Here is a 56,898-nt window from a genome sequence, read left to right on the forward strand (position 1 = left end):
ATATTTACTTGAGGACTGTTATATATCAAAAATTTGAAAAATATCAAATTTTTATAATTTGTCATAAAATTTGTATTATATTGTGATTTTCAAAAATGAAAATTATTTGATATCAGAAAGACATGCTTCAGATTCAGAATGCAATTCGATAGGTCTGAGGTGCTCTCATGTCCCACAAAAATACTGTCGAAACGCAATAAACGCTCATTTTGGATCCCTTAATCTGCAAGAAATTTTTGGTACATAAACATTATGTAGCCAGAGGTTTCCAGTTGCATAAAAATCTCAACTTTTTTTGAAAAAAGTGGGGGGATGAGGCTGTGGATCACGAAATGCCCTTTTAATTCTACAGAGAAGGCACCCTTTTCAAAAGACCTAAAGGGTGTCAGACAGGAGTGGAGTACCATATATGGTATAATCAAAGACAGAATTAAAAAGACTAGTTTCCAACAAGTCATAGAAGTATAGAAACTAAAATTCACATGGACAACTCCTATTCTAACTTACTTTTCCATCCATGCAATTGATCACCACATCATAGTAGAATGTTCATATATTTAACTAAATAAATCATATTCTTCCATAAAAATGCACTTACAGATATAATTTGACACTGACAGTATTTACCGATAATATGTGTTTCCTGTATGGTCTCCGCCATGTTGGAAAGTTGGAAAGTTTTTTTCCTTGAAAATTCACTTCTAAAACACCCCCTTTTTGAGATTGCAACACTCCCAGTGCATTCAATAGAGTAAATATGGTGAGCGACCCCAACCCCAAGGATATAATCACTTTGCTCAGGACTGCATGATTAACTGTCGGAGACCATGCTATACTCCAAAATATTGCTTGGGCAATTCTTCTGATCCTACTTACAACATGTAAGAAGAAGTCTTCATTTCCAGTGATATGTCTTAGAGCACTAACGTAATCCAGTATTTCTAGTCTTTCTTCTATGATAAGTGATGGACACTGCTTAAATATAGACACAAGTTCTTCTGAGAGAACCCTGAAATAAAATAAAAAATAAAAAACAGAAAAATACATCAGGTAAGCTTATAACCTGTATCGTCTCAAATTGAGAGCAACGTCATGCTGGATTTTGCAGTGGCAGATTCAAATTGCGTGCGCTAACCTAAATCCTGCACGGCTTATACACATGTGTAGAAGGGCGATTTATTCCTATGCTGGCAACACAACCACTTAAATGCACTGATTTGAATCTGCCACTGCAAAATCCAACATGGTGTTACACTCGACTTGAAAGATAATAATAATAATAATAATATTTATTTCTTATATAGCCCATTACATACAAAATCTCAATGCGCTTTACAATATATTAAAAACACCAAAACTACAAAGATTAATTGCACAAATACATTTCAACTATATCAAAAATATACAACTGCTACCCAGATAAAACTCGAACCAGCTGAGATGAGACTAGGTTAAAAGGTAAACAAATTTAAAAGTTTAAGAAACATCACTAAATGCATTGGTAAAAAGGTGAGTTTTTAAAATACTCTTGAAATGATTGATGGAATCTGCAGATCTGAGTTGTATAGGCAAGTTGTTCCACAAGACTGGAGCTGCATTACAAAAAGCTCTCTCACCATAAAACTTTGTATTGCACTTTGGCACACTCAACAAGTTTGAGATACGCTATAGTCTAGTCTACTTGATTAGCAAGGTTCTAGATGCATGTAAAAAAACAATACATGGAAAATATGATGAAACAACTGGATCTTGCATCTTGTTTTTTATGTGACAAAAATACACTATTTTCCAACCTTAGAGCCCTTTGCTTCTTGGCTTTGCTACTCTCCACACACTAAGAATACTTACTTGCGTACATCTTTCTGAAATGCTGGTATCTGATATAGCAAGCCTGCCCTCTCTAGAATCACAGGAATGAGTTGACAAACTAATGCTTGGTCTCCATGTTCAAGGATTGTGTTGAAATACAGCCTGTCAGTTCAAAAATCAATGCATTCAATGAAACAAGTATTCAAAAATTATGGTGAAATCATACAAATATGCCTAATCAGGAAAGCTTATGGAATAAGCTGTTCAGATTATTCAGAGATTCTTGTGTACAAATCCAAAATTTGGGTTGATGTTACGTACCTCAATGACAGTTTCGTGCTAAGACTTAGCACTTTCTCAAATTGACTTAGCACTTTCAGTCAATTTGAGAAAGTGCTAAGTCTTAGCACCTAAACTGTCATTGAGGTAATGAACATCAACCCAAATTTTGATTTGTACACAAGAATCTCTGAATTATCTGTTTTATTGACAATCCTGATGAACTTATTTGCGGAGCTGTTCAGATCGTCAATACAAATGACCATAATTATGGGTATGCTCCCCCCGAAAGACCCCTGTTTTTGGACCGTGCAGCTCAGAAAGCCCCCTGAATTTTACCAAAAAAGATCTATGAAAGACCCTTGACTTGGCTAATTTCAGATCTAAAAGAATCCTAAATTGTTTATTCCATGCATTTCTGTTTTTTTCAGGCAATTTTCAACCAGAAAGCCTTGATTTTGACTGTTCGCAGCTCCAAAAGACCCTTACCTATTTGAAGCTCCAAAGACCCCTTTTACCGCACGCAGTCAGCTCCCAAAGACCCACCACCTCAAAATTCCCAGGGAGCATACACATTAAAAATTTATGAGATGCCCCCCCCTTGTACTCTCTCCCTCCCTGTATTACAATTAGGGTTGGGTTTAGCAGAAGGAATAAGCACATACTTAGGTCACACTTGTTAAGTTTATGTTGTGTGATTTTATTTAGATTCTTTGATTTAGGTAATCACTTCCATTTTCTGGTTTTAACAATAAAACTTAAGTTGCAGCTCACATTAGGAGGGTGTTCCATGTTCTAAGTTTTGAAACATACTTTCAAATTATAGTATATGTACTTTTAAAGAAGGCATACTTACTTGAGTAATATAGGTACCGATTCTGCACAGGTCATGACTCTAGGATGACTCTCCATTTCATGGAGCAAGGAGTGGAGAAAATTCAACCTAAAAATCAGGAATATAAAATATCATTAATTTATATCTTTTCTTCAAGTTATATGCTAGTGATAAACACATTGTGATGTGATCAAGCTAAATGAGATGTTTGCCACTAATATTGATTTTGAAATATAGCTAATATAAAAAGTGTTCAACTTAATTCTTTTGTATTTTATTGTTCTGAACAACACTAACATGACTATATCTCTGGAACCGTAAGTCCAATTGTGATTGAGTTCCAGCAAAAATAAAGCCCTGAAATGGCACATGTAACAAACTTGAAAAGTTAATTTTGATTTAGCCCGACAAATGACTCATTTTGCTTGATCGCATCACATTTAGGAATTGTATGGGTTCTTCTACTCGTGACTATGATAACTATGCCAACTATTGGAATTCAAAATTTGATTAGTAATGCTCAAGCTAACATGGTGCGTGCCTGCCTGCCTTCCTTCCTTCCTTCCTTCCTTCTTTCCTTCTTTCTTTCTTTCTTGTTTGTTTGTTTGTGACCGTTCACGGCGAATGAGCCGTAAATTCCTCCCCCGGTCAATTTTGTTTTATTTCGTGTTTAAAAAATAAACATCATAAACTTATAAATGGTATATCATTTGACTTCAAACGATATCCATAAGCGGGGTTATGGTTTGTTAAACTTTGCTCCTTCAACAAAATTATAGCTTTTTACGTTTTTACATGTGTCTCTTTTTCCACATTGCTGGCAATAAATATCAAACAGTCATAATTGGCGGTCGTTTCAAATCATCCCTAAGTCAACGAGGTTTAAGAAAGTTCTCTAATTGTTAATTGTTGGTTATGCATACCTGTACAAAATACAATGCCTGGTAACCCACCACTTGAACAGGATTTAGCAAAAGCAAACAAAGACCAGAGCTATTAAAAGTTCTATAGCCATCTAAGGTAGAAGCTTATTATCCACTTCAACAATAGGATTATTGATTCGTTTTTGACTATCAAAATGAGACAGATGTCGGGCCAGCTTAAGGCCCAGTCCACACTAGTATATTTTCGTCATTGTGTCGTAATTACCCGATTATGACACGATTATAATACATGAATGATGAGAGCGTCCATGCGGTCAGCACCTCGTCATCGTGTCATAATATGAAGAGCTTATTTCCAAACCGTGTTAAGTCCACAAGATTCACTTTGAAGAAAATCAGGAATTTTCTTTATGGCAATGAAATAAAGTTCAATTTCTGTAAAATTACAGTGAAGTGAAGGTGACATATATAGGACCATAAAAACATGTTAAGTTAAAATCTAGAGACTTTTGATTTTTTTTAATGAATTAATTTGTTTTAAAAATACCATGGACTTAACACGTTTTGACACAAAATGCAATTTCTGGCATGGACTTAACACATTTTGACACAAAACATAGCATCTTTAACACAGAATAAGTCATATTTTTCTCAAACTAGTCTTAAAAGATAACAAATTTATTAAAAACATACAAAAGGTGATTCTCTCTACTACAAAACACAATTGTGCCACAAAACACCTTGCATCTCGAACCCCCTCCTCCCAACCATTTTTGACCAAAATTCAATGTTTACAATAGTTCTAAATTCAAAACTGAGTTGTATTGCATTTCTCAGAATTGAATAAACATCATTTCACTGACAATAAGTGATGACCCGAAATACCCACTTGTTTTATCACATTATCAGTTATCACAATTCCCCCTCCCCCATGCTGCCACCCTAATCTCAGATTGACAGCCGTAAGTTTTTAAGTCTTTAAGTCCTAAGTTTTTAACTTTAAAATAATACCTTAAATTTAGTAGCACATTTTGATAATCATACAAAATAGTAATATCAAAAACTAACTCTACCACCATCCTCTAACATTAATTCTACCATCACAATCTGTCCCTCTCCCCTTCCCACCCTGTTCATGTCTCTTTGGAAGTATCTAACAAATATTTAAGAAATCCCATACAAACTAGGCCTACTAATTATTAAAAACAAAAACCAACAACAACAACTTCTTATGCAGACCAAATTCAGGTATACCAGTCTCAGGACCAAACCGCGGGACCAAACAAGAACGAAGACGAAAAGCCAGGTAATGTTATCAATCATGCAGAACTTGGGCGATTAACTATTGGAAGCCCTATGCCGTGCTACTTGCCTACAAGCTGCCCACAAGGGCATTGTTTGTGGACTTAACACAGTTTGCTAGCAAACTGAATTGGACTTAACACGTTTTGGGAAAAAATCGATACTTTGTGTGTCAATATTTTGGGACTTGAAAAATTTTGGAAAAAAACACACACATTGCTGGATAGCCCTAGTTACTCACTACCAATTTTCATCAAAATCTCAATTTTGAAGGTGGGTGGACTTAACACGGTTTGGAAATAAGCTCTTCATATATTCATGCTACGGTAATTACGAAGCCCATTGAGTAAACATAAATACAACGACAAAATGCGTACACACAGGTAATTTTCATCATTAATTACGACACGATCATGCTAGAAACCGGCCCAATGATGGAAATTTTCATCATTCGCGAATGATGACACGATTGTAGTATGCCGACGACATTGAGCGGACACACGGTACTAATATTATAATACGATTATGACACGATCGTAATCGACGGGAAAAAACACACTCGTTGGACCGGTGCTGCCGGGTCTCCATCCATAATACGATTATGACACGATCGTAATCGACGGGAAAAAACACACTCGTTGGACCAGTGCTGCCGGGTCTCCATCCATCCATCCATCCATCCATCCATCACATGTGCATGGGAGCGCATTGGTACTGGCTTGTCTGTTTACAATACACTTGGCATTGAATTTGACTGAATTTGGTAGTGACCTGATCAGGCCCGTAACCAATCCCCAAAGGCCCAAAAGTCTCCTTTTTGACCTAAAATTCCCATTTGCGGCGTGAAGCGTTCAAACAAATTAGGGTTTTTTATGCCCTTTTGGTCAAAAAAAAGGTCAACATTTTGAAAAAAAGTCCACTTTTTCAATCTGCCCCCAGTCCAAAAAGGCCCAAATTTTGAAGAAAAAAAACAGTCCACTTTTTCAAAATCAGCTCCAAAATAAATCCTGGTTACGGGCCTGGACCTGATCCACTGTTTGAGTAGAACAGGGTCTATATCAACTGAACCTGTCCAAAGTTTGTTGTAAATTGTATACAGTACACTCACTTGCTAATTGTGTCACCTTGTCCCGACTGGTTTCTACATATGTAGGTAAATAGAGGCTTGTGGTCTGGGTTGCGAATCCCTTCAATGGATTTCAAATGAGCTGGTGAGATAGTATCGGCATAGACTGGGTCATTCATCAGACGCTTAGCACGATAGTTTGCTACCAGGGCCGCTGTCATACAAGGAAGGTCTAAGATAGTGTGAAGCATCTGAAACAACAGATTAGTTCAGTTCAGTTTACTTTACTTTAATTACCGTACTGAATTGGCTTTAGTTCCACTTTTCTTAATTGGAATATGGTCGCAATGGGCTATTCCAGTTGAAATCCATTACACCCCCAATGGAAGACATGACCTTAATCTTCCACTGTCCAGTGCAAATTTCAAATGGGATTACCTGAATGGGCAACTCCAATCGAAATCTACATCCATTTAAGGTCACATCTTCGATAACAGGTGTATGGATTACAACTGGAATAGCCCAATTTGGGAGATGGGATTATGACTGAATTTCAAACCAAACATAACACTCTTAAGTGGACACATAAGTAAATTCAAAGCACTATTAGCTGAGACTACTATTGAACCAGTTTAGTTTACTAGTCTCAGCTATGCAGTAACCCTCATGAAATTTGTAGGGTAGCTTCAAAGTAAAAGATAAGTCTATACAAGCCCAAGTTGGTATGTTTTTTCATATGAACAAGAAAACAGCAGGGCAGTGAAGATGTGAAGCTCTATTTATAGTGTGTTTAAGTCCATATCATACTAGGCAGTTGCTATGGTCCATCTCACTCCTCGAGACAGTATCGTCCGCATGTGGTACTTGCAAGATCAAAGGCTTTTGATCATGCATGTATCACACGCACTGGAAGCTACTGTCTCAAGGAAGCCAAATGGGCTATAATAGCAGCATAGCATTTTTTCAATGGTATTCGCCATTGAAAAAAAACCGCTATGCTCCTTGTGGCGGCTTTGTATGATATGGACAGAAACATCGCACATTGACTGAAATGTAAATTAGAAGACTTTGGGCCCAGCATACTTCTGATGTTTCCTCCATTCCGTCCATACACAGACGACCGATGATGATGATGATGATGATGAGGCTGATTTCAGTATCTTTATATTATATCTTGAGAGTAACGCCATGTTGGATTTTGCAATGTGTTTACGCGGTTGTATCGCCAGCATACGTACAAATCTTGTCTCTATGCATGTGCATACGCCCTGCAGGATTACGTCACTGTGCGCGATTTGAATCTGCCACTGCAAAATCCAACATGGATAAGACAGACTATGCGCTTCCTACAAGAATGCAAAAATCAGATTTTGGCAAATCAATTATAATAGTGCCTTTAAAGTTATCAAAGACAAGCACAGCTGGAATCTTCATCATATCACAAAAGTAAGTTAATTTTAGTTTTCCAAGTTAACTAAATTTAACATTGTGTCTATAAACATCAGAGGGTGTTGCTACTGATATAAACAAATTAAATACATTTATCACAACTACAGTTAAGCTTATTTCCAAAAGACTCACCTCAACAGCACTAGATGATGAGATCATGGATGGCAAAATATGAATAAATTCTGCCAGGAAACTGATGGGGTTCCAAGCCAGAATCTGGAGTGGAAGATAATAATAATACTAATAATAATATTAATAGTTATAATGATGATAAGGTTGGTTTTTTTAAAGTTTGACTCAGAAGCTGATGGAAACTAGACAGGTCGTCCAAAGATATGAGATAATTTTTTTTTCATATGCAGTCTATTTTACAAGTTGGCCTCAAATGACCTTTGACCTATATGTGACCTTGGATATCACCAATACATATAGGTACCCATAAAATTAATGCAGCTGTGAACCTTCTTTGAATGAAAAGGGATTTAAACTATTCATATGATACCAAATTTTAACCAAAAGTCTTATTTTACAAGTTGACCTCAAATGACCTTGGACCTCTGTATATGACCTTGAACACCACCAATACATTGAAGGATCCCATAGTGCAGCTATGACCCAAGTTTGGTTGCAATATGATTTGAACTCATATGAGACCATATTTTAACCAAAAGCCTTACATAATTGTTGACAGACACCCACACACCCGACACACTGACTGACAGACACATCAACACACAACTTCATGATGCCATAAGGTCTTTTCCTTTGAACGACCTAAAAAGCAGCACATAGCTCGTTTCATTTTGCATTACATGTATATGCAAATTTTATCTGATATGGTTGACTAGTTGCAAAGAAATGAGCAATTACATAATGCGCATGTCAATGCAGTTCATTCCTTTCCAAGTTTAATCAAGACACATTTTTTTCCATACTCGGCTTCCCTTCCTATCCTAAAGTTTGTGCATCTCATTAAATTTAGTCCTCGTATCTATTTTATAATCCGACAGTGTTTTGTGAATATAACTTTTGATTTGCCTTCAGATTAAATTATAAGAAACTTAACGCTGTAATATAATCATAACATGCACTCAATTTACACCGATTGAAGTAAAGAAATAACAAAAATCCTAGAGTTATAGCTGTATACATACGTGTATAATCATAACATGTACGGTACTCAATTACACCGAATGGAGAATATTAAATATCAGCAGGCTTCAACACTGCTTAATTTACAGCCATAGTCTATACTTTCAGAGGACTGATTTAAAGGTACATGGGTGTTCTGATTGTAACATACAAAAATTTTGACTTTTTAGCCAGCTCAAATTCTTTATGATGCGCAATATAACATTTTCTAAATGAAAAATTATATTTACAAGTACCGATATCGAGCATCGTCTTACATGTAAGCTTTCATTTGTGGTATTTTCACATTTTAATCAAACCTGATTGAATATTTTGCAAGAAATGGATTGTTTAAGTCAAACAAAAAGGATTTCATCAAACAAAATGTAAATCCCATCGCCCCATGTTAACCAATAGTGTGCCTTCTTTCAAAGTTGCAATGGGCTATTCCAGTTGAAATCCACCCTCCCCCTGTGAAGATTTTGGAAATATCTTCCACAGGGGGAGTATGTTTTTCAAATGTAATTGGTCAGTACTAATCATTTTGAAACCCATATTCCCCTTGTATATGGCTCGACCTGCATCTTCCACAACTCAGTGGGTATTTCAAACGGATGTTACCCAGTTGTCTATTTTATTTTGAAACTCATACTCCTTCTGTGGAAGATTTTAGCTAACCCTTCCACAGGGGTAGTGTGGATTTAAAATGGAATAGGCCAATATGAGGTTTTTCCTAATTGCAGGTTTTGTTATCTTCTTTAAAACAAAAGTATCCCTTTTCTATACAGTTCATATACTTTGACTGAGATGAAGTTTGCTTCCGCTGGTGATACACATGAAGCCCCAGAAGGCCAAATCACTTCTAAAATTAAGACACATGATATAGCTTATTTTTACTTAATGAAAATGAACACCATCTTGTCCATCAGTGACGGGTTTATCTTGCACCATTTGAGTTGAGTTTCAACATCAAATTTGATGTGATAACACTGGCTGTTGTTGTAATAACAATTGGTGTTGATGTGATGATACAGAGTGTTATTGCAATAACACTTTAGTTTTATTGTAATAACACTGTGTGTTGTTGTGATAACACTTATCGCTGTTGTGATAACACTTAGTGTTGTTGTGATACCACTCAGTGTTGTTTTTTGCATAGTGTGTTTCCAAAGTCTCCTCTGAGTTATTATTCACAAATTTAATTAATATTGAGCATAATCGAGCAATTTTGAAATTTTACCCTACAAAACTCAATTGACCTCTGCTTTGCTTTTAACACGCTCCCCTCTTCTTTGAGTTTACCAATACATGCATATCCACCAAATTTGAGCCCAATCACAGATATTTGGAATTTGACACCTAAATGACCTTTTTGAACCCGAAATGACCTTTGATCTTGATTATATCACCTCTATCCAATTCATTGCTACCAAGTATGAGTTCCCTAGTAAGGATAATTTTGGAATGGCATCTATTTTATGAAATTTTAACCAAATTGATAACATACACATATACATACACACCCCTACAACACCCCCCCCCTGACATAAAGACAGACATTGTGATAACATAGTCTCTTTCTGAACAGAGTTCAGGCAAGATAATAAAGTGGGATATTCCCAAATCAGCATTTCTTCTCTGTATCACATTGCTGCATATTGCAGCTACAGAATCTAGTCTTAAAGCTATATGGGTATATGATCAAATACAGCAATATGCTTTATTTTTTGTGACAGATGGCCTTAAAGCCATATTATAACATTTCTGTAAAAATAGATTAGAATTTATTTTCCATAAAATGTTAGCTTTTACTGTCTGATATGTCCCCTTTTAATTTTGAGCCGAACAAGTGAGGTAAAGCATAGAAAATTGGAATTTACTACTAGCGCCCATGTATGTTACTCCCGCGGTTGTAATACGGTACGATCCTCGGGGTGTGTGTGGGGGTGTATCCATACGCCCGTGTAATGCGTACTGTGCATACGTGTTCGACTAATATTTCCATCGTAATAATAAAAAGCGCTGGTTCCATCGTTTTATTCAAAATCTCGGATTTTGACAAAACTGCAACACCTAAGTCTTGATTTTTGCAGAGTATCTTTAAGTACATTACAATCGTGTAAAAACCAGAATTTAAAACTTTCTTGAGGGTGTTCTCCTCAGCAAATGTTATAATATGGCTTTAAGTGATCACACTGCTACAGGTAATTTATAATTGACTATAACTGAAATTTTAAACCACATTTTGTGATATGAAATGAAATCAACACCACCACTATCTATATCACAGTGGTCACAAGCACAAGTGCTGCTGTTGATATATGTAGTGAATATTAGAATCACTTCATTTCAGCCATGACTGCAACATCACAAATCGGTGCTTCAATTGCAAATTTCCAAGCAGGACCAAGATATATTGGGACAATCAGAAGTTGGATGTTTTAATTTAGATTGAGCAGACAAGAACTCACCTGCCAGTTTGACAAGTGGTTGATCTGGTTTGCAGATTGAACTGCTGCACCTACAGACTCGAGTTCTAAAGCTATTTGGGTATATATTCTAATACAGCAATATGCTTTATAATGTGACACATGGTCTTAAGTGATGAACTACTATCAGGTAATTTATTGTCCATTTTAGGTGATTGGCTATAATTGAAATTTTAAACCGCTTCTCTTGGCACAGAGCAATCAGGATGGAGTAAACATTCTAACAACTTGTGATATGCAATGAAATCAACACCACCACTATCTATATCACCGTGGTCACAAGTGCTGCTGTTTATATACAGTGGATATCAGAATCACTTCACTTCAGCCATGACTGCAACATCACATCAGTACCAAGACAGCTAAGCTAGTGCCATGTGCCATTATCCCTCCAGTTTTCAGACACTGCTGAACCACACGATCAGAAGAAATCAGGAAGTGCCATAAAAAACAATCAGGACTTGGATGATTTGATTTAGATTTAGCAGACAAGCAAACTTTATCATCTGCCAGTTCTGACCAGGAGACTGTTAAACTGGTTGATCTGGTTTGCAGATTGAACTGTTGCAGTACCTGTCTGCAAGGTGGACAATCTGATTGATATCAATTGTTTCTCATGGTCAATACACCCCCATTCAAGTGACCTTGTTAGATATTGAGCCTGTGCCAGAGACTAGCACCAGTTACTACATCACCATTCTACACCATGGCTAGAAATACCTGCCATACGTTGATGTCATGTAAACTCTCAAGTTACAAAGGAGTAGTATCACTAGCATTCTATTTGATTTTATTTGCAACTTGTAGCAAATATATGATTGTCAGTGGACAAAATACCAGTAAGATAATTCAGTGTGTTAGAGATGTGAACAACAGAACTACATGTCACATGGAATGCCCACTTAACTGTACATGTACCTTGGATGATGTCACTATAATCAGTAACTGTGCAAATGGAAGTGTGTCAGAGACTCAAGTTGTGTATCCATCTTATAGCAGTTCTATTAGCTGGTCTGGCAGCACTTTGCATAGTATTAAACCATTATCATTTGCACGGTTTGCTGATCATGATTTGTATTCATTGAATCTGGGTGATACTAGTTTAGGCGAGATACAGCCTGGTGTGTTTGGGAGGCTGGTTAGTTTACGGAACTTGTACCTGGATAACAATGCCTTACGTGAGATACAGCCTGGTGTGTTTGAAGGATTGACTAGTCTGGAGTTGTTAGCATTGGATAATAATGCATTGCATGAGATACAGCCTGGTGTGTTTGAAGGATTGAATAGTTTGGAGTGGATAAAATTGGAAAATAATGCATTACATGAGATACCGCCTGGTGTATTCCAAGGATTGATTAGTCTGGAGTGGTTAATATTGAATGATAATGCATTACATGAGATACAGCCTGGTGTGTTCCAAGGATTGATTAGTCTAGAATGGTTAATATTGGATAATAATGCATTGCATGAGATACAGCCTGGTGTGTTTGAAGGATTGAATAGTTTGGAGTGGATAAAATTGGAAAATAATGCATTACATGAGATACAGCCTGGTGTGTTCCAAGGATTGATTAGTCTGGAGTGGTTAATATTGAATGATAATGCATTACATGAGATACAGCCTGGTGTGTTCCAAGGATTGATTAGTCTAGAATGGTTAATATTGGATAATAATGCATTGCATGAGATACAGCCTGGTGTGTTCCAAGGATTGATTAGTCTGGAGTGGATAATATTGGAAAATAATGCATTACATGAGATACAGCATGGCATATTTAAAGGACTGACAAATCTGACTTTGTTATTCCTGTCTGAGAATGCATTACATGAGATGCAGCCTGGTTGCTTTCAAGCATTGACAAGATTGGAGACTTTACGCGTAGATAACAATATGTTAACCGAGATACCTTCCAATGCTTTTGGATCACTGACTAACCTAGCACAACTGTTCCTTTCCAATAATAGTCTCTCCTTTCTCCACCCGAACACATTCCAAAATCAAACCAAGCTTGAGATTCTTAAACTGGATCATAATCGGTTTCATTCTCTTCCAGAAAACATTTTTCACAGCCAAACACATCTACAATTTTTTAACCTTTCCGAAAATTATTTCAATCAAATTCCAATATTATCAAGGTGTACCTCTTTACAGCAAATTAACTTGAGAGAAAACCCACTCATGTGGATAGAGAGTGCAGTTTTTGCTGGATTAAATGAAACATCTACATTGTGGGTCACTAGACATGAAATATGTTGTTATGCATCATCTCTCCAGTGTGAAAGCGATAAGCCATCTTCTCCATTCCTCACATGCAAGCGTTTACTGACTGTAGACTCCCTTCGAATTGTTATGTGGTTTATGAGCATCTTTGGAATTCTAGGAAATGTATCTGCTCTTTACATCAAATTCAGACGCAGGCGACAGAGTAATAAGGTCCAATTTCTCCTGATTGCAAACCTCTCAATATCGGATTTCACAATGTCTATCTATCTGATCGTTTTGCTTTCAGTAGATACATATTATACAGATTATTTTCCATCAAATTCTGAATTTTGGCGAACGAGTGTGTTGTGCAGATTTGCTGGAGCCTTATCTGTATTATCCAGTGAGGCTTCAGCTTTCTTCATAACCCTAATAAGCATAGACAGATTTCTGGGGATCAAGTACCCATTTGGAAGCCGGCGGATTGGTTTAACATTAGCCCGTTCACTATCAGCCATCCTTTGGTCAGTAGCCATCAGTTTCAGTATCACTGTGTATGCATTATCAGGAACAGATTCAGATTTGTATTCAATTTCAGAGATCTGTGTCGGCCTACCTTTTTCTAAATTTAAAATATATAATGAAACAATCACAGAGGACAAATATCACACCATATATGAAGAATACTACACGTTGAAGAATACACTTACTCAGAACAAGGTGTCCATGTACTTATCCATTGCCATGTTCACCGGTCTCAACCTTATCTGTTTCTTAGTTGTGGCTTTCTGTTACATATCCATTTTTATTACTGCTAGAAAAATAACCAGAGCCTCTGGACGGTCACAAAGATCAACTGAAGAAATGCGAATGGCTATGAAAATGTCTCTTCTTGTCCTTACAGACCTTTGTTGCTGGATACCCATTGGGATCTTATCAATTCTTGTCCAGGCTGGCGCAGTGGAAGTGAGCCCTACAGCATATGCCTGGATAGCAACATTTGTACTCCCAATTAATTCCACCCTCAATCCATTTTTGTATACCTTCGCTGGATATTTATTTGATAAAGTAAACTGTTCATGTTGTAATTGTAAACATAGAGGCCGAGAAGATAACACTGAAATGATGGCAATTAGTGGGCAGAGGAAATGAAGAAAAGGCAAATTTGAGTGAACACATATAATTCTTTCAAACCTGAAGTCTTGTTTTAGTCCTAAATTTGTGGTTGTATTATTTACACAATTTTACATTTTTGTAAGTGAACTTTTGTAATCATATTAAGCTTTTAATGTTTTAAATCACTATTTCATGTTGTTGTAACATGTAAATAATCCAACATTAAATACTTTTAAAAATCTATATTTGTGACATGAACAAGGGGAATGAGATGCATGTCGACCCTGGTCGAAAATGAGTTTTACACATGTTTCAAAAGAGGACATTTAGAGCTTTCAGAAACTGAAAACCCCATGTTGATAAATCTTTTCTTTACAAAGTTACATCAATTTATTAATCGCTGAAAACACTATAAAACAAAAGAATTTTAACACTTCCTTTGCCAATATCAAAATCAATATTAGCGACATCCGAGTCATTTCCCTTGATCGTGTCACACTTTAAGTTGTTATTTGTAACATTACTTTTAAAAATCTATATTTCATGTTGCTGTTTGCAACATGCAAATAATCCAACATATTTTTCTCTTTAAATTCTATTTCATGATATTATTTGTAACATGTAAATAATCCAACAAATTTACTTTCTAAGTCTATTTCATGATATTTGTAACATGTAAATAATCTAACATATTTATGTTTAAGTCTACTTCATGATGTTATTTGTAACATGTAAATAATCCAACATATTTACTTTCATTTAAGTCTATTTCATGATATGTAACATATAAATCCAACATATTTACTTTAACATCTATTTCATGATATTATTTGTAACAAGTAAATGATCCAACATACTTCTTTAATACGTTTATTTCATGATATTTCAATATAACATTTAAATAATCCAACACATTAAGTCTACTTCATGATATTTGTAACGTGTAAATAATCCAACATATTAATTTTTAAGTCTACTTCATGATGTTATTTGTAACAAGAAATGATCCATTATACTTCTTACATCTATTTCATGATATTTTTTTGTAACATGTATATAATCCAACATATTTACTTTTTTTAAAGTAATTTTTTTTAAAGTCCATTCCTTGTTGTTACTTGTAACATGTAAAGAATCCAACATATTTACTTTTAAGTCTATTCCATGATGTTATTTGTAACATGTAGATGATCCCAATTTTAATTCAACTCCTTCTCAATAACTACCAGTATAGTGAAAAAAAACAGTGACATGATTTTAGGGGAATATCAAAATATTCCTTGGTTGCAAAGGCAAAATGAGTTACAAATAGGTTAATAACTATGTCTGAGCATTGTGAGAATTTTTTTTAAAACTGCAAAAACAAAACACAAGATCCAATGGGATAAAAGCAAATAAATGCACAAAGTTAAACGAATAGGGACGGCTGTCCCAGATCAGTCATCTGAAGATATGGAGAGTGAACACCAAGCATAGTAAATATTCATGCGAAACATTTTTTTTTTCATTTTCAGTATGTGACCTTGAACACCACTAAACATGAAAGTTCCCATAACACAGCTTCATAAGTCCACACAACTTGTGATGCCATTAGGTCTTTTCCTTTGGACGACCTAAGCAGTTTGCCCCCCCCCTTTTTTTTTAAGTAAAAAAGGCTATGTAGTTATTCCCACTCGATGTTTTTATTGTATTTTTGAGCCACTTTTTAATACATTGAGGCCTATTACTAACACAATCCAATTCCAAATTTCTAATTAAATAATTGCTCTAGCAAAATATCTAAATGTATGCCAAGGGTGTGGAATCATGATGAGCACATTATGACAGTTGAACTCGAAATTATACAGATGTTTATCACAAGGAAAGTATTCAATAAATGGTCATAAAAAAGGTTTATATAAACTGAGCTCAAAAAGAAACTTATAATTTTTTCACAAGGTCATATCTTGAAATCCTGTCCATCAAATTGAACCAAATTACACACAGATTTACTTCAATACTCTACTCTTAACACATGTCAGCAAGCAGTTATCCAACTGACACAACAGCAAAGTGAACTGACATGGAACAGCTTCCTGGACCCAGCCCAGCCCTGTTTCATTAAAAAAGTGTATGAAAAGCAGAAAGCAGCACGGTCTTATCATCTGTGCAAGGATCTTGTGTGCATTCTCACAGATTGTTTGTCCTGGGTACCAGATGTTGGGCTGTGAAAGTGAAGGAAGTCCAGGAAGCTGTCCCATGACAGTGCATTTTGCTGTTGTGTCAGTTGGACAACTGCTTGGTTACTGACATGTGTTTTGAGTAGAGTATTAAGGTAATCCTGTGTGTAATTTTGGTTCATTTTGATTGACAGTATTTTAAGATATGACCTTGTGATTCACAAGTTGTAAAAGATTATAAGTTTCTTTTTGAGCTCAGTTTAGTTAGTGACAGTAAAAGTAAAGTAGGTCTATACTTGGGAAGTTGGCAAACAGACATGGTAAGTATGGTAAGATTAGATGTGGAAAATCTATGTGCACAAATTAATGCAAATCAGAGTTTTATGTAAACATAATAGCCAGAGTTTTCACAATGGGCAAGTGGACTACATAGAAGTCTACCTCATCCTACCCCATCAAATTCAAATTTTGGCATCTGAAGAAAGATACAAATTAAAAAATATATATACATGGCGCTCCTTTGAAGGAGGGAATTTAGTTACAACAACAACAACAACAATGGCCCAAAGAACAGTACAGGTTGAACACCACCATGGAAGATTAGGCTGCCACTTTTTTGTTCATACCATTTAAATAAAACATCTCTGATGCCTATAATTTTATTTGCATTGAGAAAAATGGGCTTTCTTCAGATGCAAAAATTTGAATTTGATGGGGTACAATGGGGGATGAGGCTGTCAATGTGCTATTCCAGTTGAAATCCATACACCCCCATGGAAGCATAGACCATCTGTATTTAGATGGTCTATGATGGAAGACATGATCTTAATCTCCGAAACAATTAGGGGTGTAAATTTGCAATGTAGATTTCCTTGCAAGTGGTAAGACTAAATGAAGCCAACTTAATACATGTTATTTGTTTTTCAGTGTTCTTCATTCTTATCAATAATTTTAAATTGAAAAAAAAAACCACATATTGATAGTATTATAAACATGATCTTCTCATCTTCTCTGATCTCCCACACAGAAGGTGTAGATTTCAATTTGAAATTCACACTCCCTGTGTGGAAGATTAACATCATGCTTTCCATAGGGGGTGTGTGAATTTCACCCCGGAATAGCCCAATCAGGTCATCCACCTGCAAGTAAAATTTGTTATTATTTTGATACATATTAATAAAATAATTAATCATTAAACAAAAGAGTTTCAATGTCATTGAGATTTACCTTCAATAAATTAGGGAAGTATCTTTCCATGGTAGAATTCTCACACAGGTGTTCCAAGTTATCACGACAAAAGATAATCGTATCCATAGCAACGCACTGGTTGTCATAGTAACTGCCAAGTAGAGGACCAAAGAATTGATGATAGGATAATTGGGGGTCATGGACCACTGAATTGCCTGCAATGAAAAAAAAAAGCGCAGTGATTTATAGTGCGCTACGGACAAGCACAACGCCAAGACGTTGATCCACAAGCCTCAGCACACTTTCCAGATTGTCGCCGACAACTACGGCCCCATATCATTCCATAAACCATTTTTAACAACAAATCAGGAACTTTGCTGCTACAAGAGCACACACCCTAGACATTCCACAAATAACCTTCCCAACCAGGATCAGCTTCCCGAGTTTCGTACGGGTTACAACGAGACAATCAGTAAGTTCCTTGATAAACAGAGATTTTAAACAAGTTCTCTCAACAAAATGTTTGACTTACTTGATATTTCATCCCACATCCGTGGGATTTCTTACTTGACATTTCATCCCACATCCATGGGATTTCATCAGAAAGTAAGTTCCTTGTCCAGGAGAATTTCAAGATAACTCAATTTTTAGGCACCGCCAGGGTTCAAACCCACAACCTCTCGCACCATATAGTCGAATGCCTTATCGATTGAGCTAACTTGACTGAAGAGTAAATAGGTAAAATTTTGCAAGGTTGCAATTTCTTAACCCTCGTATCTGTATCACAGCCAAGGGGTGCCACATTTCGGGATCATGGGATCCTGCCTGCTGTGATATTTTTCATTTTTAGGCCTTTTTTGACAATTTTTGTTACATTTGCCCCCCTGGAAGTCACTTGCCCCCCTGCCCCCCCCCCCTGAAAAAATACTGGCTACACCACTGCTTGGTACTTATGCCCATCTAAATATTCAAAACCATCCTTCTGTGACACAATTTAAAATACCGATTACAGTTTTTGGCAGAGAAGAACGGCAGTTGTTTACATTTTGAGAGCGTGCAGAGCGTAAACACAAAAGTGGGGTTCTGATTGGATGTATCAATCGTCTGACAATCATAGCAACAGACCGATAATCTGATTGGCCGATTGTGCGTCAAAACGTTGGTCGGCGCAGATCAGTGACCTTGAAGGGAACACAAAGCTCCGCGTAAGTTACTCATTAACATGGCGCTCACGTCAATCTGAGCAAAGGACATCCGTTCTTCTCTTAAACCCAGTGTAGGCGCTCGCGCCGCAAAGCGGCGTCAGGACGATGAGCGGTGGTTTAGGAGTTGGATTGTCATCATGGTACAGTACTTTGAGCACGTAACCAGTGCTAAGCTGTGTACAAATTAAATTAATTACTGCTGGCTAGCATTGGTGGGTAAAGAGTGGCGTAGCCAGGACATTGTCAGAGGGAGGGCAAAGGGGCGGCAAGGCAACTTTCTAAAGGCAAAATTTGAAGAAAATGGTCAAAAATCAGATAAAAGTACAAAAAGGCATAAATATTTTCAAGAGGAGGGCAAGACTTCTCATGGGGAGGGGGCTGCCCTCCAAAACAACTTACTGTGATTGATGAAAAATTGCAGTAAACTGAGCATAACTCTAGGTTGACTAGCGCCCTCTTCAGTGATGCGTGTACATACTCTCTTGATGGATGGAAATAGTTTAGGAACCAAACCTGAATCAATGCTACATAGGACATCTAATGTTGAGATGGCTTCAATTAAACACTGTTAAAAATGAAAAGTAAAGAAAAATATTTTAGGATGAAAATGGGAGCAGTAATTGTTTTTAAAAGTCAGTGCACTAAGTGCAGTGATTTATAGTAGTGCGCTAAACGCAGGCATAAAACCACAGGCCTCCGCACACTTTGCAAGACACGCCATATAAGCCATTTAGCATCATTCAGAGAATGCAGTACCCTAGTCAGCCTAAATCTAAGGTAACCATCTTAAGACTTTTTTAATAGTTCTTGAGATTTTCAGATACACAAAGTTAACACAATTTCAAATGGAGTCACCCATTCAGGTAATCCCACTTTAAATTCACACTCCCTGTATGGGAGATTAAGGTCATGTCTTCCATAGGGGGTGTATGGATTTCAACTGGATCAGCCCAATATAGACATTGTATAATATCTAAGAGCTGAAGGGAAATTGTGAGTCCACAGCAACCATCTTTTAATGTCTATTGAAGTCAACAATACATGTACTTACAGCATAAACTAAGTCCAGGTCTTGGCTTCGAGCTGGCCCTAGTAATTGATTCAAAGAAATATGACTTGTGTTAAATTTATGGAATCATTGACGATTAACATATGACTGTCTTACTGGATTCTTAGACATGACTTCTTAAACAGAAATCACCATATGCTAATACATATAACGTAGAAACCCGTCTACAAGGAATAGTAGCGACTGTGATGATAGCAAATTTCACGCTAGCACCCTCCACAATATTATATCATTATGGAATTTGAGCAAATCATTTACCGACACAAGCAGGTATACAATGTATTATTTTATCTTTATTTTGCATCTCACGAGCATAGCTCACTTGGCAAGGCATAAGACTTTGGTTCTTTAGATCGGAAGATGGTGAGTTCGAGCCTCATCACGGTCACACAAACTTTTATAAACAAAATATTGTTCAAACTTTTCATTTATATTTTCTTGCATTTTCTAAAGACTCCTTTCGTGATCATTTTTTTTTCATATTTAGTTTAATTTATTCTATTGTTTTTCTTTTATTGTTTCTTTTCTTTGTCTTTTTTTTCTTGTTTAATTTTATTTTTTCTTTATTTTTCTTTGATTCATATAATATTGGCAGGATAAGGAGAGGAGGAACTAAAGACCCATTCAGTGATTTGCTCATCCGGACGATCGTAAAAATCATCAAAATTCACCTTTGTCATTGTCATAGATGTGGTAACATAGCCTGCTAGTGGTTCAGCAGAAAACCGTGTGACACATACTATACATTTGGCTACATTTTATTATACGATAAATACTGAATTTATTAAACATGGTAACAAATATTCTCTAGCAGATCGGTTATACGATGGAACTGGTAGGCATAGGCCTATTATAAATTCGGGATATTAATATCTTCCTGACGAGAAAGATCTGCGCATGTGGTCAAAGACGATTCCTTACTAGCCACAGACCGTCCGCTGGAATTAGTTGAACATGAACCATTCGCTATAATGGCTGTTGGTCGGACCTCTCATCTCTCCACATCGATTGTGACCTATAATCCCGACATTGCCCTTATGAACTCACATCCTCCTGTTTTATTCCAATACGCTGGCGATTACGTAATAATCGGATTAACTACCATAGCAATAGGTGAAAACAATTTTTGAATATACGCGCTACACTGATACGTTCAGGCGGTACCTCTTCATTGAACCATATCATGCTGCACCTGTAAGATTAGTATCTTTGAAAAGACCAGTATTGTATTCAATCTATGATTGCAGACATACACAGTACAGGTGATGAGTGTTCAAAATTGTTTTCACCTATTGCTATGGTAATTAATCCGATTAATTCGTAACTTCACCAGCGTATAATGGCGAATAAATTCTGACCATCACTTGGCTTGTTGGATTCGTCTATACTACAATTCGCTGTCGAAGTGACGTAATAATCGCAATAACTACCATCAAGCAGATTGCACTATCACCCGCGTATGTCACCAAACATAGATTGAATACCACTCTTTTCATAAATACTAATCTTATATGGCGAGTGATTAGCATTTCTTTGACAACTATGGTTCAATGCATAGGTGCCACGTGAACGATGAAGTGCAGGGCTATATATTCGAAATTGTATTCATCAATTGCTATGGTAGTTAATCCGATTAATTACGTCACATCGACAGCTTAATAGCCTATGAGTATGGGTTCAAGTGGAACAAAAAATAGTGTATGTCCATTGCTAGCTATGGTAATTAATCATGTTAGTGTTTACATCACTACTTCGGTGAAGACAAGAGAAGTGTGCCTTCTCTACCAACGCCTGTGATATAACAGGTGCAAGCGAAACAAAATTGAATGACCAGAATAGTTTCCTTTGTCAGATGAATTGATTGAAGTTTTTGAAGACACTCTATTCTTGATGGGACAATATATGGAATAATTATTATTCCTCATCTATTTTTTTTATTGAAAAACTGCAATTGTGGCAACAGAACAATATTTATTTTGATTTCATCACAAGTCTTTCATTCTGGCGAGGGGTAGAAGATGCATATATTAAGTTCGTAAAAAGAACCAAGAGTATTAACTAAATTGAACACCCCTGCAGTAAGTTGGAACAGGTTCTTGTATACAACATTAAAATGCTTAGATTAGATTTGCTTCATATATTTTCCAGCACGATGAAAGTGTTCTTGTGCGGGCTTCTTTATGATCGGAATGCGTCATTATGGCAACAGCGGGCTAGTCGTGGGGAAGGTTACTACCTTCGCAGCGATAGGGACAACCCCACGATGAGAACGCATGAGTTGCCATTGTCGACCGTTCTGGCCGCAAGAAAGCTAGTCTAAAGAGAGACGCGCCACGGTGGTGGCGGTCTTTTGATGACACACTTATACACATAAGTAGAAACAAAATCGTGCTTAAGCCAAAAACGCACCCTTCCTCAAGAATTGGGATGGCACAAAGGTGCAACATAGGTTTTTATTGCAAAGACGAGGACAGACAAGTAGTTACAACACATTTGTCTAACCGTGGGTTTCGCTATTATTTAGAATAAATGCTTTTACTAGTTTCTATAAAACCACAAAATTACAAAAAAAAACTATAAAAAAAACTATAAAAAAAAAAAAGTAGAAAGGTAGATTTGAAGAAAGATAAAAAGAACATGTCAAAAGTTAAAATTAAACGAGAATGAAAAAACTGAACGGTGCCCGGACCATGCTCTCTTCAGTTCCAAAGTCTGACGCTCTATCAATTGAGCTATACGATGATGATATAAGAAACAGTCGTTATTATGTCGATACAATTGATTGGTGTTACAACATACTTAGATGGAATGCATAGCCACCTATTGCCAGTATATATTTGCTCAAACTCCAAATACAAAAAGCAACCAATTTTATTGAGGGCGTTTCTTAGGTATATCCTTGTAGACGGGGTTTTACGGTAGCTATTACTTACAAAACACAAGAAGAAAGTTCATACTGGTGAATGGCCAGGTGACCAGCTATGACACTGATTAACAGACAGCATATCACAGACATTTTTCAAGAAGCAAGCTACACATCATCAGCCTCATAACAAAATTGCCTACCGTATTTCGTCAAATAAACCTGTTTATTCAAGGTCAATTTTAGAACGATAATTCCCGTTAAAATCATTAGGTAAACTAAAAACACACGCTAAAATGACGAACTATGAACTAGAAACACCGACTTCTGGCTCACTTCCGGGTTTCTGATCCAGATTTTCGCCAATTATTGACGCTATTATCGACCATGTGCGCAACTTGGTAAGCTTACTACACAAGATAGCATGGAAATATCGGCATTTTTGAAACATCTTGGTTGAAAAAAGTGGTGGGGGTGTTTATTTGAGGGGGGCGACTATTTGACGAAAAATACGGCAAGTCATTTTTCCATGTTTCTTTGCGATTTTGACTCTGTTGAGTAATAAACCAATAAATTGTTCACCTTGGATATGTTTCTTAAATACAATGAAGTGTAAAATCAAAAGAGATGTATTTGAATTCCACATGTTGATGTGGCTGTAAATTTGATTAATTTGGGTTTATTACTCAGAAAATCAAAATTGCAAATGAGTAACATGTAAGAATGACTTAGGCAATTTTGGGGTGACGTCATAAAAGAGTTATTTATTGTTGCACAAAGAAAGGTTCCAACAAAGAATTAACACAATCACTGGTAATTAGCAAGAAAATTAATATGCATTGTGATAAAGATGTGGTGCATGTGGAGAAAGTTACAAATTCTTGAATAAAATTCACAAAGATATTCGATATATGTGAAGCAAAATCAGTCGGAACTCAGAAATATTAAAGTTTTTTATAGGATAGTAAAAAGAATTTACTAGGCTGTATTTTGCAGAAAACCCCAATAAATATGAACAATCAGTTCCAAAGACATGAGCAAAAAGAGTTTCCAAAACAAGAAGAAACAAAAGAAAATATTTCCTTTGTTTGGCTATATCTCAAAATCAATATTTCCGAGTTCCAACTGATTTTGCTTGATGGCATCACATTATGTGAAGATATTTACAATACCTGAAGATTTACTTTTTTTGTAGTTATATTTCACATATTAAAATCATTGTTAGCCATAATACCCATTGTACTTTTTGGTGAATAGAGAGGAAAGAAGGAAGGAATAAAGAGAGAAGGTGAACAACGAAGTTGTTTGTTTCCACCAGGATTCGAACCCCTCATGTGCCAAAACTATTGGCAACCGGTAACCACGGGTGTTTCGCTGGCCTGGCCGACAAATCTGTGCGCATATGACTTTGGTTGATTGTGTCATCGCATCAACGGCTTGGGATATATGCATGCATGGGCAGTAGCTTTGTGCTGTAGGATTGTGTAGGATTTATAGCCATTAGGGGTAGTATAAGATATTATACATGGTCCCATATCATGTTAGAATTCTGGTCTACTGGAGAACTAAGCCTATCTAATATGATGTTGAGATTATATTGTCATGATTTTTCCACAGTGAAAATCCCGAATTATGTTACGGGCTCGGTCACCCATCTTTGCACAGTATTGTTTGTGGATCATGAGACCACATCAGACACACCAAATTGCATTCTGAAAAAGAGGAATGTCCTTCTGATATCAAATTATTTTGATTTTTAGAAAATTTGTGATATTTCTACAAATTTTATGGCAAATTATTAAAAATTGACATTTTAGACATTTAACAGTTCTTGAAGTAAACTTCATAAATCTAATGATATGTACTTAAGTGTATATAGTCTGTATAAATTTCTAGAGTCATCAGTAATTTAGATATTGTTTGAATTGTATCTCTAAATGTAATGATGAGAAGTATATAAAAGTATACATTTTCAGAAAGGAAAAGAAACAAGAATTCCAAATATCATTTACATAATAGATTCCTGCAAAAATTAACAGTTTTTGAGAAAATCTCAAAAGTTGATTTTACTTTACTAACTTAAGGAAGGTATACAGACTATAGCTGGGATGAAAAGCCGACCATCATATGAAAATTTTGACCTTTCGTATTGAAGATATACATGAAGTTTCATAAAAGACCTAAAAATGTTAGGTCTTTTGACTTTTGGACTGTCAAAAATGTCAATTTTAATAATTTGCCATAAAATTTGTATTATATCGCAAATTAAAATAAAATCTAAATTATTTAATATCAGAGGGACATTCTTTGTATTCAGAATGCAGTTTGTGTCTGATGTGCTCTCAGATCCCACAAAAAAATACTGATATAAAATTGGATTGATTGAGCAAATATTTATTGGCCGAGCTATGAGTTTTAAAATTTTGGACAACAAGACGTAGTCGAGGCCAATATTTTAAAACTCATAGCGAGACCAATAATTATTGGGCGAAACGCATCCAATTTTATCATTATTATGTGTTGGATCCAATATTTTGACACACTTGGATTCATCAAAACATAATAATGTGCAAAGATGGGTCGCCGAGCCTTTAAATAAATCCTTTGTATTGCACTAAAAATATAGGTGATGTTATCGCATACAACAATTTTGCCTTTGCTGTCTCCCACACCACATTGGCTGTTCCAGATGCTCTAACATGATTTAACACCAGGTATAATAAAAACATAAACAAACAAACAAAAGACAAAAAGGAAAAGAAGGAAAAAAAAAATCCACTGAAAATGCAATATAATAAACCACTACAAAATGTTAAATTAGTAAAAACACACACGGCATTGAAGATTCAAGCAAACAGTCTTAGTGCATATTTTACCTGTTGTTTCCCATGAGTCTTTGCTTATATAAGCTTTAATAAGGAAAGATGGAAAATAAATTAAATTAGTAAAATATTAAAACAAAGATGTAATTATAATTTTCCCCCTAAATTCAATGCATAATATGATGTGATTAGAATGCCATGTAGATTAGAAAGAAAAAAAAAACCTGAATTCTTACTGATATAAAATAAATAATCATAACAAAAATGTACCACATACTAAATAAAGGGAATTCTAGAAGTGAAAATACTTATTATAATTATTGTACTGTAAATGACATCATTATTTTTGTACTGTAATTGACATCATTATGTTTGTACTGTAAATAACATCATTATTTTTGGCGTAAACAACTCAGTTTCGCCTTGTTTCACTTAAAATAACGATGTGATGTCGCCTGTGTTATATGAGACGATAGATGCACAACAGTGGCAAAAACAAATACCTTATTTCTTTAGGGATTCAATCATGTTTCACTGTTGTTCATCACCGATTAACAACGATGCGTCCGCATCGTCTGCGTGGTTTACTTCGAGATAGAGGGTAGCTTTAGCATGATTGAATCCCTTTCAACAACGAAAACAAGCTAAAGATGTCTAATTCACATGATCCTTTCATTCGGAATGTCCGTTTGTCATTACCGCACAAAATTAATACAAGAAGATCTGTGATTTCTCTGTTAATATCAGCAATAAAACTAAAGAATAAAGCGGTAGGCCTAGTTGTTTTTGCGTAAGTTCCAGGCATGACAAATTTACACGCTCTTGCGTAACGTGTACGCGTAACCTTGCGTTCGCAAGCATACGCTACTGGACTGTTGAGACATCACAGATTAACAATGGTTGGCTCCTGTACAAAGGTATAGGAAGAGTTGTTGAACTATATTTCATGGGTGGTTGGTGGTGGTGGTGGTACTCTTGGTAATGGTAGAGTATGAGTACATGTTGAAGAGCATTCAAACAATGCTATGATCCTAGTCAAAATTTAACTTCACACAATATTTGCTGTGTACTTACTTCTTTCACACTGGTCTATAACCCTAAGGCAGTATTCACATGCTTTCTCTATCAATGCTTCTTGTGCTTTGAGGAGGAAGCTCACTGCGCTGTCTGAAGGTGACTCAGCCCTATCCTGTAACCAATCAAAAATGAAGATGAATTTTATAATGGGATGTTACTAATACATAAAATGGGCTATTCCAGTTAAATCCATACACCCCCTATGGAAAACATGTCCTTAATCTTCCCCACAGGGAGTGTGAATTTCAAATTGGCTTGTCTGAATGGGTATGTCCATTTGAAATCTACAACCTATGTGTGGAAGATTAAGGTCATGTCTTCCACAGAGGGTGTATAGATTTCAACTGGAATTGCTCAATGTTGGGAAAAGGGTACATGGGGATTGAATCCATAGCGTATATACATGTATCATTAACATTTTAACGACAAATTATTAAAATTTGATATTTTTAAAATTTTTGATATTTAACAGTCCTCGAAGTAAATTTTATAAACCTAATGATATGTACTGAAAGTGTATGTAGCTGGGATGAAAAGCCGACGATGAATTGAAAATTTTGACCTTTCATATTAATGATATACATTTTTTCCCCAAAAAGACCTAATTTTTTTGGTGTTTTGGGGAAAAAAGTCCATATCTTCAATACAAGAGGTCAAAATGTTCAATTGATCGTCGGCTCAGGGTAGGCAGCCAGGCTAAAAAGCCTATTTAAGGGATGGCTGCCTACCCTGAGCCTGGTACCAACAGGACCTAAGTGTATCTCTGCACAGAGCAACCAATGAAACAAACAAATCCACCAAACAATGCAGTCAATGCAGTGACAAACTGAATTGTATCAAAACTTCTGTAAGTGTCAAAAAAAATCAAATAAAGTAGGCATTGATGGCAAAGGCAGGAACCTTCCACTTGTTATGTAGGCATATGTCAGTAAGGCCGAGTGAAAAAGGTTTGTCTCTCAAGCCTTTGGCAAAAAAACTATATGCTCATACCTACCAACCCTAAAACCTCACAAATAGGAACAATTGTTAGAAAAAAAGGGACATTCCTGAATTTCCTATACATTAGACTATAGTCATATTTTTGCAAAAATAGGGACACATGGTAAATTGCTTTCTTTTATGCTTTTTGTTGCGGTAAAAATAGGGACAGTCCCTATTAAATAGGGACAGTTGGCAGGTATGTATGCTATGCTTTTTAGCCCACTTTATTTCCATTGTTTCTTTTTATGATGGATGGAGGACAGTCCGGACATCTTCTGATACAAAACCCATCAATTTCTTACCTGAGATGTAGCGATGCTATCAGGATCTCTACAGAGAGTTGCGTGTAAGAGACTGCGTAGTACAGAAAAGCTGTGCACATTGAGCAGGTGATCCTCACCATAGAATTGACTGAGGTTGAGAACCGTGAAAAAATCTTGGCACAGGGCACCATCTATCTCTGTCACCTGATATATAATAAATAATAATAAAACAATATTGAGTAAGTTTTAAAGTTTCAGTGATGTTTACACCTTGCTTTTAATACTGGCCACTCCCAGAGGATGATTTAAGCACTACCCAGCAAGTCTTGCGGTTAGCATAGCTGTGTGAGTGAACATGACGCCACTGCCCGCCCACTGCATACACATGCATGGTTAAATTTGAATTTGGACAGATATAATTACAATAAAAACACCTTCAAAAAGCTGGTCGATTTCACATTTTATGTTATCTACAGAAGGTGTGAATTATCCTTTATGCATACATCACTTTAGATCTGAAATCGACCAAGTAATAATGACACACACACAATTCTAAAACAACACTCTTGATTATGTTAATGATGCCAAAATCCTTGGCATATGGATTCAGAACAATCTTAAATGGGACAAGAACACCCTGGAAATTACTAAAAAAGCCAATCGCAGGCTTTACATGCTGCGCATGTTAAAAAAATTTTGTTTTAACCATCAGGAGCTTATCACTGTATACAGAGGGTACATCAGACCTCTCTTAGAGTATTGTGACATAGCATGGCACTCATCTTTAACTGCTGGCCAATCTAAATCACTTGAACAGCTGCAGAGAAGAGCTTGCAGGATAGTCCTGGGCAGGAATTTCACATCTTATTCTGAAGCACTGAGTGATTGTGATCTGGACTCTCTCTGTGACAGGAGGGTGGATCATTGTCTGAGGTTTGCCGAAGGGCTCTCTAATAATACCAGAACAAATGATTTACTTCCCCCTGTCAGGGGCAGAATCCATGGTTGCAACCTACGCAATGCTGACAAATTGTCCCAGCTTTTTGCCAGAACTTCGCGCTTCCAGGGTAGCCCCATCCCATTTTTTGTTAGTTTATTGAATAATAATTAGTGGTTTTTCATATTACCTGCCCAGGACTATCCTGCTAACTTAATTCATCCAGTCCCCATCAGTGCTTTTTTTATATGCCATTGTGTTGACTTTTATGAAATTTTACCCCTTTTGTAATTTTTATTTGCATGACTTATTTATTGCTGTGTGATAAATCGTGTTTTGAAATGTGTCAAGTGCAATATAGTATTTTGATTGTTGTATATAATATCATATATTTTTGATGTGTTTTAAAATTGTAAGTTTCCATGTAATTCAGCCTTAGGGCTGCGATATGAAACAAAATAAACATTACTACTACTACTTACTACTACTACATCTTTTGCACAGAATTCAATGGGATTTGAAAAGTAAAGTGGCAGTTGAAACTCTAGTGATAACACTTTTACAGTGCATGATGGGGCTTCCTTAAATCATCCTCTGGGCCACTCCTAACCTAGCTTGTCCTAATCCCACTTGGCCAGTTGGAGTTTGCTAAACCAATTCCCAAAACTTGACTCAAGAAATAAACATATTTTACAAGATATGGATGTGCTCTGTTCATTGAGGTACATTTCATCATAATCAATCAATGTTGTACAAGATTAGCATATTAGTACAGAAAATTAAAATGGAAGAAATGCATTATGGGAAGTGTAAGATATCTTCTCTGAGCTCCAACACAGTTAAAGGATCAATATAGGGCGATGTTTCTGATGAGTTTTCTGGGCTACTATTGAAAGTGCAGTGATCAGAATTCATAAACGGGAATAACTTTAGAGGGTTGCCCTGACTAAGTAAGGCTTTTTGTCTCTTTCACTTTTTGACAAGTTTAACTTTGTGCTTTAAGATAAAAGAAAATTGGAAAATATTTTTTTTTTTCTATTTGACTAACATTCATTTTAGCTCAAGACTAAAGTTAATTCCCTTTCATGAATTCCAACCTATTATAATTATGTTTGCCTTGTACCGACATCTTGTTAAAACTGTTACACACTTTTATACATGAGCCTACATTGAGATATTACCATGGAGACTCAAAATATCAAGATTTTCTCATAACTACCTGTACTTACCAGGGCTGACATTTTCTTTGCTTTCTGTTTAGAGTGTGGATTTGTAGCTTGCTCCAAACTAGCTTGTGATAGCCAATCGCTCACTTGCGAGCACAGCACATAGATTTGCTCTGCCGTCATCACATCGCCATGGAGTGTTCCTATGACAACAAGGCTCGCCAGTGCCCTGCTTTGGATCTCACTGTCAAAGCCTACAGTTGACACCCATCTTACCATCTGATAGGCTAGTCTGTCTAATTGACCTAACCTTTGGCCCTGTATAAAGTGAGTTAAAAAATTGAAATAAATGTAAATGTGGGCATTGATATAGTACCCTAGATTCATAATTATAGGGATATCAAAGCACTTTACATTTATTCTGAACAGAATAGACTATATCGCAACAATTGGCAGCCAACAATATGAATATGCCCTAACAGCTCTCCATTTTACACTTGAGTGGAATGTGACAAGTGAGATAAAGTGTCTTATCCAAGGACACAACATGTTGGCCCTGCCAGGGTTAGAACCCACAACCTTGCATTCTTGAGTAGAACGCCCTAATCGTTAAGCCACCAGCTAATATAACTGGGACTTTTATACCATCAGAAACCTGGAACTACATCAAAATCATGTGTGTGAACTTTCTCACAGATTTGGCAGTTTGAAAAAGATATCGTCCAATTTATATTTGATGATGTCCTATAAACGAAAGAACTTTTATTTTTAAGACATCGTCAAACTTTTGGTTTGTTCTCTTAAAGGAGTATTTCGTGATCCTAGCATTCTGTTTTTATTTTTCAGTAGATACCCATGACAAAAGCTTAATTCCAAAATTTCAGTTGATTCAGATTTTACGCTTGCAAGTTATGCATGATTTTATGTATTACACTGCTCCATAGACAATGTGTTGTAATTTCATTCTGGTATTTCACGATATCTTTGCTAAACGAATTAATCTGCAAGAATTTTTTGTATATAAATAAACATTATGTAGCCAGAGGTTTCCAGTGATAAAAAAATCTCAACTTTTTTTGAGAAAGTGGGGGGGATGATGCTGTGGATCACGAAATGCCCTTTTAAGTAAAACTGGTACGATATGTGGCAATTGCTTTAACTTGGTTAAGTGATGTGACATGGATGAAACTCTAACCTGGTTAAGCAAAACTGGTAAGATATATGTGGTCAATGATGACTTGGTTTAATGACATCTGATGAAACACTCACCTGGTTAAGTAACACTGGTAAGATATGTGGCAATTGCTTCAAGTCTTGAGGTGGATTTAAGCTGTGTACTTGAATGTCTTGAGTTGGCCCATAGTCCTGTAGTATGTTACTACACAGGATACGGGATCTCCAGCTTAAACGTCTCTTCTCCGACAAAGCTTTCACTATCTGAGCTAGTAAGACTTCTGGTAGCCTGTGAATGAATTAGGTGATTTAAGGGGTACTACACCCCTGGCCAATTTTGTGCCTATTTTTGCATTTTTCTCAAAATTATAGCGCATTGGTGACAAGTAAGATATGTATATTATAGGGCAAGGGCTACAACTACTGCACTGAAAATTCTGCAACTCAAGGCAAGTTTTATTGATCAAATATTGGTTTTCCCTCATTTTTGACTGTAACTCCACAACTGTTGTCTGTGCTGTCGAAATAAAATTTCCAGTGCAGTAGTTGTAGTCCTTGCCCCTATAATATACATATCTTACTTGTCACCAATGCACTATAATTTTTGAGAAAAATGCAAAAATAGGCACAAAATTGGGCAGGGGTGTAGTACCCCCTTAATGTTGGCAAAGATGCAGAGATAGATCACTTTCAATGCTCTTAAGTACAGTGTAATTTGTCAAGGAAACATTACCAGTTTGTACTATTGTAGAGGTATTTTATTTTTTACTCTACCACTCACTCGTTGTGCAAAGTCTAGCTTAAGTGTGTGAGTCAGTGGTCCGCTAGCCCATAGACTCGCCTTCAATGGGAGTAGACTTACACATGCCATTAACAAAATAATTTTCAACCAAGGAAAGAGTGGGTATGTTTATGTTTGAATTGGCATTTCATAAAGATACCTAATGCACCATTTGGTCATAATTAATCCCTCATGATGTTAAAAATCTCTCTAGATGAACCTTTATTCTGCTAATCCCATCCCTAACCCTAATTCTCATCACCAAAGTCGGACCCTAATTATAATCAGTCTGCTTAAGCATACACAGGTCTGTAACCAGGGGGCAAGGGGGGAAGACCCTCCCCCCATCGCCAAAGGCTCAAAAAGTCCCAATTTTTGACCCAAAGTATACAAAAAGTCTGATTTGCAAGTTTAGCGAGCAGAAAAATATTGAGTTTCATGCCTTTACTAGGTCAAAAAAAGGTCCACTTTTTCAAAATCTGACCCCTCAGTCCACTCAGCCCCCCAAATAAATCCTGGTTACGGGCCTGGGCATACACCATCGAAACATAATAATATGTTTTGATGATCTATGGCTTGATTAGGCTAATCTAATCAAGCACATAAAAATGTTTGATCACCAATAATTTATTGATTGATTAAATAAATGTAATTTATAAAATAACAAAATGTCTTATAAAAAGTACGGTAACAGAAAAAAGGAAGCAAAACTTAAACTGGTCCTAGGATGAATCTTACTTTCTTTTTTTCTTTGTGCAATTGATACACAGCAGTAATGTCCGCAGGTGATTCTCAACAAACTCTGGTGAAGATGAGGATGACTGCAAGGACTGTAGAGTTGCTGTGTAGTGCTTCTCCAATGCATTATGGGATCTTCCTCTGCAAAACAAAATATTAAAATAATGATGATATCTTTGCGAGGGAAAGAGGGTTAGAAACCAATTTTATATTTAGGACACAAGTTTTACAAAGAAAAGAGCAAGCGGCATCATCACCAATGAATTGATCAACTCTTGAGACTTCTGTAGAAAACCTTTTCCTTATTTCACCAAATAGAATTCCAATGATTATGATTTACGATCATAATTCTAATCTATTATTTTATAGGAAAATAATATCTTTAAACCTTAAAACCTATTAGAGGTTAATGACTGCGCATCAGTTGTTTTGAGGGTATTGTGAAAAATCTCAGTTGTAGTAACTACAAATTTCGAACGTTTGAGGACTTGTTCTCAAGTTGTAACAGGTGCCGTACGGTGCCCTAAGCGTTAAATGTTTTGGCAAGTTTGCATTTATATATCTTGTAAAATACTCACTTTAGAAACCTGTGTCATTGATACATGTCATCTGTGATTGCTAAACTTATTCTACGCATCAGCTTTTGTCCAAAGATTTTTGGAGTGATTTTTAAGAACAGCGAAAAGTCTATTCCACAACTATGTCGTTGTCGACCCACTTACGGAGCTAGCTCGGGCTTAAACTGGTCAGGAGTTGTTTATTTATTAAAATCCATGTGCCGTCAACTACTTACGCATGTGCACGGTCTTAATTGAAGATGGTGCTGGGACGGTGCATTTGTACTGCAATAACTTTGACTAAAATCCACTCAGAATTAACCATCAAAATTACCCGTTTTTAAAAATATCAGCATAACCGAGGTTAGTTTAGATACTATTTGTTTGCTTTTTACAAAAAATAAAAGTTTTAATGCATCAGGTCATTCGATGTCAGTGGATGGAATTTTTGTATTTCGTTTCAAAGCAGAATGACAGAAATGACCATTGACCCCTAGAGGTCACAGATTACATTATGCATATGCATACCAACTATCACGTGGCAAGTCTCTTCAACAACACTACTATCGGAAGTTACTGGGTCAGTCCATGTCAAATCAACCAGGGGTCCCCAGGTGACCCTCTCAGATTTTGATGAAATTCCATCAGAATAATCTTTTGTGGCCACAATGAACACATACAAAAAATTGGCCTCATAGGCCATGTCGTTTTTGAGAAATGGCCCTTTGAAGTTTGGCCCGGACCCCCCTTTTTTGGCACTCGCGAGTGTCATTGGTGATTTTTACCAACTTGGGTAGCTCATAACTTCTTGTTCTGAACAGATATAAAGCTGCAATGTTGCATTCTAGCTACAGATATGTACCCATAGACAATGTATCTATGACATTTGAGTCATATGACCACATATTTTTGGCACCAGGGGACCCCCAAAATGACAAAATCACACTTGCGGTTGATTAAATGACCAACTTTGGGTGCTCATAACTTTAAAAGGAAAGCAGATATCTGAAATTTAGAGCCAGATTCTGGAAATATGACATAAGGTTAGCCAGAATCCAAGATTGCAGCTTTATGTCGTTTTTGAGAAATGGCCCTTTGAAGTTTGGCCCGGACCCCCCTTTTTTGGCACTCGCGAGTGTCATTGGTGATTTTTACCAACTTGGGTAGCTCATAACTTCTTGTTCTGAACAGATATAAAGCTGCAATGTTGCATTCTAGCTACAGATATGTACCCATAGACAATGTATCTATGACATTTGAGTCATATGACCACATATTTTTGGCACCAGGGGACCCCCAAAATGACAAAATCACACTTATGCGGTTGATTAAATGACCAACTTTGGGTGCTCATAACTTTAAAAGGAAAGCAGATATCTGAAATTTAGAGCCAGATTCTGGAAATATGACATAAGGTTAGCCAGAATCCAAGATTGCAGCTTTATATCTGTTTAGAACAAGAAGTTATGAGCCACCAAAGTTGGTAAAAATCACCAATGACACTCGCGAGTGCCAAAATGTGGGGGTCCGGGCCAAACTTCAAAGGGCCATTTCTCGAAAACGACATGACCTATGAAGCCAAATTTTTGTATGGGTTCATTGTGGCCACAATAGATTATTCTGATGGAATTTCATCAAAATCTGAGAGGGTCACCTGGGAACTTTTCAGAAAATTGGTTGATTTGACATGGACTGACCCTACTGTCACTCGAATGGTGATATCATGATATTATACATGTAGGCCCAAAGTTAGGGCTGATACTAGTCATGGGCTAAATACAAGAAGTAAGGTGAATGATGGTCATCCGTTAACAAGTGATGGTAGCAACAGTGATGGTCAACTTACAGATAGTACAAGGGACACAAGAAGTAAGGTGAATGATGGTCATCAGTCAACAAGTGATGGTAACAACAGTGATGGTCAACTTACAGATAGTACAAGGGACACAAGAAGTAAGGTGAATGATGGTCATCCATCAACAAGTGAAGTAACAACAGTGATGGTCAACTTACAGATAGTGCAAGGGACACAAGTAAGGTGAATGAGGGTCATCAGTCAACAAGTGATGGTAACAACAGTGATGGTCAACTTACAGATAGCAGGCATGAGACTGCACTTTCCTAAAAAAAACTGAAAAAACTGAAAATGCGCGTGAAATTGGGCAAAAAGTACCAAAAACAGGCTGAAATTAAATAAAGTTGCGGAAATTTTGACTATAAAAAAAACTGAATTCAGTTTTAAACTGAAAATTCTCATGCCTGAGATAGTGCAAGGGACACAAGAAGTAAGGTGAATGATGGTCATCCGTCAACAAGAGATGGTAACAACAGTGATGGTCAACTTACAGATAGTGCAAGGGACACAAGAAGTAAGGTGAATGATGGTCATCAGTCAACAAGTGATGGTAACAACAGTGATGGTCAACTTACAGATAGTGCAAGGGACACAAGAAGTAAGGTGAATGATGGTCATCAGTCAACAAGTGATGGTAACAACAGTGATGGTCAACTTACAGATAGTGCAAGGGACACAAGAAGTAAGGTGAATGATGGTCATCCGTCAACAAGTGATGGTAACAACAGTGATGGTCAACTTACAGATAGTGCAAGGGACACAAGAAGTAAGGTGAATGATGGTCATCCGTTAACAAGTGATGGTAGCAACAGTGATGGTCAACTTACAGAGAGTGCAAGGGACACAAGTAAGGTGAATGAGGGTCATCAGTCAACAAGTGATGGTAACAACAGTGATGGTCAACTTACAGATAGTGCAAGGGACACAAGAAGTAAGGTGAATGATGGTCATCCGTTAACAAGTGATGGTAGCAACAGTGATGGTCAACTTACAGATAGTGCAAGGGACCCAAGAAGTAAGGTGAATGATGGTTATCCGTCAAAAAGTGATGGTAACAACAGTGATGGTCAACTTACAGATAGTGCAAGGGACACAAGAAGTAAGGTGAATGATGGTCATCCGTTAACAAGTGATGGTAACAACAGTGATGGTCAACCTACAGATAGTGCAAGGGACACAAGAAGTAAGGTGAATGATGGTTATCCGTCAAAAAGTGATGGTAACAACAGTGATGGTCAACTTACAGATAGTGCAAGGGACACAAGAAGTAAGGTGAATGATGGTCATCAGTCAACAAGTGATGGTAGCAACCGTGATGGTCAACCTACAGATAGTGCAAGGGACACAAGAAGTAAGGTGAATGATGGTCATCCGTCAACAAGTGATGGTAACAACAGTGACGGTCAACTTACAGATAGTGCAAGGGACACAAGAAGTAAGGTGAATGATGGTCATCAGTTAACAAGTGATGGTAGCAACAGTGATGGTCAACTTACAGATAGTGCAAGGGACACAAGAAGTAAGGTGAATGATGGTCATCCGTCAACAAGTGATGGTAACAACAGTGATGGTCAACTTACAGATAGTGCAAGGGACACAAGAAGTAAGGTGAATGATGGTCATCCGTCAACAAGTGATGGTAACAACAGTGATGGTCAACTTACAGATAGTGCAAGGGACACAAGAAGTAAGGTGAATGATGGTCATCCGTCAACAAGTGATGGTAACAACAGTGATGGTCAACCAACAGATAATGCAAGGGACACAAGAAGTAAGGTGAATGATGGTCATCCGTCAACAAGTGATGGTGCAAGGGACACAAGTAGTTATGAGTATGATGGTCATCCACCAGACACTGCGAGCAATGGTCACAAGAGTAAAGGGATTGAAGGTACAGGTAATAAAGAGAACGATGTTAGTGAGAGTGGTGGTCAACCACGTGCAAGGGTCACATGTAGTAAAGAGTTTGATGGTGCATGTAGTAAAGAGAAGGATGGAAACGAGATTGATGGAAATGAGAGTGATGTTCAACCACGTGTAAGGGTCACAAGTAGTAAAGAGAGTAATGGGCATCCATCAGGAACTACAAGTGATGGTAATAAGAGAGGCAGTCTACCAACAGGCAGTATAAGGGTCACATTTAGTAAAGAAAAGGATGGTCATCCATCGGGTACTGCAAGCGTTTACGAGAGTGGTGGTCAACCAACAGACTGTGCAAGGGTTATATTTAGTAATGAGAATGATGGTCATCCACCAGCTACTGCAAGCGATTACAAGAATTATATAGCAGGTACTGCAACTGATGATAATGAGAGTGGTGACCAATCAATAAACAGCAATAAAAGTGAGAGTGATGGTAGCAATGATCACCCAACAGACAACTCAAGTGACAGTGGAGGAAATGAAACGGACGATGCAAGTTATAGAGATGAGAATAATAGTTATCCATCTGACAGCGCAAGCAATAGTGACAGTGATGGGAGTGCAGAGTATAATAGACCGACTTCCAAGTTGAGTAGTGAAGCTGACAAAACAGCTTATAAGCTGAAATGTATGTACACTAATGCTGATAGCATCATGAATAAGAGGAAGGAAATAGAAGCGTGTATTGAAGCTAATCAACCAGACATTATCGGAGTAACCGAAGTGTTACCAAAGTATAGAGGAGACCTCATTCAGGATGCAGAACTACAGATTGAGGGTTTTGATTGCTTCACAAATGATAAGAAAGGAAGAGGGATATGCCTGTACACTAAGAAATGGCTGGAAGCCGTTAGATGTGATGACTTAAGTGCATCAAGTGTTAGGGAAAGTGTGTGGTGTGAGATAAAGCTCAAGAACAAGGATAATCTTCTTATTGGGTGTATATATCGTAGCCCAAATTCCAGCAAGGATAACAATGAGGATCTCCTTGATATGATCAACAAAGTTGGTAAAAGGAAAGATACTCACTTATTGATAGTAGGAGACCTGAATTACCCTGAGGTGGACTGGAATTCTTATACATCATCAGTAGGTGAAGCACACGGAAGCAGTAGATTTGTGAGCTGCCTTCAAGACAATTTCTTGTCACAGTTAGTTAGTTTTTACACAAGATATAGAGAAGGTCAGAAACCGAGTCTTCTAGATCTGATCATTGTAAAGGAAGAACAGTTGGTGTGTGATATAGTTGAATCAAGTCCCTGGGAAAGAGTGATCATGTTGTAATATATTTTGATCTGCGATGCTACGTAGATGTACAAGAGGATAAACAAGCTAGATATAATTATGTCAAAGGTGACTATGATGGCCTAAGAAGTGACTTAGGAAATTGCGATTGGACAAAGTTAGATAAACTTGACATTAATGCTGCATGGACAGCATTTGCCGATGAGATACAAGGAGGTATGAATAAACATATCCCGAAATCAAAGATAAGAACCAATGATGACAAAAAAAGACGGAAGCCTTTGTGGATGTGTGAGGAAGCGGTGAGAAAAGTAAAGAAGAAATATCATGCATGGAAACGCTAGTATTCGAAAAGTATTGGATATGTGGACAAGTATGATAGAAGAGAAAGGAGGAGTGGATGTTGCATATTTGGATTTCAGTAAGGCATTCGATTCTGTACCTCACCAAAGGCTGTTGAAAAAGTTGAATGCTCATGGATTAGATGGGAACCTGTTGTCATGGATTGAGAGCTTCCTATTGGATAGAAAACAGTGTGTCTCAGTAAATGGAGCCAAGTCTGAATGGGCCAAGTACTGAGCGGGATACCTCAAGGAAGTGTGTTGGGACCCATATTGTTTGTGGTGTACATCAACGATCTGCCAGATGTACTAGAAGGCTCGGTGAAAATGTTCGCTGATGATACTAAGGTGTTCACACCAATTGGGGAGCCCAAAGATGGTGATGTTTTACAGAGAGATCTAGATAGCCTCAGTAACTGGTCCCAAGATTGGCAGCTGAGATTCAATGTGGACAAGTGTGGAATTATCCATTTTGGCAGACAAGATAGCCCGGTTACTTACAACATGGGGAGTGGGACAATTAGACAGGACCTCAAAGTTAGAGCAGAAGAAAAAGACCTAGGAGTGATATTTGATCCAACGCTAAAATTCAGCAAGCATGTTGGGACCATAAGCAATAAGGCAAATAGGATAGTGGGTCTTATCAAGCGCACTTTTGATTACATGGACGAAGATATGTTTAGGCCTCTCTACAAAACTCTAGTTAGGCCTCATCTGGAATACGCCAACTGTGTTTGGAGTCCTTTCTTGCAAAAAGATATCACTGCCATTGAGAAAGTCCAGAGGCGCGCCACAAAAATGATTCCATCTTTTCGTGAGCTTCCATATGAAATGAGACTTCGAAGACTCAATCTACCAACTCTTGCATATCGGAGATTAAGGCGATATGATTCAGGTCTACAAGATTATGCATGGCATAAATGACATGTCCAAGAGTACATTGTTTGAGATGAAGGAGCTTGATAAAGAGTTAAGAGGCCATAATCTTCTAATACACAAGAAATTTGCACGTCTAGATATCCGCAAATACAGCTTTTCATACAGAGTGGTAGATACCTGGAATAAGCTCCAATCATCTGCAGTAAACGCACCTACCATAAATAGTTTCAAGACAGAGGTGGATGCATACCTATCTAAGAAGATGAACAAATTCTGCTATTAGCACAGTGACTTTTTTAGTCAATAGAAGAGTTTGAAATGAGAGTGATGGTAACAGTGGTGGTCATCCAAAAGTTAGTAGCAAGAGTCGGAAGCAGTGAAGAGAATGAGGTTCATCCATTAGGTACCGTAAGTGATGGTAACAAGAGAGATGGTCAACCAACAGTGCAAGTGCAATTGGACACAAGTGTGTAGAAAGTATTGTATGCAACCATCATTTTGTGTACGAGATATGCAAGTAAAGAATATTATAAGGCATTGCAAGCATTAGTGATGAGTCTTAAGCCAACCAACTGTGAAGGGACACAGAGAGAATGTTGGTCATCCACCAATTACTGCAAGGGATGGCATTGGAAGTGATGGGCAAACGATGATTATTATTGAACATGTAGTCATACAGGCATAGCGGTGATGTGAGTGGTGGTAGTCAACCAACAGTTGTGTACACAGTATTGGGAATGATGGCCATCCATGAAGTTTGTGTTGCAAAATAGTGTATTTTCATCAATTTGACAGCGCAAGGGATATTTTGTAGTGAAGTGAAGTTTGGCACCAAGAGTGTTTGTGATCTTGAAAGGCCCTAGGGCCTCGGCAAATTTTTTTAAGGCCATGCAGTGTGGTTTTTGTGATAAGTGTGGGTGGGCAAAAATAAGACTATAGTCTTACCAAGAGCCCGTGAAGACAGGTGAATACAGCTGAATACCTGTTCTTTTAAATTTCTATGTAAATATGTATTGTGTTCTAGGCGAATTTGGCTGACTAGCAGATAGGTTTGCCTGGCATACCTATACGCTGTGTGCAGTATTACATGTAAATGAATTGCAATATATTCAAATACATTATAGAAAATTAACATCATCATCATTATAATAATAATAATACTAACAGAAATTCACCTTTATAATTCTAAACATATTTTCAAAATTGGCCCACACAAATGTCATGTGTACTCACTTACTGTTACTGAGCACATGCAAACTATAGCCCTACTGAGTGGGAGCCCCGGGGGGTCACTCCCATTGTGGCCTGTACAGTGTACACCATCCGCGATAATGAAAACGCGTAAAAGGGTCGTTTTTAGTGGGTAGGCATGATACGTGCGTATCGCGCTTAAGGTGTCAAAACATGAAAAATTGGAAAAAAGGGTAGCAAAATTGCAATTTCTAAATCGCGAAATGAAATTTAGGGTATGAAATTTGATGTTAGGAAATCCCTGTTTAGGGTGTCGTTTTAGCCAAGGGTTAAATCCTTGTTTAGGGTGCTTTTCAAAAGTTGATTATCGCGGATGGTGTACAGGCCACAATGAGAGTGACCCCGGGGTGGGAGCTGAGATGTATGGTCCAGTGTGCATGTTTCTCTTTCAAGAGCTTAATGGATTGGAAAGTTCCATGAAAGAAGTTAGTCCGAATAATCAGACCCAGAACAAAATATTAATTTCTGACATGATCGTGTACTGGGTCTGAACTGTTTCCATATGAAATCTTGATGGCAAATTGGACAATAGAAGCACATGGTTCTACGTGACAGCTTTTTAATCCCTATTCATGTTACGTGAATCACGCTATTGTGGACCATCCTTCTGATACTTGAGTGTTTGGACAAGCGGAACAGTCTTTTGTCTACCTCTCTGTTTGTAAACAAACCAGGAGGTCGAAATCGTCCTCCTCGCCGAATACGAAAGTCAGCGTAATAGTACGGCACTAGAAAGAAGTCTTACATTGTAGAAATTTTTATATAGTCCAAATATTTAATAAAATTATGCATTTGATTATTTATCAATTATTTCATTTTAAATGATAACAAAAATATGATTCTGCTATTAAAGTGACAGATAAATCTAAATAATTTGGTGGATATGTAGGAATAATAACAGGTCACAGATTTGACAGCCCCAATTAATTTGGAAAATGGCCAAATAAGTAAAGTCAACAAATTTGAGATCTATTTTTACATTTTTAGATAATCATTTCACATTTTACATAGATTTGGACATTGGACAGGACTCGGACCGGACTCGCCTTGAGTCCGAGTCCTTTATTGTCCGAGTCCGAGCCGAGCCGAGTCTTTTTGTGTCCGAGTCCGAGCCAAGTCCGAGTCCAACAAAAGTGGACTCGAGTCCGAGTCCGGACTCGAATGATACATCTCTGCCGACTAGCCACAAGCAAACTTCTGTACAAATTCAACTTGTATGCAAATGAATCAACCACAGCTCATTATAACCCAATGACATCACCAGCTCAAAATTACATCCCATTGAAATACATGTAACTGATGTAAGTGGAACCAACATTACTCAAATTTCAAGGCCTTTTTGTAAAAAATTACAAGTTTTTCGGAAATTTTCAAAGTTTTTCTACGGAAGTTGAAGGTTTATTCAAGCTGCTTGTGTAGGAAGTACAAGTGGAGACAGCCAAATGTTGATGGACAAACGTAATATGCATGAGCATTTTTCATAGTCCAGAACAAATTTTCTTGAAAATCCATGCACCTGATTGGTCAGTTCAGTGCATGGGGTTGTAATGTGAGCAGCTCTGTGTGTACTGTTGGTTGGTGGTTTCCCAACTGTGCAATTGATCATCATGGTGGTGGTACCTGGTGTGTTCTCTTAATTATTTGTACAGTGCCAATGGTTAGTTCACCACGTAAACTTGTATGGCTCAAAATTCGGACCGCTCGCCATTATGTTTACTGCTTTCTCTGTTTTGAAATTCGTTGACGTTTTAACGATCCCCGATTCCCGGTCGATCATTTTAGCTGTGTCACGTCACATGCATGACGCGCTGGTGGGTACCAACCAGACTTCAGAAAAAAAACCTCGATCGCCGATAACGATGTGATATGGGACTTACATAGGATTACACAGAGATATTTCTTGCCAAAATTTGACCATTTCTAGGCAAGTTGGCCCTACTTTGTCTGCGTTATATGAAAAAGGACAGTCTTAAGACTTAAGTAAGTAAATGTACAATGCTTTTGGGAGACTGGGAGGGATCAGAACAAAAAAATTATGGAGCCTATTCTTGACTGTGTAATATTCCTTCAACGAGTTGCCGTGCGGTAATAACCTTATACGATGGACAGATAGTATCAGTTTGTGAATGAGGACATCGTATAAGTTCCTTGTACTAGCCAATGGTGCAAGTTTGATTGTAGCCGACTGTGGATGCGCTGCACGGAGTGCCGGGACCGGGGGTTCCCTGTACTAAGCATCATTTCAAATTCAACAAGTTGTTGTTTATCTAAAAATGCAACAAAAAAAAAAGTTGTTGTTTATCACATGATCAATCACAATTCAATTTTAAGCTTACTTCGAAGTTCGACATCAGCTGTCTTTAAATTAATGAATGGTGCATTCATTCTCAAATTGACTCAAGTTGACACAAGCTCCAGTACAGGAGCTCTTACTTAAACACTCATCATTTCATTACCTTCCCTGAAAATGTGAGTTTACAATATATACAAACCTGAATTGGCTCAAAATATTTTCAACAGTACTGGGCGCTGACATCTTGGATTTTCAATTTGGCATTGTCACAAATCTTTTTACAGCTGAAAAAAATATTTACAATAAACAAAAACTGCCACAATTTTTGACATAAAAATATATTTAAATACGAAAAAAAATATATTTAAAACAACAATTGTACATTATAAAAGATTACTAACCAAATATATTATGTTAAAAGATCTTAATTTTAGAACGAGCCGTCAAGTTAACCTCCACGCATGCGCACAAGCCTTAGCAACGATTTGCATAGGAAGTTTATGGAATCCGTGCGTACGTATGTGACTATTTTGAAGAGCATTTGTCACGCATAAATTCAACCAATTTACAGGTGTGTGTAGAGTATTTTTAAAAGGAATGGTTAACGAGACATTTAAGAATCACACCATTGCCTAAATATGTAAAAGTAAGGTGTATGTTAAGGGTTTTTTTTGCTAAATTGAAATTACGAGTCGCAAGAAAACTGCCGAATTCGTCAGCCTTGGCACCTTTGGTCATGTATTAAAAATTGGTTGGGTATGAGAAAGACAGAGCTGGCGCCTGGAGGGGGGGGCATGGAAAGGAGAGAGAGAGAAGGGTAAGATAGAGAAAAGAAGGAGACAGATTAGAAAAAAGATGAAGGAAAATGGTGAAGAAAACTGAGAGAATGCGGCGATCCTGAATTAGTACTAGAGTCTAGACCACCCAAAAAGGACTACACGCATTGTGCACGGTATTTAACTTTTTACTTTTGCATCAAAGTTTAGTTTTACATCATGGTTACATGGTTAAAAAGGTGCCAAACACTTTGGAGTCAAGGTTAAAATGTATTGGAAACATGTGGAAAGAGGGCAGGGCTTCGATAAATGAGGGAAATTATGCGGTAAAAAACAAGGTCAAAAGTAGGTATGAGCATGATGATGATGAGAGGCAAACCTAACACATTTGCTGTAGCCAAAATAACAATTTCTCGATCATTCATGAGAGGATGCACCTTCTGCGTCAGCGTACTTTTCATAGAATAACACGATCGCGCGACCTGCATGACCGAACCTTGACCTTGCCAACGACCGTGTGAATGGTCAATTCTCAAAAGCTGTGTTTATGCCGTAAGCGCCAGTATTTATGAATACGCTCGGCGCAAATAACTGTGCATACCCAAGTTGGCTCTCATGATCGAGAATTTAATATTTTGGCTATAGCCAGCCAAATTCGCCTAGACCGGGGCCCAAACACAATGGATATTTACATAGAAATTTAAAAGAACAGATTGGTACAGGCTGGTCACATGGTCAAGGAAACCTACATAAATATGTTTTCTATAAGCCCTTTCGCAATTTCGGGAAATTGCAACTGCGCATGCTCAGACATCGTCATACAGTTCTTCAACGAGAGATAAACACGAGGAGGCTATTGTGCATTTTCAATGCGGTGAACTGTACTGGAATTATGCCGATTATTTTGTCTTTATTTCTTCATGATACATTATATTTGATTAAATATATTGATATCATGAAGAAATAAAGACAAAATAATTGGCAAAATCCCAGTACAAGATGTTTTTATGCAAACGGCACAGTTCACCGCATTGGAAATGTACAGAAGCCTCATCGTGTTTATCTCCAATTTTATCGGCAAATATTACCCATGATGCACCATGATCTGAAATTGCGAAAGGGCTTATTCTTCACTTGACCATATAGCAGTTCCATAAATCAGGCATGTGATTTTTCCGCGGATTCGCGGAAATCCGCGGATTTGAGACCAAAATCCGACCCCCCTGAGATCAATGTAAATCCGTTGAGACATTTGGGGGGGTAGGGCCCCCCTCTAAGCTCCTGAACATTGGCAAAGAGCATCTCTCTCTTTTTTAACGAACTTCTTGTTTCGGCCGTGTGCGCCGTGGTTGGCAAGTCGTAAGGCAAATACCCGCTGAAAAAACGCGCAAAAATTCGCCCAATGTGTTTTTCCTGCGAACATGAATGGAAAAAGTGCCGATTATTCATGAATTACTATTTTAAAAGTCGCCCAAAGATGGTTTTATAGCTCGTATGGCAATTTTACTAACGATTTCTATGATTGGTCCATTCTGACGTCACTTGCCGATATTAACCAATCACTGATAAGCTTGCATTCTATCTACATGTGCCGTCGGCCATCTTTAATTTTGACAACTGATCGACAGGATTTGTTTATCGGTATCGAACCAAAATCAAGATGAAAACGCTTCAGAAAAATGACGCGAACGTCGGCGTAGTTGATAAAGATGTGAAAAACAAGTTCCGCTGGAGCTGGCTGGATCACGAAGTGAAAGTAATACATGTTAAAGATGGTCGCGAATTGAGCTGTACGGTGGAAGAAAATGGTATCAAAAAAATTGCCGTCGCCGGTAAAGCTTATTGCTCACTGTGTGGGGACATGATATCTTATGGATCCAAGGGAAGAATTGCTTTAACGGACCATATTACCAAATCTACAAAACATCGAGAAAAGTACTCGGCACAAGTAACGACTCGTGAGACCAACTACGGGTTCGGTTCCTTCTTCCAGCCTTCAACTGCCTCTACAAGTACAACATCAACGCAGCTGCCAGCACAGCCACAGAATGTACCCATTGGTGATCGAATTGTCCACCTTCAGGTAAGAAGACATTTTATTATTTTTAAATTTATTTCATTAAAAAACACAATTGTTTCAATTAATTATATTATTAGGATTTTAATATCTAGGTAAATATTGTTCACCTGATTTTTAATTTTTCGATTGCCGATTTTCGATATTTTTGGGAAATTTGGAATGAATTAAATTAATTATTTAATTCATGCAAATTGACGATTACCGGGCTCACGCCCCTAAGGGCCCCCCTGGCCAAATTTTCATTTTCTTAAAAAACTTAGAAAATTTTCTGCCAACAAATTTTGTAGTCCCGAAACGGCGAGAGATCAAATGACAAGTTCTTCTCCTCTATCCAGATTTAATCCGGGTTTATCCCCGTTTATGGGGGTGGCCGGATTTGAAATGGTGTGATTTGCACACTTTTTTTATTTTAAGTAGTGAGCCCTCTATTGACCAGGTTATGAACATGCCTACTTCTGAACAGTTTATCCATGTAATCTCAAGTTACGTAAGGGGTACAAAAAATGTGGTGATGGATGGAAGGGAGGTGACAAGTTTTTGACCTGATTGTTTATTTTTATGGTGATATGTTCATGTATGTAGGTGATTTGCAAAATTTATGCAAAAAAATTACAAAAATTATATCTCATGTTCTGTATGGGGTACAAATATGAAACTTTGTATGTGGGATCAGGGTGACAGGTTCTCAATGTGTATAATATTTAGAGCTTAATATGTTATATTATGTATTATGTATTCAGAAAATGCAATGTACTTATCATTTTTTTCTGTTTCTTGTCCATTCTTTGCATGCAGGACTACTTCTTGGAGCCATGGCTGAACATTCTTTAGATTTTAAAATGGCACCTGTACTCATAGATATTGGGAAACAATTGGCATCTGACCCTAAGGCACTTGATAGGCTATCCATGGATCGGACATCAGCTAGCTACAAGATGAGATTTGGTGTTGCACAAACATTTCTTGAATCAACTGTTGACAATCTGCAAAAGAGCCACTTCTCTCTAAATATAGATGAGTCGACCTCTAACAATGACCAGAAAGTGCTTGCAGTTCTTGTGTCCTATTTCAACCCGGCACGCCAGAGGGTTGTTATTGAGCACCTTACATCTGTATCAGTGATCAAAGTGGATAGTTTGTCTCTGTTTAATGAACTAGACCAAATAATGGATACATATAAACTCCCATGGTCAAACCTTATGTCCTGCTTAATGGATTCCTGTAACGTCATGAGAGGCTCCAAGTCTGGTGTGGAAGTTCGCCTGAGAAATAAAGCACCACATTTGCTGGACATCGATGGTGATGTGTGTCACCACGTCCCACAATTCAACAAAGAAATTTTGTGCGCCTTTTAGCTACCACTGTGAAGGACTGTATGGAGATATACATTCTGACTTTAAGTGGTCTGATGATCTCCGTGATTGGTTGAAGCAGATTTGTTTCCTGATGAACATTAAGTTTACAATGCCGGAGAGGTTTGTATCTCACAGATGGCTGTCATGTTATGATGTAACTGTGGGTACTCTCCGCATGTTCAATGCACTGACTGTATTCTACTATGCATATCTATTGAAGAAGGACCAAGACTTGTACCGCTCGATAGTAGAGAGCATCTACCACAAGTACAATGTAAGCGGAAGCAAAGAAAGAAATAAGAAGGATACAAGACACATGTGGAAAAAAAGAAAATGACAGAAGATGGAACGAAAAGGAAGAAGAGAATTGTAGAGAAGATATTCTTCAAGCGCAAGACCACAAGATTCATCATGTCTTTCTACAGCGCAGCCCTCCCATTGCTGAAGCAATATGTTTGCATGTTTGAAACAAAAACAACCCAAGTCCATAAGCTCAACGACAGGCAAGTGCAGCTGTTTAAAGACTTTCTTGCATTGTTCATTAAACCCAAGTATTCACCAAGCTGTCTGTGTTTGCACTGAAAGATCCAGAAAGACTGAGAATTGACAACAAGGACAATTACCTTCCCAATCCATTTGTTGGAACCGTTGCACAAATCTTATGTCCAAGAAAGACCCATTTTCTACAAAGATGATGGATCTTGTTCTTCAGTCTTATAGTCAATGTGCCGTATATTTGCAGAAGAAGTTGCCTCTAACTAATAATTTACTCAGAAGCATGTCAGCTTTAGACCCAGCAGTTAGGGGACACAGCGAGACGGTGAAATACCTGGGCAGGCTGCCAAAATTGGCAACTAATGTCATCAAGGAAGAGGAACTCGATCAATATGAGTTGGATGTTAGAGGATACCAAGTATCCCACCAACTACCAAAAGATAATGGTAATGAGTTGGACGAGTGGTGGTCAGTGGTGGCAAACACCGGAAAATTCCCATTGTTGTGCAGAATGGCCAAGGCACTGATGTCATGTTTCCATGGCCCCGCTGTTGAGGGGTCATTTAATACCATGGGGGATATCCTAGACCCAAAATCCTGTCGTATGAATATTGAAACCTATTCCGCAGTTCAGACTGTGAAATATGCCATAAGAGCAACAGACAAGACAGCAACCCAACTGTTTCAAAGGCAAGATGTCTTGCATGATCCTATAGATACACGTATGGCCAGTAATATCAGAACCTCTTCCAAGCGCTACCGGGAGAATGCAAGAGGAAACGGGAAGCTGTAGAAGAAAAAGAGAAAACGCCTGAAAGTTCAAAGTACCACACTGGAAAGTAAAGAAGAAGCTAAACGCAACATGGCTTTAGCACAAAAAATGGCCCGAAAAGTGCACGCACTAAAAACCCAGAGAAACCTAGAATGGCTAGCTAAACTAAAAAGGCAAAAGTCAAAACCTGCCAGGTCATGTCCAGAACAACGTAGACACATGGCACAAACTGCCAAGTCTTGTCCAGCAACTTCAAGCAGACAATAAATGGTCAAGAATTAAGTTCACCATACTGAAGACTTTGGTATTTTTGAATGTTGCTGATTTTTGTGCAAATTAATGATTTATAAGACTACCTTGAACCTTACTTAAAAACTTTTTGGAACTGTGTGCAGTGCAAGTATCATGGTATGTGGATCTGCATCAGGAAAGGGTAAGAACTTCAAATTGTGTTTTTGTTACTTTATTGTTGTAAAATTGCTTCCAGGAATGACTCAAGGATAAGTGTAGATAGCCTACAGCATTTTCTCAAAATAACCATATTTTGTAATCCATTTGGAAACATAATTTTCCCCTCTGAAATAGTGTCTCCTAAAGTGTTATTTGTAGAAACCCTCTGTAATAAGTGAGGTTAAGTATTTGATTTTCACTCACATTGTACTAAAAAGTGGTATTTTTCATTCAAATTAAACATTTTGTCTTCATTTATGTGTCTTTTTTCCCTGTAAAATTGCTCTCCTGAGAGGGCCTCAATAGGGTTTTTTACAGTGTAGAACCCTCTGGCTGAGGGGCTCCGCCTCGACCCGACGGGCTTCGCCCCTGGACCCACCAGGGCCCTTAAGCGGGCCCCTGGACCCCGGCCGTGAGGCGAGAGCTTCACTGCCACGCTCGCCTGCCGCAAGTTTCCTCCATTCTGAGAATTCCCTAATCACATGCCTGATAAATAGCAGTTCCATTAAAAAAAGCTGCTATCATCATGAGACTAAGATCTAGAAACACCACCAAAATGGTGTTTTGGGGAATTTTGCTAGCAGAATCTTTTTGATGAAAGTCTGCAGAAATAAAATTTCCAGTGCAGTAGTTGTAGTCCTGACCTTGCCCCTATAATATACATATTTTACTTGTCATCAATCCTCTCTAAATTTTGAGAAAAATGCAAAAATAGACGCAAAATTGGGCAGGGGTGTAGTACCCCCTTAACGTCAAAAATATCTCTATAAAAACGTGAATTTTGGAACAAAATAAAGCTTGTAATGTTCGACGAAATAACAGGTACGTGTGTACAGTTGAAAGCAAGTTAAAACCTTTTTGTGAAAGTTTAATTTGATAAATTAGCGGTTTTAACCTAAGTATTTAGCTCGGTGGTCTAAAAGTCAGGATCGCCGAGGATGCCCTAGTTCTGTTCACCACGTCCACGCATGTATGGCTGACAAAATTCGGACCGCTCGCCATTGAGTTTACTGACTTCCTTATTTTGAATTTTTTTAAACGTTTTTATGATCCCTGATTTCCGGTGGATTATTTTAGCTGTGTCACATGTATCAGTACGGGCATACGGTGAATTCAACGAGGTCGGTCGGTGGATGCAAGGGCGTAGGCAGCCAGCCGTCATCAGTCAACAAGTGATGGTAGCAACCGTGATGGTCAACCTACAGATAGTGCAAGGGACACAAGAAGTAAGGTGAATGATGGTCATCCGTCAACAAGTGATGGTAACAACAGTGACGGTCAACTTACAGATAGTGCAAGGGACACAAGAAGTAAGGTGAATGATGGTCATCAGTTAACAAGTGATGGTAGCAACAGTGATGGTCAACTTACAGATAGTGCAAGGGACACAAGAAGTAAGGTGAATGATGGTCATCCGTCAACAAGTGATGGTAACAACAGTGATGGTCAACTTACAGATAGTGCAAGGGACACAAGAAGTAAGGTGAATGATGGTCATCCGTCAACAAGTGATGGTAACAACAGTGATGGTCAACTTACAGATAGTGCAAGGGACACAAGAAGTAAGGTGAATGATGGTCATCCGTCAACAAGTGATGGTAACAACAGTGATGGTCAACCAACAGATAATGCAAGGGACACAAGAAGTAAGGTGAATGATGGTCATCCGTCAACAAGTGATGGTGCAAGGGACACAAGTAGTTATGAGTATGATGGTCATCCACCAGACACTGCGAGCAATGGTCACAAGAGTAAAGGGATTGAAGGTACAGGTAATAAAGAGAACGATGTTAGTGAGAGTGGTGGTCAACCACGTGCAAGGGTCACATGTAGTAAAGAGTTTGATGGTGCATGTAGTAAAGAGAAGGATGGAAACGAGATTGATGGAAATGAGAGTGATGTTCAACCACGTGTAAGGGTCACAAGTAGTAAAGAGAGTAATGGGCATCCATCAGGAACTACAAGTGATGGTAATAAGAGAGGCAGTCTACCAACAGGCAGTATAAGGGTCACATTTAGTAAAGAAAAGGATGGTCATCCATCGGGTACTGCAAGCGTTTACGAGAGTGGTGGTCAACCAACAGACTGTGCAAGGGTTATATTTAGTAATGAGAATGATGGTCATCCACCAGCTACTGCAAGCGATTACAAGAATTATATAGCAGGTACTGCAACTGATGATAATGAGAGTGGTGACCAATCAATAAACAGCAATAAAAGTGAGAGTGATGGTAGCAATGATCACCCAACAGACAACTCAAGTGACAGTGGAGGAAATGAAACGGACGATGCAAGTTATAGAGATGAGAATAATAGTTATCCATCTGACAGCGCAAGCAATAGTGACAGTGATGGGAGTGCAGAGTATAATAGACCGACTTCCAAGTTGAGTAGTGAAGCTGACAAAACAGCTTATAAGCTGAAATGTATGTACACTAATGCTGATAGCATCATGAATAAGAGGAAGGAAATAGAAGCGTGTATTGAAGCTAATCAACCAGACATTATCGGAGTAACCGAAGTGTTACCAAAGTATAGAGGAGACCTCATTCAGGATGCAGAACTACAGATTGAGGGTTTTGATTGCTTCACAAATGATAAGAAAGGAAGAGGGATATGCCTGTACACTAAGAAATGGCTGAAAGCCGTTAGATGTGATGACTTAAGTGCATCAAGTGTTAGGGAAAGTGTGTGGTGTGAGATAAAGCTCAAGAACAAGGATAATCTTCTTATTGGGTGTATATATCGTAGCCCAAATTCCAGCAAGGATAACAATGAGGATCTCCTTGATATGATCAACAAAGTTGGTAAAAGGAAAGATACTCACTTATTGATAGTAGGAGACCTGAATTACCCTGAGGTGGACTGGAATTCTTATACATCATCAGTAGGTGAAGCACACGGAAGCAGTAGATTTGTGAGCTGCCTTCAAGACAATTTCTTGTCACAGTTAGTTAGTTTTTACACAAGATATAGAGAAGGTCAGAAACCGAGTCTTCTAGATCTGATCATTGTAAAGGAAGAACAGTTGGTGTGTGATATAGTTGAATCAAGTCCCTGGGAAAGAGTGATCATGTTGTAATATATTTTGATCTGCGATGCTACGAGATGTACAAGAGGATAAACAAGCTAGATATAATTATGTCAAAGGTGACTATGATGGCCTAAGAAGTGACTTAGGAAATTGCGATTGGACAAAGTTAGATAAACTTGACATTAATGCTGCATGGACAGCATTTGCCGATGAGATACAAGGAGGTATGAATAAACATATCCCGAAATCAAAGATAAGAACCAATGATGACAAAAAAAGACGGAAGCCTTTGTGGATGTGTGAGGAAGCGGTGAGAAAAGTAAAGAAGAAATATCATGCATGGAAACGCTAGGATTCTAAGAGTATTGGATATGTGGACAAGTATGATAGAAGAGAAAGGAGGAGTGGATGTTGCATATTTGGATTTCAGTAAGGCATTCGATTCTGTACCTCACCAAAGGCTGTTGAAAAAGTTGAATGCTCATGGATTAGATGGGAACCTGTTGTCATGGATTGAGAGCTTCCTATTGGATAGAAAACAGTGTGTCTCAGTAAATGGAGCCAAGTCTGAATGGGCCGAAGTACTGAGCGGGATACCTCAAGGAAGTGTGTTGGGACCCATATTGTTTGTGGTGTACATCAACGATCTGCCAGATGTACTAGAAGGCTCGGTGAAAATGTTCGCTGATGATACTAAGGTGTTCACACCAATTGGGGAGCCCAAAGATGGTGATGTTTTACAGAGAGATCTAGATAGCCTCAGTAACTGGTCCCAAGATTGGCAGCTGAGATTCAATGTGGACAAGTGTGGAATTATCCATTTTGGCAGACAAGATAGCCCGGTTACTTACAACATGGGGAGTGGGACAATTAGACAGGACCTCAAAGTTAGAGCAGAAGAAAAAGACCTAGGAGTGATATTTGATCCAACGCTAAAATTCAGCAAGCATGTTGGGACCATAAGCAATAAGGCAAATAGGATAGTGGGTCTTATCAAGCGCACTTTTGATTACATGGACGAAGATATGTTTAGGCCTCTCTACAAAACTCTAGTTAGGCCTCATCTGGAATACGCCAACTGTGTTTGGAGTCCTTTCTTGCAAAAAGATATCACTGCCATTGAGAAAGTCCAGAGGCGCGCCACAAAAATGATTCCATCTTTTCGTGAGCTTCCATATGAAATGAGACTTCGAAGACTCAATCTACCAACTCTTGCATATCGGAGATTAAGGGGCGATATGATTCAGGTCTACAAGATTATGCATGGCATAAATGACATGTCCAAGAGTACATTGTTTGAGATGAAGGAGCTTGATAAAGAGTTAAGAGGCCATAATCTTCTAATACACAAGAAATTTGCACGTCTAGATATCCGCAAATACAGCTTTTCATACAGAGTGGTAGATACCTGGAATAAGCTCCAATCATCTGCAGTAAACGCACCTACCATAAATAGTTTCAAGACAGAGGTGGATGCATACCTATCTAAGAAGATGAACAAATTCTGCTATTAGCACAGTGACTTTTTTAGTCAATAGAAGAGTTTGAAATGAGAGTGATGGTAACTAGTGGTGGTCATCCAAAAGTTAGTAGCAAGAGTCGGAAGCAGTGAAGAGAATGAGGTTCATCCATTAGGTACCGTAAGTGATGGTAACAAGAGAGATGGTCAACCAACAGTGCAAGTGCAATTGGACACAAGTGTGTAGAAAGTATTGTATGCAACCATCATTTTGTGTACGAGATATGCAAGTAAAGAATATTATAAGGCATTGCAAGCATTAGTGATGAGTCTTAAGCCAACCAACTGTGAAGGGACACAGAGAGAATGTTGGTCATCCACCAATTACTGCAAGGGATGGCATTGGAAGTGATGGGCAAACGATGATTATTATTGAACATGTAGTCATACAGGCATAGCGGTGATGTGAGTGGTGGTAGTCAACCAACAGTTGTGTACACAGTATTGGGAATGATGGCCATCCATGAAGTTTGTGTTGCAAAATAGTGTATTTTCATCAATTTGACAGCGCAAGGGATATTTTGTAGTGAAGTGAAGTTTGGCACCAAGAGTGTTTGTGATCTTGAAAGGCCCTAGGGCCTCGGCAAATTTTTTTAAGGCCATGCAGTGTGGTTTTTGTGATAAGTGTGGGTGGGCAAAAATAAGACTATAGTCTTACCAAGAGCCCGTGAAGACAGGTGAATACAGCTGAATACCTGTTCTTTTAAATTTCTATGTAAATATGTATTGTGTTCTAGGCGAATTTGGCTGACTAGCAGATAGGTTTGCCTGGCATACCTATACGCTGTGTGCAGTATTACATGTAAATGAATTGCAATATATTCAAATACATTATAGAAAATTAACATCATCATCATTATAATAATAATAATACTAACAGAAATTCACCTTTATAATTCTAAACATATTTTCAAAATTGGCCCACACAAATGTCATGTGTACTCACTTACTGTTACTGAGCACATGCAAACTATAGCCCTACTGAGTGGGAGCCCCGGGGGGTCACTCCCATTGTGGCCTGTACAGTGTACACCATCCGCGATAATGAAAACGCGTAAAAAGGGTCGTTTTTCGTGGGTAGACACGATACGCGCGTATCGCGTTTAAGGTGTCAAAAACATGAAAAATTGGAAAAAAAGGGTAGCAAAATTGCAATTTCTAAATACGCGGAAATGAAATTTAGGGTATGAAATTTGATGTTAGGAAATCCCTGTTTAGGGTGTCGTTTTAGCCAAGGGTTAAATCCTTGTTTAGGGTGCTTTTCAAAAGTTGATTATCGCGGATGGTGTACAGGCCACAATGAGAGTGACCCCCCCGGGGTGGGAGCTGAGATGTATGGTCCAGTGTGCATGTTTCTCTTTCAAGAGCTTAATGGATTGGAAAGTTCCATGAAAGAAGTTAGTCCGAATAATCAGACCCAGAACAAAATATTAATTTCTGACATGATCGTGTACTGGGTCTGAACTGTTTCCATATGAAATCTTGATGGCAAATTGGACAATAGAAGCACATGGTTCTACGTGACAGCTTTTTAATCCCTATTCATGTTACGTGAATCACGCTATTGTGGACCATCCTTCTGATACTTGAGTGTTTGGACAAGCGAACAGTCTTTTGTCTACCTCTCTGTTTGTAAACAAACCAGGAGGTCGAAATCGCCCTCCTCGCCGAATCACGAAAGTCAGCGTAATAGTACGGCACTAGAAAGAAGTCTTACATTGTAGAAATTTTTATATAGTCCAAATATTTAATAAAATTATGCATTTGATTATTTATCAATTATTTCATTTTAAATGATAACAAAAATATGATTCTGCTATTAAAGTGACAGATAAATCTAAATAATTTGGTGGATATGTAGGAATAATAACAGGTCACAGATTTGACAGCCCCAATTAATTTGGAAAATGGCCAAATAAGTAAAGTCAACAAATTTGAGATCTATTTTTACATTTTAGATAATCATTTCACATTTTACATAGATTTGGACATTGGACAGGACTCGGACCGGACTCGCCTTCGAGTCCGAGTCCTTTTGTCCGAGTCCGAGCCGAGCCGAGTCTTTTTTGTGTCCGAGTCCGAGCCAAGTCCGAGTCCAACAAAAAGTGGACTCGAGTCCGAGTCCGGACTCGAATGATACATCTCTGCCGACTAGCCACAAGCAAACTTCTGTACAAATTCAACTTGTATGCAAATGAATCAACCACAGCTCATTATAACCCAATGACATCACCAGCTCAAAATTACATCCCATTGAAATACATGTAACTGATGTAAGTGGAACCAACATTACTCAAATTTCAAGGCCTTTTGTAAAAATTACAAGTTTTTCGGAAATTTTCAAAGTTTTTCTCGGAAGTTGAAGGTTTATTCAAGCTGCTTGTGTAGGAAGTACAAGTGGAGACAGCCAAATGTTGATGGACAAACGTAATATGCATGAGCATTTTTCATAGTCCAGAACAAATTTTCTTGAAAATCCATGCACCTGATTGGTCAGTTCAGTGCATGGGGTTGTAATGTGAGCAGCTCTGTGTGTACTGTTGGTTGGTGGTTTCCCAACTGTGCAATTGATCATCATGGTGGTGGTACCTGGTGTGTTCTCTTAATTATTTGTACAGTGCCAATGGTTAGTTCACCACGTAAACTTGTATGGCTCAAAATTCGGACCGCTCGCCATTATGTTTACTGCTTTCTCTGTTTTGAAATTCGTTGACGTTTTAACGATCCCCGATTCCCGGTCGATCATTTTAGCTGTGTCACGTCACATGCATGACGCGCTGGTGGGTACCAACCAGACTTCAGAAAAAAAACCTCGATCGCCGATAACGATGTGATATGGGACTTACATAGGATTACACAGAGATATTTCTTGCCAAAATTTGACCATTTCTAGGCAAGTTGGCCCTACTTTGTCTGCGTTATATGAAAAAGGACAGTCTTAAGACTTAAGTAAGTAAATGTACAATGCTTTTGGGAGACTGGGAGGGATCAGAACAAAAAAATTATGGAGCCTATTCTTGACTGTGTAATATTCCTTCAACGAGTTGCCGTGCGGTAATAACCTTATACGATGGACAGATAGTATCAG

The 56,898-nt window shown here is 37.8% G+C and overlaps 1 protein-coding gene across 1 annotated transcript; it reads right to left on the reverse strand.

Moving 5' to 3' along the window:
- Positions 1–876: 876 nt before the first annotated feature.
- LOC140144315 (AP-5 complex subunit zeta-1-like) lies at positions 877–43,612 on the reverse strand (the record flags this gene model as incomplete). Its single annotated transcript, XM_072166140.1, has 15 exons — positions 43,529–43,612; positions 32,986–33,126; positions 31,563–31,755; positions 30,357–30,611; positions 28,230–28,394; positions 26,944–27,058; positions 25,924–25,956; positions 20,167–20,204; positions 19,515–19,680; positions 17,950–18,125; positions 7,757–7,840; positions 6,218–6,426; positions 2,945–3,031; positions 1,849–1,971; positions 877–1,009 (listed from the first exon to the last, which is right to left on the reverse strand). Coding segments are annotated over exons 1-15 (1,962 nt in total), but the record flags the coding sequence as incomplete, so codon positions are not given.
- Between the last annotated feature and the right edge of the window lie 13,286 nt (positions 43,613–56,898).

The sequence above is a fragment of the Amphiura filiformis genome, unplaced genomic scaffold, assembly GCF_039555335.1.
Source record: "Amphiura filiformis unplaced genomic scaffold, Afil_fr2py scaffold_49, whole genome shotgun sequence".
Taxonomy (NCBI): domain Eukaryota; kingdom Metazoa; phylum Echinodermata; class Ophiuroidea; order Amphilepidida; family Amphiuridae; genus Amphiura; species Amphiura filiformis.